General features: G+C 47.1%; 1 protein-coding gene and 1 long non-coding RNA gene across 2 annotated transcripts; one reads left to right on the forward strand and one right to left on the reverse strand.

Moving 5' to 3' along the window:
* The first annotated feature begins 10,603 nt into the window (after window positions 1-10,603).
* On the forward strand, window positions 10,604-25,762 carry LOC134484979 (uncharacterized). Its single transcript, XR_010062844.1, has 2 exons — window positions 10,604-12,504; window positions 25,390-25,762. It is a non-coding gene; the product is annotated as an uncharacterized LOC134484979 (long non-coding RNA).
* Slc6a3 (solute carrier family 6 member 3) lies at window positions 16,852-57,824 on the reverse strand. Its single transcript, NM_012694.2, has 15 exons — window positions 57,780-57,824; window positions 55,870-56,198; window positions 53,669-53,800; window positions 48,524-48,755; window positions 36,982-37,120; window positions 35,899-36,033; window positions 33,255-33,358; window positions 31,794-31,918; window positions 27,431-27,543; window positions 26,112-26,240; window positions 25,462-25,561; window positions 23,589-23,689; window positions 22,144-22,311; window positions 21,110-21,181; window positions 16,852-16,912 (listed from the first exon to the last, which is right to left on the reverse strand). Exons 2-15 carry the CDS (start codon window positions 56,153-56,155, stop codon window positions 16,889-16,891), a joined length of 1,860 nt encoding a protein of 619 aa, NP_036826.1. The 5' UTR covers window positions 56,156-56,198; window positions 57,780-57,824; the 3' UTR covers window positions 16,852-16,888.
* Window positions 57,825-72,089: the final 14,265 nt, after the last annotated feature.

Below are 72,089 nucleotides of genomic sequence, written 5' to 3' on the forward strand. Positions count from 1 at the left end.
TTGGGAGGTAGATAAGACACACACTGTGGTGCCAACATCTATGCTGCGTTTCATCTGCATGTGACAGCTCCCTGAGTGTCTGTGTGCCACTTACGTCCAATTCCACAGCTCAACCTGCTCCTTCTGGATCATTGCAATTTACAGCTGGTCTTTCCAGAGCAATCCTTGCTGTCCATATGACAGCTTCTGGCTACATCTTGTTGTGATGTCGTGTGTGTGTGTGTGTGTGTGTGTGTGTGTGTGTGTGTGTGTGTGTGTGTTGTCCAGGACCATCCTTGCGGTGGACAAGTGCTCTACCCCTGGGTTTCATCTACAGCCCCATTGTTTTGAGCCAGGGTCTAGCTGTGTTATCCAGGCTCACTTCTCAAGCACCGAAGTGACAAGATGTGACCTCCCCCAGCTCCTGAGTTCTCAGTGCATTCTGGGTAAGGGCTCTGAATGCACCTTTTGCATCAGTCCCCACAAATTATGTCACTTGTTCTGATTACCCATAATATGTTTGTTTGCTTCTCAGTTCTGGAACACACACAGTGATTTCGGAATTGCTAGGTCTCATCTCCGTGTAGACCAGCTTCACAAATGAGGGCAGTACGGCTCCTCCTGTCTTTCACCTACTGCTAAAACTCTACCTCAACAAGTGCATTCAAAGAAGTTCACTGACTCCTCAGAGCCACTTTGGGGCTGGTTAATATAAACCGTGTTTCTTTTGAGGGTCTGGTGCGTTTCTGTTTCCCTACAGACAGAATACCACCATGTCCCTTGTAGCAACTAACACCTGGTCCTTTAGGCAGGATCTCGGTTTTGTTCTTTCCCATGATCCTCTCACTTTTGCAAGTGGCGGAGATGCTCTTGAAAGGAAGAAAAAGATGGCAGGGCTTCAAGAAGTAAGGGTTCCTATAGATCCTGGCCTGATGCAGGGTGCCTGGTGACTGGCCATGCACAGGCAAGGTAAGTATTCCCTGGGCATTTATATGGGGGACAGTTCAGCCATGGATGCCCAGGCGAGGCAAAGAGGGGTTCAGGCTGGGCAGAGAGGCCAGGGACTCATGAGGGTTACCAAACTCTATCTGTGCCTGAGGAGGAAGATGTGGTGATGGTGATATCCACTTTAAACCTCACAGGCAGAGGCTTGGCTGAGTTCTGAGGAGACCTGGGTGAAGTAAGACAGGATCAGGCACAAGTGGAAGGCCACCTTTTCCCCAATAGCACCAATGACACTGAAGCCTCAGGAAAGGCTGGCTGAGACCAAGGTGCAAATGCTAGCCCTCCAGAAGCCGGCAGTGCAGAGAGTCCTTCCATGCTTTGCCTGGCACACCTGGTCCTTCTGACTAGGAAATGCCACCTGTTCATTAGCCGGATCCATAAATATCCACTGTCCTAAGTCAGCTGACTCACCTTTTACTCACTATATTCAAGGGCAGATTCATGGTAACCAGACAGAAAGGCTGATTGCTACGGCTGGGTGGTGATGTCCTCTCTGATATACACACATATGCACATACATATATACACACATATACATGTATATATATATATATATACATAAATGTATATACACACACACACATATATATATACACATACGTACATGCATACACACATATTTGGACTTTAATATGATGATATTAAGAGTTACAACGGTGGGCATGGTGGTATACATACATAGTCCCAGATACTTAGGAACCGAAGCAGAAGGATTACATCGGTTCTCAAGTCACAGACCAGCCTGAACAATAGAAGATCATGACCCAGTAAAGGGGACTGTGGGTACAGCTTAATGGTAGAACCGTTGTATGGCACATCCAAGGCCTCTTCAACACTACAGGAAACAAAACTAAGAGGGGGTGAAGGAGCTAGGATCCTTGGCAAGTGAACAAGGAGTAAGTGTGTCATCTTCCAGCCTGTCCTCCCTCTGCACATCTCAAGCCTGAAGGTGGCTGGCCTTCTGCCTTTAGAGTGATGAGCGGTAAAACCTTGTTTAGGTCACCTGCCTCAGGAGCCTGTGACACAGCCTGTCTTCACTGTGACAGGGTAACTTAGACACGTTCCAGCCTCCTCCTCATGGGGGCAAAACAGGTTCCAGGATTCATGGAAAAGATGATGAAGATGACCTTTTGCCACTGTAAAAAGGGGTCATTAAGACAGAGCTGTCTGAGTGGCTGTGCCCAGACTCCTCTCCAGCTTGGACTCCTGAGTCCTGGAAAACATGTCTTAGTGTCTCATCAGGGCTGATCCTCAGCTGGCCACAAGGTCCTAATGCTGTGTGGAAGTCTGGGGGTGAATGCTGAGCAGTTCCGGAGCCCTTTGAGGGCCTGTTTCCTGCTGCGCTTCAACCACAGCTCTCTCTGTTGCTACTTCTGTTCATTCTGTGGGCCTTTGCCATTGCTATTAAACTCTGGCTGAGGGAGTCACATAGACCCCCCTGCCCCCCACCTCCAGAACCTGCTTTTCTCCAGACTTCACAAGAAAAGCAATGCGCTTTCTTCTCATGTTTCTCTCCCTGGCCAACTTGTGATTTTCACCAATGTGTGGCTGACTGAAACAGGACACAGGCAAGTGTTCCAGGCCCCTGTGAGTACTTTATCAGAGCACATACATACTCAGATGTGAACACACATGGACCCACCCATACATGCATGTTGTAAAAATATAAAAAATAAAAAAGTAAGGTTGTTTTTCACCTTGCTAGGTTCACCACCGCAGTGCCCCAAGATAGCTGCTGGGTATCTTGCCAGAAGCACACATTCCAATTCCGTGGCGGCCCAGACCGACTGCCCCACACTCCATTACACTTAAACCTACACATGAAAGAACTCACAACACAATAACCTTAGATCCAATTGATAAGATATAATTGCCCACCTAAACATATAAAGCCCAGTACCATCCATCCCTTAAGAACATTAATAACGACCTGTAAATACACAGAGCAGAATCTTAACATCACCTGCCATGGCTTCTTTCCTTCCTCTCTCTTCTTTCTTCCATTCTCCCCCCTTCCTTCAAACTTCTCTTCCACCCATCCTTCCTTCTCCTCCAATGACAGGCCTCCTTCTATCCTGTACCCGCTCCTCACCTGTATTTTACAAATTCAATGGGGAGAAGGTTCTGGTGAAGTCACCTGAGTCCTGAGTATGTGACTAGGCAGCAGTCCTTGGGGCAGTGAATTAGCATCAAAATACAGATAACTCCAGGGCAAACCACAACACATGCATCCCTACATACAAACACACATAAATTCATGCCACACTCCCACACATATATGCAATTACATGTATGCCTTGTACACACATATTACCAACTTGCTGGATGGTACAGTAGTGTTGCTGATGCTGGGGATCCATAGCTCTCTTCCCTGCACTGTAGGGTGCTATGCAATGGCCATGCCCTCTCCATCCCACAGAGTAAGAGCTTAGCAGCCCAGGTGAGCTTACCTTGACTATGTTCTGTGGGTTGAAGAGGGTTGTAATGCAGGCACAATATAAAGATGTATGAGCTCAAGGTGGGAGTGTCTGACAGCCCTGCCTACCACCCTGCTCTGACTGGGACAGTAGAGTTTTCAAATGCACTAATTTACTTTCTCATTGCTATGACCAAATAGCTGACAAGAAACAACATAGAAAGAAAGGATTTAGATTGGATATGGTTTGAGGGTACCCATAACGATGGAGAAAGCATGGTGGTTGAAGTGGCTCACAGCTATGGTGGCAGGAGTGTGAGGCTGTTTGCTTATCTTAGGAGGCCAAGAAACAGAGATGATGGGGCTGGACGCAGAACCAGGTCAAGGCCTGTGACCCTACAAGGAACTTCCTGTGACCCACTCCCTCATAAAGGCCTCTACCTCCTAAAGGTTCCACAACCTCCCCAACAGTCATCTGGGGAGCAATTGCTCCACTATAGGGGCGTGCTGTGTACAATTTGCATTCAAAGTATAACAGCAGAGGTCTAACCCCACTCAGTTATAGAACCCAAGTACTCCTGAGACTCCTGGCAGCCAATCTGAAAGGGATTGTATGTGAGAACATGCGGTATGGTTAGTGTTATGAGGGTCCTTGTCAGGGAGAGGCTAAGCAGACTCTTAGGGCTCACTGCTACATCTGGTCTACTCTGTGGACATGCCTCTGAGTCCAGGGTTGGCCCCTCAAGGTGACAAATGGCCAGGTTGACTTCTCTGGTGTATTATTTCTGATGATTCTTCTGGAGTCCCCAATGACCTTCCCTTACCCTTTGAGAACCAAGACAGCAGAAGTGGCTTCTGGAGCCTAGGGTGTCTGGGCAGAGCCAAACAAAAGGACAGTGGCTTTCCGGAACCTCTGTTACCTAACCTGCACTGGCGTTTGCACACAAGTATACACTCCAGCTGCTCCTACCACCAGTGCTACGTCAGAGGTCAAGACAGTCTTGGCCTCTCCCCAGCCTCCAATGGTGCTGCAGGGTCACCGGTCAGTCTGTGAGAACCAGCTGTAATCTGGGGTCACCCAGATTCAGTACACTCCATGTTCCTTTATAAGCCCTTGTACCCTTTAATGCCTCCAGTCCTTTCAACAACCAACCGGGCTGCATCCCCATGAACAGATGAGAAACAGAAGGCTCCGCAGTTTGGAACCTTGTTTAGGGAGAAAGGAGCACTTGGTCTGTATGGCCCCCAGTCCTGTTTCCTTCCTTCCTGTGCACCCCAAGAAGAACAACCATGCAGGAAAACCAAGAAGGGGGAACGGTCTAGAGCAAGGTGCTGTTTGCTGCCCTTGGTCATGGATCATAAGTGGTTGATTTCCCCCTCTCCCACTAAGCTTTAAAATGAGTACTTTTAGGATGATAGAACTTTTTAAGATTTTTAGATTTCATCTCTCTGAGTCCACAAAGCTTCCAGAATATCTGCATACCAAGGGGCTGATGACCATAGTCCAAATGTCAACCTCAAGCCCAGATCCAGACATGGGCTTAACCATGGGCCTGCAGGACTTGGTCGATGCAGTGTACATCTGACGGGCCCACTGAGGCCAAAAGCATGATTTAAAAGGGCATTTTCTGCCTCACTGATACTGTGTAAATATGCACACCATCCAAATGTAATCACATAAAATGTCCTGTCTGATGGAAGCCTTCATCTATATGGCAAATAACTCCAAGGAAAAGGGAGCTTATCTCCTGGAAGAAGTAAAATTATTTAAATTCTAGACAAACACCCTTGGCGTTTGATACATTCAACATTGATTCTGTGTATGAAGTTTAGTTATGAGTGGGATCTTTTGCATTTGCTCAGGAGAGCAGCATTTCTAAGCAAGTGCACGTTGGAGATTTTTCTTGCATACCATTTCTCTGCTGGTGTCTGAGAGCCGTATTGGGGACCTCCTGGGCTAGCAGCAATAAGGGATGGCCTCTCCAGGACATGCTGTGCCCACCCATAGGCTTGGGGTGTATTTTCTGAGCATGGTGATTTATCCTCTATTATTTTAGCCCTTTGAGGCCAGACAGGAAAGAGCAGAAGCATGCTTGCTGCTTCAGTCAGACATAGGGTAGGCCTGAACTTGGTCTGAGGTCCTGTGGGATACATATGCTGTCTTTGCTTTTTAGTTATTAGTTATTTGAAGATTTTATACAATGTGTTTTGATCACATTCACCCCCTACCCCAACTCTTTCCATCCACCCAAATTTGTGTCCATTTCAAAACAACCATCAAGACCAACTTGTGCTTCCCAAATATTCTTGTGTAGGTGTCCTTCCTCTGGAGTGTGGTCAACCTATCAGAAGTATAAAATTCTTAGAGAAAACTCTCTCAGAAACTAACAATTTTCAATAGCTCCAGGGTATTAGTAACTCATTGAGGACAACCTATGTTGTCCTCATGCACAGATCCCCTTTCAATGCTAGGATTTGTTCCGGCTTGGGCTTGCTCGGCTCCTCTACACACCACCCTAACCACCATGAGCTCATATGTGCAGGTGTCTTGCTGTGTCTAGAAGACAGCGCTTCTGTGTAGCCACGCACTGTCTGCCTCTTACACTGTTTCTGCTCCTTGTTCTGCAACAATCGCTGAGCCTTGGGAAGAGGGGCTTCTTCTGCTGGCAGAAGGCTTGGTGGAAGGTACGGCTTCTGAAAGTTTTGTTCATGCTCTGCTTACTGGATGCTGGGACACCCAGGAGATCCACAGCCTAACTCTGCCAAGCCATGGGGTTCCATGGCTTTCATAAGGATTTCCCCTTCTGAGACCTTGGTACTTCTGAATTCAGGGCATTGGCGCTGAGGATGGAGGTGACCCCTGAAGCCTGGGAAGACTGGGATAGCTGGTCACCCTATCTGGGTGGGCGCACCCAAGCTTTGAGTCTTATTTTGGCACTGTGAATTTCTTAGGCAATCAACACAAGCTGACATTTGCATTTTTTTGGACCTGAGGACTGAACCCAAACATTTGCATTTTGAGTAATGACCTCTGAACTGTGTGACTTGTGTCACAGTAGGAAGCTACAGGTTGGGCCCTGGCTCTACCCACTCCTGGCCAGTAAGAAACAGCGTACAGAAGGTGAGGGGATGTCCATTTTATTTCTATTTTTCTGGCTCCCTGGTAACTTGGTTAGGCTCTTCTGGGAAAGCCTGAAGCTTTTAAACCCCCAACACTGAGAATCAGTTGGGTATCATGGCTGCAGTGTCAGATTGGCTGTGATTGTGACCTGATACCCTGGAAAGAGGGAAAGCAAATGGGCCCAACTGAGGTCAGGTGTGCTGTGTTCTCCAAAGGACCAGGGACACAAACAAGACTTACTAATTACCCGTTTTTTTCAAAGATGGAACCATTTTTCTGCTGTCAGTAATCAGGGAGTAGGTAGATGCTATGACCTTTGGGCACGGCCAGTCAGACAAATCTACAGAGACTGAAGGAGGATCGCAGGGAAAAAAGCCAAACAGGAATCTGTTTACCCTTTAAGCCAGGTGTTTCACTGTTGCAGAGCCTTTATTAAAATGCTCGTCTCAGAGGAATCACGTGGCTTTTCTGGGCTTGAGTACTCAGACTTTGTGTCTAAAGGTCAGTCAGCAAAGAGCTCAAATCCAATGGTAAAGAGCAGAGGGGGTGGTAAGGCCCTACTGAGCATAAAAAAGCAGTACAGTGCCCCATCCCCGCTGAGAGCTCAGCTTCAGCACGCAGTTACTGCAAGAAGAGAATTCTACTTCATGAATTTCAAAATTAACACAACAGTCAAGGCTCTCTTTAGAGAACAAATATCAACTATAGCATCCACATGTCCAGTCCTACAGGAGAAATGGATTAGAACAGATTTGTGGTATAATACAAGACCACCTACTCACCCATCTACCCATCTACATACTAGTCTATCCAGATACCCATCAATCTCCACACCAATCCACCTACACACCCACCAATCTATCAACCCAACTCATCTATACATGATCCCTCCACTCGCCAATCTTCCCACCCATCCACATATCTACTCACCCACCTATCTATTCTCTACCCATCTACTCACCAGACCACCACACTCCCCCATCATCCATCTACCCACCCGCCCACCTACCCATCCATCCATCCATCCATCCATCCATCCATCCATCCATCCACTCACCTACTTACTTATTTCCTCATACAAATATAGACACATTCAGTGTCACTATCTATTGTGTGACAGGCTTATTCAGACACGACTGTAAATGAATGAACACAAGTCAGCATCTGCTCCCAGCCAAATTTGAAGGAAGAGGAAGGGCAAGCATATACAAAATGACAACTGCTGGAGAGCTTGGGGAGAATGGTGGGTTCAAGGAGTGTGGACCCTGGGTCCTAGAAGCCTGAGTCAGTCTGAGTCCTAGGAATGATACCCAAAGGAACCCGGACTGAAGTAGAGATTGAAGAGTGGTAGGTTGGGTTGGAAAAAAACCATTTATTTTTCAAATGGAGGGACCAAGTGGGTGGCATAGGGCAAGGAGTGTGAGCTGGATAAGTACCATATGGCTTTGCAGCCTCGGGCCCCAGATTCTCACGCTGGTGACTTGATTTCTTCAGCACCTATAAACCCACACCCTGGGGCTTTCTGGGGCTTCTGTGATGGCTATTTTACCAATATATGTCTATCGAACATGGAGATCTGGAAGATTTGAAAAATTTGGAAAAACTCCCAGAATAATTATGTAGGTTAGAAATATTAATAAAATTGGTCCTGTCTAAAAGAGACACAGGGACAAAGATGGAGTGACGATGAAGGGTTGGTGGATCAATGACCAGCCTCTTTTGAGATCCATTCCACGGACAGGCACCAATCACCTACCCTATTAATGGTGCTATGTTGTGCTTGCAGACAGGAGCCTACCTAGCATGGCTGTCCTCTGAGAGGCTCTACCCAGCAGCTGACCCGAGACAGTTGCAGATACCCACAGACAAACATTGGGCAGAGATCGGGAAGCCATATGGAAGAGTTAGGGGAAGGATTGAAGGCCCTCAAGGAGATGGCAACCCCACACAAAGACCAACAGTGTCACTAACCTGGATCCCTGGGAGCTCCCAGAGACTGAGCCACCAATCAAAGAGTATACATGGGTTTATCTGAGCCCCCGAGCACATATGTAGCAGATGGCTGCCTTGTCTAGCCTCAGTAGGACAGGATGTGCTTAATCCTGCAGAAATTTGATGCATATGGATGGGGGGATACCCAGGCGGGCTACCCTATCAGAGACAAAGAAGAGGGGATATGGGGGAAGAACTCTGCAAGGGGAGACCAGGAGGGGCAGCATTTGGGAAATAAATTAATTAATTAACAAAATTAAGAAAAAATTGGATGACACCATGAGTACATTAATTGGGTGTAAAATGATTTACTACTGAAAGATATATATCACAATGCTAGGCTGCTAACAAAAGCCCAGTGCCAGCTGGTGTCTTCCTCCCCTCAACTTGACTAGGAATTTTCTGGAGATCCCCAAAACAGTACAGGCAGTAGCCACTGTCTGGTCTACCCATCAGAACTTACCAGTTTTGACCTTACTGATAAAGACACTATACATCCTGGTCACAGGCCATGGAAAAATCAAATTGATGCTGACCAGGGAACTTTTGTTCTGCTGGTTAACTTTCACAGTACTGGAAGGTGCTACGAAGGTTGCTGGGAAAGAAAAGTCATCAATAGTCTTACACGGCTGTGAGCCTTGCGAGCTACAGAGTGAGAAGAGATGGCCATGAATGCAACAGTCTCACAGTGCTATGGTACAGAGTGACAAGTGATGCATGAATACAACAGTCACACAGTGTAACGGAACTAACTAATCACTCTCTGACTGTATTTAGGGCCCGCTCCACAGGATGAAGTGTATCCTTGGTATTTTAAATCTGCCTACAACCTATGCTTTTGGAGTTGATAGGCCCAGGGGTGAATCTACTAAATATTAGTTTGCCAAATGTTCATAGTATCCAATTTCCTTCTAAATAATTTCTATTTCTGTACCTATGGATTAGTGAAGCCCTTAGACCTTTTTTTTAAATTTCCTTCTCATTTTTTTCTTTTAAATACTTTAATTGAAATAGAATTGCATAATTTCCCCCGCTCTACTCTCTCCAGCCCCTTCATTTACCCTCCCTTGAATCCTTCCCATGACCCGCACTGTGAAGACGATAGACTTTTTTTTCACTGGTCAGATCTGTCATACACATACACACACACACACACACACACACACACACACACACACACACACACCTGAGCCTGACTTTGTTTTCTGTGTGTAAATGGTTTCAAAGCTGACCACTCTGTATTGGACAACCAAAAAAAAAAGAGGTGCCTTCTCCAAGCAGTCAGGAGTTTTATAAAGCATAGGTGGGAGGCCTTAGGAAGAGGAATTGAAGAGTACAGATGATATGACATGGAAAACAGAATCATAGGGAGGGGTCTCAACTGGGAGGAGTAAAGGAGGTCAGTACAGTAGAAGAATGCAGGACCAGGGACAAATAACACTAAGGGTGTTTAATATAGCCTCAAGGAATCATATTGTTATATATTTACCTAAAATCACACACACACACACACACACACACATACACACACACACACACTCACATACACACACACAAGGAAATTAAGCCATGTGGACTGACTGTGCTCCCCAAAAGTACCACAGACTAATAAAACCCCATACCATGCACGAGAAACCTCAATTTGAAGATTTGGTTAGGATAATCCAAACAATATCCCAAACAATATAGAATATTGATGTAGCCCTTGGTGGCCTCTTAGGGACTGAGGGTAGGAGACTCCTATTGCTGAAGACATCACACACTTGGAAATCATGACTCAAAAGACTCAAGTTGGATCTGACCTGAAAAAAAGTTCTTTCCTGCAGTTTGGCTTTCATGGTTCCAGAAAAGACCATACAAGCGGCCTAGGAGGGAAACACTTAAATAGCCCTATTCACCATGAACTATTCACCATGAACCATGACATGGCAAGATATGTATAAAGGTGCAAGAAGGTCACTCCTGAGAGCAAAGAGGAATGCATAGGAAGACTGGGAGTGGGGAGGGAAATGAAGTCATCATATTATAACATCAAAGAATAAATAAAATGATTACAAAAAGAGGTGGCATTCACATGTGGGTGGCAGCTAACAGCTGTCTGGTTGGACTTAAGGTCTATTCAACAGGAAGGGCATCACGTCTGGTACTGGAAACCTAGCCAGCTTCCCTGTGGTGGTGAAGTCATGGACTTTTAGAGAATAATCCACTACCACTGTCATTTTTCTGGACCAGAACAATTTCTTCCCACATTCTAAATTTTATCCTTATAATTACAGATGAGTGTAACTACCACCCTTCATCAAAGAAGCTTCTCTTCAGAGCAAGTGGAGGCCATCACAGAAAACCACAACTGTACACAGTGCAGAGATTAACGGGTTGTGGAGAGCCCCAATGGATAAGTCTACATCATAGTTGGTTGTGCCTCAGGGAACAGGGAAGGTGGGGCAGTAAGACTCTAAAAGCCAGAATTCAAGAAAGCCTGCAAAAAACCTCTTGTACTAACATGCGAGGGGGTAATTTTGTAGAGTCGCACCTCTAAACAAAAGCCTATAGCTTTTAAATATTAGAATGGTTTCTTTATGCCAGTTATAGCTGTTAATGTAGGAGCTCAGAATTTTTCAAAATGCAGAGAATAAATATCTGCAGGATGTTCAGCCACAAACATGACATCTATATCACGCCTCCTACTAAGGCCCAGGAGCCATTGTGGAGGAGCAGCCAGAGGTTGGGAAGCATCAGAGGCAAACAGTATGTTTTTTACTTGCTAGAACTACAGAATTCATAAATTCACAGCAATATAGTTGCCTGCACAAGATCAAACCAGTATTGCAACATGGGTGTGTGAAAGGGTCATAAGTTCCCACTCATAGCTACTGATAATTGCTATCTGTTGAGGTAGGAAGAGTTGGTTTTCTTTAAGGGTGTAGTCCCTGGTAGGTCCACCATACTCCAGTGGATGTCCCCACAAAGATGAGTTTATGGGCAGTACAAAATGGAATTTGTACTGTCAAACAAACACCTACACACAGACACACAGACACACAGACACACACACACACACACACACACACACACACACACACGAGGACAGGAAGTTGAGAGGGATTGGGAAGAGTGTGAGTTGAATATGATCTGTACACATTGTATGCATATATAAGAATCTCAGCTCTTGCTTTCCTGTTCTCTCTTGCTCTTGCTTTCCCTTTCTCCTTCTCTCTCCACGTGCTTATGCCTGGCCTCTCCCCCCTCCTCCTCCTCCTCCTGTTCCTTCTCCTCCCGTTCCTCCTGTTCCTTCTGTTCCTCCTCCTCCTACTCTTCCTCCTTTTCTTTTTTTTTTTGGTGTTTTTTTTTTATTTTATTTTTTTTATTAACTTGAGTATTTCTTATATACATTTCAAGTGTTATTCCCTTTCCCGGTTTCCGGGCAAACATCCCCCTCCCCCCTCCCCTTCCTTATGGGTGTCCCCCTCCCAACCCTCCCCCCATTGCCGCCCTCCCCCCATAGTCTAGTTCACCTCTTCCTCCTTTTCTTCTTCTCCCCCCTTTCTCTTCCTTTCTCTGCCCATACTACCCCATTAACTCTCTTCCCTATGTTTAATTAAAACATCACGGTTTAAAGTTAGGAAACACGGGTCTGGAGACATGGTTCAGCAATTAAGAGAATTGTCTGCTCTTCCAGAGGACTAGAGTTCAAATCTCAGCATCCCCTTCACACAAACACATGTAGACACAATGCCAATGAACATAAAATACCAATGCAAATCTCTGCCTCCATGTCTGGTCCCATGACATTCTTTCCTTATATGTTTTCTTATCATGGAATCTTTCTCCTTCCTCATAAAGGTCTCCAGTCACATTGGCTTTAGGACCATCCATAACAACATCTGTGGAAACTATCTTCTGCTTAAATCACTTCGGGGGCCAGCAAGATGGCTAAGCAGGTGAAGGAACCAATTCTGATGGTCTGAATTCTATCCTTGAGACTCCTATGGTAAGAGGAGAGAATAATTTCCTTCAGGTTGTTCTCTGACACCAACATACATGGTATGATGTGTTGATTTGAATGCATAAGCACATATACAATAAGTTTATGAAATGTTAGTAGGGAGTAAGACTTGCTCAGATATGTGGGAGCCATTCGATCTATAGTTCAATGTATAGCTCTATCCTATAGATCAGTGTCCCTAACTGAAGGTTCTTCCTTACACCATGCAGGAACATGGAATGTATTACTCAACTTGGACTTTTATGAACACTCCTCTCCCTCTCTCCCTCTCCCTCTCCCTCTCCTTTTCCCTCTCCATCTCCCTCCTTCTCTCTCTCCCTCCCTCCCTCTCTCCCTTTCTCCCTTTCTCCCTCCCCCCCACCCCGTGTGACTGTGGACTCTGGTACATTGCAGATGTGCTCAAGTTGAGCCCGTGACTTCTGAGACTGTGGGGCTTGGGTTTGACATGTGACTCTTGGTGGACACACTGAGGTAGACTGCAGGATGGATGGACACATATCTGAGGTTAGAACTCCTGAGAATTCCTAGGCAGGATTCTTTTGCCCTAACTCCATGGTGGAGCTCTTGTGAGAAAATTAGAAGGGCTTCAGCAAATAGGATACAGAAGGGAAGGAGTTAGGAGCAAGCACAGTTTCAGGTGAAGTCCAACTCACTCTGGTCACAAAAGGATGTCAGGTCATGTTGGCTTGGTGATGGCTAGGCCTGGGAGAGGCCCTGAGGACAGTTCACAGTGTAGGCTAGTGTAGCATCGACACAGTAGGTGGGAGTCCCACAGCTGATGGTGAAGGAAATCCTACACATGGGGAAAGGATCCAAAAGCACCTAGAACTAGAATATTACACCCTCCCCAAGCCACTGTACTGATGTCTGCTTCTACCCACAATGCCCCAGTGTTCTTGTTCCACTCAGACTTATTAGAGGTTCCTTGTAGTTCTTTGATAATGAGTGAGTATGGCCCCTTTCCCTAGATTATGACCAGTTAGCCTCCTTTAGGAGTAAATTTGCTAAAGTTCAGATCTGGAATATACCCAAATGAACCTCTGTGCTAAAGGCTTGGTCTCTCATTTGGCATTGTTAGGAGGTAGTTGATATTGTAGGAAGCAGAGCCTAGTGGAGGGGTTAGGTCAGCTCTTGGAGGAGACTGTAGTACTATAACCTCTTATTCTTCCTCTTTCATGTCCCATCCTATAAGGGACTCATCGTCATGATGGTTGAGCTGCTACTGCCCCAAGCCAATAGGACCAACCAGTCATGGAGTAGCAATCTCCAAAGCCATGAATGAAAACAGCCCTTTCTCTTTATGGGTCTCTTAGGTATGTGTTATGATAAGAAAAGAGGAATAATGCAGTACCTGCCCATGATTTTTGTCAAAGAACCATCACTTTATTGACTCATGAGACCTCTTTACATGTTCAGGGAATATTTTCTGAATCACATGTAGTGAACACTAGACCAGTCTCCAGCCACTGATGCTCTGCATAGCTCCTCCTAGGTTTGGATGCCTGTAAAGCTAGGGAGAGCAGATAATGGTTCTGGGGCAAAATGTGGTGGTTGTCTCACCTGAGGCATCATCTACACTGGGTTCCCCATGCTTTCTCAGGGTACTTGTCCATAGTACTCAGCTCTGAGAGCTTTGACTCCCACTTAGCCCTCATGCCTTCTCTCCTCTTGTGCTGTGTAAAGCATAATATGAACATTCAAAGGCTAGAGGCTGGGAAGGGTAGAGTGGCAAGTAGCCCCAATCCTGTGTATGTCCTGAGCCACAGGCATTGGCTAGTGCACCCCTCCCCCAACCCCAAGCAAGCACAGCTGTAGGTATAGCTGCAGAGTGGCTTGCACTAGACAGTAGCTGCGAGCAACTGGGAAGCTGAACTAGGGACATGGTGCACACCATGCGTGGGGACGTCACAGTACAATCCTGCCATGCCTAGCACCCTGGAGCTCACAGGCAGTGGGCCCTGGCAGTGAGGCTTTTGCTCACTGTGTGGATTTGGATTTCCTGAGAGAAAAGACCTGAAGAAAGTGAGGTTGTTGCGACCTGGCAGGGGCCACCATGTGGACTGAAGTCCCAGTTCTATCATGGGTTACAGGGAAACTGTTGCATTGTCATGGTGTTGATGACTGTGTGACTCAAACAGGTCAGTTCTCAGCCCATGGGTCACGACCCTGTTGGGGGTCAAGCATCCCTTTCACAGGGGTTGCATATCAGATATCCTGAATATCAGATATTTACATCATGATTCATAACAATAACAACATTACAGCTATGGAGTAGCAATGAAATAATTTTATGGTTGGGGTCACCACAACAAGAAGAACTATATTAAAAAGTCACAACATTACGGAGTTGAGAACCACTGCACTAAACCGAGCATAAGTAGGCCTATGGAGGTTTCCTTTAAGTATGGCTTGGTCTCCCAAATGTCTACCAATCAGAGTAGAATAGAGAACCTAGAGGCCCACTCAGAAGACCCTGGGGTGGTCTCTGGAAGGGATCTCAGCCAGCTGTGGTGGTGGTTGGGCCTGAGTCTGGATGTAGAGGGAGCAGAAAGGATGCTGTTGGGAAGAGGAGGGCTGGAGGAAGATGAGCAGGTGAGCACTGGGCCCGGCTGAAATGAGAACGTGCAATACAGAGTGAGTGCCGTGCACATCACAGGCGTAAGGACCTGGAGCATGGGCGAGCAGGTTCCAAGGATGAACTTGATCCAGGAGAGGCAGGTGTGGAGATGCATGGGGGATGTAGAGTGAGACAGGAGACTGGCCGAGAGGTACCGGGATGAAAGAAAGAGTTCTCTCTGGGGCAGCTGGACCCGCCCCTTTCCCCATGTATGAGCTGGTGAGTTGGATGTTGTACATGATAACGGAGCTGAGAAACACAAGGCAGCATGGATGAGCCTGTTTCCAACATATATTTCTTTTATTGTTTGTAAGAACCCACACAAGGTACTGGCTATAGACACAAAAAACAGATGCTTACAACACCTGGATGTCTACATGGAGCCACTCCTCTGAGAGATGGTAAACCGGAGCCTTCTCTGCCATACTACAGTCTCAAAGCCAACAGGCCTGCATTTAACACCCTGGTAGCACATTTAACACCCTCGTGCCAATGTATACTTGCAGAGAATACTAAGGTTGACTCTCTCTCAGGGAGACACATGGTGCCACTTATATAGGACACAGGCCAGGCCAAAGTTTGCATTTATTAGCTCAAGGAAAATCATGACATCCACTTTTCACTCCAAGAACTAAAGCCAGTGCTCCGGGAAGAAGGTGATTCTTGGCATACCTTCCTCTTACACTAATTACTCTTCAGCAAATGGATTTGAACAAACTAACCTTGCATTTTGAGAGTAAGTTCGATTCACACATAAATATGGTTTTAAAAAGTCATTTATAACATGGATAATGTCCATTGATGTGACAGGAGCCAGTAGGAAATCAAACCCTACAGTGGGTGTCTTTCCTTGAAGACCAGGTAGGGCTCTAGGCCAAGAATATGGTCTTCAAGTTATCTCGAGACCCTGTGCAGAGCAGGTGTCCAGAAGGTGAGGACACACTGACTATGAAGAGTACACTTTTTATGTGGCCTACAAGTCCATACTAAAGTGGCTGCAAGCTGACCAGGCCTTCCAGGGGCCAGGGGTAGGGTGTGTCTCCCAACCTTATTTCACGAATTTTATTTATCTCATCTATAAAGGAAAAACATAATCTCTGGTCACTTGCACCAAGTCCCTTGTCCTCCGTGGCTCAGAACAGACCGTGTGTGTGTGTGTGTGTGTGTGTGTGTGTGTGTGTGTGTGTGTGTGTGTGTGTAATGTGTGAACAGAATGCTAAGGTGTCTGCTCGGAGCCAAGCACCAGGAAAGGACTTGGCATGTATTAACTGTCTTTTCTACCAACAGCAAAATAGGATACTTGACACTGTAAATGTAAGCAACAGAATTGGTTTAGGCAACTACTGTGAGCACAAGGATTCTGGCACAGTGTATGTACAGGTACCAAGGTCCTTCTAGAATTCAGGGGGCAGTATGACCTGTTCTCCCAGAGTGACCACAGATGGGGGAGTCAGCCTTGCAGGGACAGGATACCAGCTAGGGTTTTCCCACCCAGTAGGGACAGGGACATTGTTGACCTCACTGTGTAGAGGTGTATGTTTTTACAGCCATACACAGACAGAGGCTTCTTTGTGGCAATGATTTGGGTGTGAACAGTCAAAGGTTGAAGCCCATGCTTCGATTATTTTTCCGTACGACAAAGGAGAAGCATGGAAGTGGCCCTCCTTCCTTTCTTGACTCGTGGGTTTCCTTTGCGATCTCCCTGTCCCCGCTGTTGTGAGGTGGCCCAGCTGGCAGCTGTCTCCTTCCACTTTACAGCAACAGCCAGTGACGCAGCTGGAAAGAAAGCATCATTTATTTACAAGGGAGGAGCAGACCTTAGAATCATGGCTTATGGGCCACTGACTCTATGATGATATCAGGATGGACTTACTAGGTGGCACCACTCACCCATTGGGGAGCTTACCGCTTATAGATACCACTCTGGAGGGGCACCAAGGGCTAATAATGACCTGATGGTAACTTTTAAGTACTTGAATTACTTGATGAAGGAGAGACCTGGAAGCTAGGTAGAGCTGCTAATGTCTGTCATCACAGTGCTCAGGAGGCTTAGAGAAGGATTGCTATGGGTTTGAGGCCAGTCCGGACTATGGTAAGAGTCTGTCTCAAAAAAAAAAAAAAGGCAGGATAAAGCAAAACAAAACAGAACCAACATAGCAACAAATAACCAAGCTTTGTGGAGCCCAGTTGCTTAGCAGGCCAGAGTTCTTTCTGGTCAGCATATTGGTTATCAGTAGCTGAGGTGAGATACGCAGAACATCTTTAGATCCTGGACTGGCTCCATATTGTCCTCCTACTGATTTGCGAGTGGTCCAGAAGTGTCCTTCTCTTCTGCATGCTGAAACTCTCTTGGTCCCATCCCCAAGAGCACTGGACTCTAGAGCTTGTTTTGCTGGGTGTGATCCAGGTGCAAGCGGGGAGCAGCCCCTGGATGGCTCAGGGATGGAGAGGTAGCAGCCCGCTGTTCCTCTGCTTGCTTGCTTATTTCCGGTCACGAGGCATTTGTTAACACCGACTGGTGAGATCTGTGCTGCTGAGCGTTTTCAAAACAATACTCATCATACCATTGTCTGGTTCCAATATTGAAACAGCAGTAGAAGAGAGGCCACAGCCGTTGCTGTCACATGACTCTCTTTGGTTTCCTCTCAAGTGGCTCTTTGGGGCTTTTTCATTGCTGGTCAGGACATGCCACAGCATGGCCTAGGGTGGGCACAGTCTAAGGCAGTCTGTAGGTAAGGCCACCACAGGCACTGGTCAAGTATGGCATGGGGCCCAGGGAAGAAGCAGAATTCTGGTTAAAGGTGTACAGAGGAGGGACAGAGCCTAGAAGACTGTCCTAGTGCAGCAGCAATGAGGACAGCCCTACCTGCTCTGTTCTTGTCACCGGTAGAAGCAGATGATTAGGTGATACTTTCAAGAGAAAGGCTGCAGGGTAACTTACATTTCAAAAAATGGGAACGCAGAGCTCTGAGCAAGGATTGTCAAGGGCTGGAACTTAGAACCCAGAGCTTAGAGTTCAGAGTCCAGGGCCAGAGATATTGCAGTTGGCACAATATAACACAGATATGTGTGGGATGCTAGAAAGAGTGACAGTGTGAGTCTAGAGATGCGTGTTTCAGTGGACAAAGCAAGGCTTGAAATGTAGCTACTCAAGGAGTGGATATAAGGGAGACAGGGATAAATTATGGGCTGTTGACATAATATAATATTACTGAGCAGGCAAAATGGAAGGACTAGAGCCACACCCACATTTCTGATCAAAGGGGAATAACAAGGCTGAATTTATTCTACCATCCAAAACAGCTCTAAGTAAACACCACGTGTGTCCTTGAGGGTTTGCAAGACATTGGACATCAGGCGGTCACGGTTAAGTGACACCTTAAGAAGAATGAATGAGGCAGCCACCCCGTCTGATACTTTGAGGGCCTCTGGATTTCAGAGTGGGGTGAGACCCAGAGAACTCCCTGGGGATGTGAGGACTCATGTGACTTTATCTTGCAGGACAGAGCAAAAGAGAACAGCTACAGAGTTGAGTTTTGAACAGCATCTGTGACACCCAGGACCTCTTTGCAATAGACAGGGTATGGGAAGTGGCACTGAGGGACCTGTGGGCTGGAACAGTGCCTGTCCCTGTTGGAAACCCTCCTTACTCAAGCCTGTGCTGCAGCAGAGAGACAGATCTATGGCACTGCCTCTTTGAACCCACCCAACAGATCTTAAAAAGACCCAGGGAACTCCAAGAATATTTAAAGGTGCTGAAAAATATCTAGCCAGGTGTGGTGGCGCATTCCTTAAATACGAACACAGTGAAGGCTGAAGCAGGTGTGCTTTGAGTTAGAGGCTAGCCTGGTCTACATAGTAAGTTCCAGACCAGCCAGAGTTTACAGGGTTTACATAGTGAAACCCTGTGTAAAATAAAAACAATACAAATACAAAATATCCAATATTCAGGGGCGCGGAAAGGGCCTGGTTGGTAAAGTGGTTGCTTTGCTAACATGAAAACCTGAGTTCAACCCCAGGAAATTTGTGTGGAAATCATGGTGGCCTGGGGTTTGCATTAGCAAGCCTAGCCTACTTGGCAAGCTTCAGGTTAATGAGAGACCTGTCTCAAATGAAATAGATGGTATTCTACTTCTGTGAAAACTAAGTGCTGTGGACGACACTCAGAATACATTCAGAATATGACACTAGGACATTCCTCTAGCCTCCACAGGCATGCAGACAGACACACATGCACGCGCACGCACACACACACACATACACACACACATGCATGCACACGGGCATGCACACACATGTGCATGTACACAGGAATACACACAGACACACATGCATGCACACACACATGCACACATGCACACAGGCATGCATGCACACATGCATGCACTGCTTCCCACTCCAACACGCACATGCAGATGTTAAAAAAATATCCAGGATGCAATAAGGGCTTTGGCTGTGATTGGGCTTTATCAGACACAAAAAAGCAAGATTTAAAACAAAGCCCCATTGAGCAACGCTGGTCACCTGACATTGACCCCAACTGACAGAAAGGTTCTCAGATGACTGACTTTACTGTGTTTGTTCAAAGAGTTAATAAGAGACATAGAAGATACAAAAAGACTCAAAATGCACCTCAGAAGAAATGGTGACAGGCAAAAGGGTAAATGCTCTTTGTACAGGCTCACGGGAATACATTGATCGACTTAAAAACGAATGGATGGATCAATAAAGGCAAAGGAAGTTCCCATCGATTCAGTACAGAAGCAGGGCTGGGGGATGCATTAGAAAGCACCCGGAGGATATGTAGCGGGAATGCAGGGAGGGAGCAGAGGATGCACAGACAGGGGCCAGAGCCACCGTGCACGGTGTCCCTGAAGTCCAACTGTAAAAGCATCTAAGTGTAGACAAGAGTGCCAAAGGACCCAGGCATGTACTCCAGAGCCCAGAGGCAATTCACTAGAGCAAAGGACGGGTTGTGTTTGTTTGTTTTGAGAAAAAGTTGCTTTTTGTAGACTTGGCTATCTAGAACTGGTTCTGTAGACAGGGCTGGCTTGGAACTCACAGAGAGCTGCCTGCTTCTGCCTCCCGAGAGCTGGGATTAAAGGTGTGCACCACCACTGCCCACTGCAGAGAAGAAGTTTTAAGTTTTGTGGTTTTAAAACTGTGTTTTAATTTTTAAAAGCCGTGAAGGGCTCTTGGGACTAGGGGTCTGGGAGCTTTCAGAGTCTAAGTCTTAGGGTCACTGAGGTGGTGAAAGGGATGGTTTCACACAAGCTACAGACACCAGAAGTAGCTGCATTCGCCATCAAAGGGGGATCCTCAGAACAAAGAGGACTGCTGGGGCTGGGGGAGAGCAGAAGCCTCTCAATGGGTCACACACTTGTCACCTGCCTGTGTGACGGGGAACTCACCTGGCTCTCAACGGAGAAAGGAAAGGAGTAAGACCAGGGACCCGAGGGACTCCATTCTCAGTGGCACCTCCCCAGCCTGCCTACTTCCTCCATGGACATTTGGGCCTCCCTGCCCTCAGGTACCCTGATGGACATCTGACTAAGTCCAAACTTTCATAAGCCTTTCTGCTATGAACCACAGCCCGCCTGGCTCTGTTTCTGGGGCTTCTCCAGACCCTCTCTCTGTCTCGGGATACTTTTCTTGTCTCCAAGAACGGAGAGCTTCAATCCTAGGAACTGACACATCTGCCCCCACAGGGCTCTTCCTCTCAGGCAGGCATCCCTGCCAATATCACCTTGGCTGCTCCTCTCCATGAATCTTTTCTTCTTGCTGACTGCCCTGCTCACAACCTAGGGCTTCTGGGTGGCTCTGGCCAGCACCAAAGATCGGCTGGTGTGGCAAATGCTTTTATGTACATAGCTTCTTGGTCTTCTGGGGGCTGTTAGAGGAGCTATAGGGTGAGGATACTGTTCAAACCTCTCTGATTCACCTCAAAAGGGTTGAACAGGGTGTCAGACTCACCGTGAATTGGCGCACCTCCCCTCTGTCCACTAGCTGATGGTCTTTCTCAGGTGTGATGGCATAGGCCAGTTTCTAAGAGAGAAGAGTTGTTGGTATAGCATGAGGCTTAGGTTGGCACAGACCAGCCGTCACCCACCATATAAAATTAGGACTACCCCAGAGGGAGTCAGGCTCAGGCTCAGGCTCTTACATGAGAGCAAACCAACAATGCCATGATGTCCCGTGAGCAGTGCTGGCTGAGGTCTCTATTCCTCAGTGGATGCATGCAGGCCTCTTAGGACCTGTCACTTGCCCTCTGTAGAAAATGTTGCTTCCTTCTACTAATCTGTTCTTGGGGCCCAGATGCTACCCTGTCCTCCAGAATAGACTTTAGGTCCCAGGGTTGTCTTTGATTCTCATTTAGACATGGTGGCAGCTCCACTCCTTCTAAGACTTCCAGCCACACACTCTGATGTCTGTTTTAGAGCCAGTCTGGCCTGACCAGTAGAGGAACCTCTGAGTGAGAGCCTGTGAAATGAGGGACCTGCTGCAGTCTCCTACACCAAGGGACACTGTGGCTCCAAGGTGGAGTCCTTGGGCCCCACAGGTACAATGGGATTTGCTGCACAATCCAAGGACACTGCTTCATGGAGTCCCAGGGACTTGGGTATGGGATTGCATGTGGGAATGGGTCCACCCACAATCCCCTTCACACAAGTCCCCGTCTCTTTCAGGAATAGTAGCCAGGGGTTCAAACAGGACGTGTGGGTGTAGACTGGCATCACACAGACACATAGATGTCAACAGAGGCAATTCATACAGGTAATGGTATACCTGAGCACACAGAGACAGATGGGCATTCACAGTCGGAGATGTGACATACATACACACACGCAGACATGTGCGGACACACCAGCACACACGGAATACATATACGTGCCCCCTCTTTCCAGTGAATCTTCCTATCATCCCATCATGATCCTAGCTCCAGCCTCCTGCTGGCTGATATGGTGCAGGGAACCATTAGAATGATGAGGCCTCTGATGAATACCCACCTCCCGGAAGGACCCCGGCAGGCTGCAGAACTTGTAGGTCGCATAAATGGGCACCATGGCCATGGAGGATGTGGCGATGATCCAGCCCAGGGCATTGGCCCAGTCTGGGAAGATGTAGGCCCCATAGTGTGGGGGTCTGAAGGTCACAATGCTGACCACGACCACATACTGAAAGAAATGGGCACAGAGGTCAGGGTCAGGCAGCTTTTGCTGGTAGGTATGAAGACAGAGCAGGAAATCAACAAGCTTTGTACAGAAGTTCTCCTAACCACACAAGTGCCATCCTCACCTGGGCCCGGCCCAAGCAACACAACATTTTCCTGAGGCACCAATAGCATAGCTACACAAGTGCTGTATAACTACACATGTGTTTCATACCTACACATACGCGTGCTTACATGTATGCTTACCAGACTGCTTGTGCCTACACTGCACACCAATACATATATTATGTATGTACACTCTATGCATGTGTACAGTGTACCCAAACATGTGCTTCATACTACGTGTAGTTTGCACATGATTGGCATGAACTGAATATCTACACATGTTCTCTGTATCTGAGCAGGATGGCTCTTCCTAAACACAGGAAAGTCTAGTGGATGTGGGTTAGGATGTATTTTCATCTGTTGTTATATTTCTCAGGGTTGGCAAAGTTTACTGTCCAAACCCATTATCTTGGGAAGCACACTAGGACACAAATACTTGTCTCATACTTATTTTTGGTTTTAACAGATGACACATTTCTTAGAAAGCACTGTGTCTGCCAAAGCCACCCTCTTACATGTAAATTGATTCTGATCTGGTCAGTTTGTTTGGGAGTGTTTTCTGCCAAAGCCATGTAATAACACGCCTGCCGTGTTCACCTGTCTGCTGCGGCTAGATGGTAACACAGCGACCTAGAGAAACACGAATCCACAGCTTTTTTTCTGCTAAGATTTTAGCTACCTGTGGGATGGGTTTGAAAATTCGGATTAAAATTGCATAAATCATGCTTCCATGAAGTCGGTGGGATGAACTGGGTGGCATAATTTCAAGGTTTTATCTAATAGTTTGCAAAACAATATAAAATGAAGCTCAAAAGACTTTGTCACATCTCCTAAGAGCAAGGTCAGCTCTTTTCATGTTGGGGAGGGAGCTTGTCAAAGGGAGAAGTCAGAGATGGGATAGCTTTAAAAAAGGATCAACCGTTTTATTCAGAAACCAGAGGCCAGTGCTATAGGGTTTCCCAGGCAGGTCGCCCTGGCCACCGACACTGGCAAGAGCATCCCCACTGCAGAGGGCTGTAAGCCAGCTTCTGAAGCCACACGTTTCAGTTGGATCAAAGTCACTGCTAACTACGGCAGTGGAGGCAGCTGAGCTCTCTGGCATCTTTCTCAACGGTCTCAGGTATTGGGATGGATTCAACGGCAGGAGCAGAAAGTTTTAGGGTCCATAGTTCTTACCAGGAGGAAGCAGGGGCTGACCAGCTTCCAGCATAGCCGCCAGTACAGGTTGGGTCGCTGCCCTGTCATTTGCTTGATGTCATCACTGAATTGCTGGACGCCTAGGGAGGAAGCGGTGACTGTGTGTCATACAACTGGACATTCAAGTCCTTCTTAACCTGTCCCTCATCCCTCAGAGCCCATGACCCTGATTCTACTTACCCAGGCACTGATTGGCTCTGATGATGCTTCAGAGAGGCTGGTGGTCTGCCGTGTGAGTTGAGGGCCCAACAATAACCCAACCCTACCCTGCTTCAGCTCCTTCTCAGGGTCCCACCCCCTTCTGCAAGCATTACTTTTCAACCTGAGAAACACTGTGTCAAGCACATCTAAGACGAAGCTTACTATCGTGCAGGTCATCCCAGAGGCTGCGTCACAACCTTCCATCTCCAGGGTTTTCTCATCTCCAGCAACTGAGACTCTGTCCATTAAACTTGAGCTCCCATCCCAACCCTTAGCATTCCACTCTCTGTCTCTAGGGACTTGGACCCTGACAGATCCTTTGGGGACTTGCTTGCCTCAGCACACACATCCATGTTGGAGCGTGTTTCAAAATCTCTTCATTTTTAAAGGCTGAATATTCCAGTGTGTGTGTGTGTGTGTGTGTGTGTGTGTGTGTGTGTGTGTGTGTCTGCATGTATGTCCGTGTGTATGTGTGTGTGTGTGTGTGTGTGTGTAATTTAAAGCTATCTCTAGATACGTAATGACTAGAATTTTCTCTTAGCCATTTGCTTTAGAAACATCTTATTTTCAACAAAACTATTCAGCTTTTCTTATTCAGGAATTGGTAAGAATATCTTATTGGTGACTCCCTTCACCCATTTCTTACCTAGTTTCTGGCTCATGGGACTGCAGTGGGGGTGTTCAGCTTTGGAAATCTTGGAAGACTCCCATGGTCTCATCAAAAACGTCTCTGACTAGAGCTCCTATCAAGGTCTCCTAGTTAGAGCTCCACATCTCAACCAAGCTCATGAGGTCCCCAGGATCCTGCAGCTCAGCTCCTACTTCTAGCTGGCTCCTAAGAGGCCTGTGATTAGACACCCAGGGACACTTAGCACATAAATGCTGATGGGCTTTTCTCACAGAAGGACCTGTGGTTCTAACTTATGCACAAGCAACTTGGCTGGTCTTGTCTAGAAGATACATGTGAGGCACACCTGTGGGAAGCAGTCATGTGAGGCACACCTGTGGGAAGTAGTCACACCTGTGGGAAGTAGTCATGTGAGGCACACCTGTGGGAAGCAGTCATGTGAGGCACACCTGTGGGAAGCAGTCATGTGAGGCACACCTGTGGGAAGCAGTCATGTGAGGCACACCTGTGGGAAGTAGTCATGTGAGGCACACCTGTGGGAAGCAGTCATGTGAGACACACCTGTGGGAAGCAGTCCTACTGTGACATCCCTCTCACAGACAAACGGAATTAGCTGATCAAGGTCCTTATAAGTGAGAGGTAGGCAATCCTCTGCCCAGATAGAGCTGAAGCCGTTCTGTGCTTGTTAATAGGTCCTGGCTAGCTGGATGGGGAATTTACCATTTTGTCAGTGGCTGTAAAGGGTCTAGCATCCCAATCAGCCTTGTTCTCCCACCCAACACAGCATCTCTAAACATCTCTGACCACAACCTGGCTTTCCAGGCAGACACTTGACTGTCCTTCTTGACCCAGTAGACAGGCCCTGGTCGTCACACACCCTATGATGCCATGACTTAAACCTCTGGAGTCCAAATGCCTCTTTTCAAAGTGCGTTCTTTTTTTCTTTGCCAGAAAGCAAGCCGGAAGACACTAGCCCAGCTATCACACTGATGACACAGTGCTGGTCTGACCACCAAGACTTACCGTAGAACCAGGCCACCCCAATGGCTTCAATGAGCACGCCAAAGAGGATAGATGTGCCAGCTGCAAAGTGGTCCAGCAGTGTGAAGACGTAGATGCCACCCTGGAAGAGAGGGGATCTTAGTGAGCTTGGGGACAGCTGCAGCAACTCCACCATCGAACTATCTTCCCTAAAAGGCAATCCATTCTGTGGGTTCACTGTGGATATATATCTTATTTACCTCTATAGAGTTTGATTTGACTCATGGATTCACACACAGCTTCTTCGAAACACATCCATTACAATAAAAATAGAAACCACTTCTCCCCTGCTTTCCTTTCCCAGGCTCCAGATAGTAAGGGTCGGAAACACTCAAATGCCAAGCTCCTGTGAGGAAGTGGCCAAGACCCCACAAACAGGCTACTTTCCAGACCCTCTCAGGAAGGCAGCTTTAACTGCAGGCACATCCCAAACGATGCCTGAGTGCTGAATTATCTCTGGGACCAGGCCCTCTGGGACCTGCGGCTGCCCTGCCTGTGACTACAGGGAAGTAAGTTTACATGAGGGAAAGAACGAGTCTTCTTAGAAATGAAGCAGTGTGCCTGTTCCCATGGCACCAACTTTGCTGTAAGGCACCTGGGCTGACATAAGACAGGAGCAGGAAACGACATACGTTGGTGACGCAGAAGAGAGACAGCAGGAAAGTAGCCAGGACAATGCCAAGAGTGAAGAGCTCTCGATGCCGATGTAGCAGCTGGAACTCATCGACGAGCCCAGTGATCACTGACTCCATGCCCCCCATCTGTGGGACACAGAGAATGGTGGTTGGCACCACCCTCCCAGGGCCTGACCCTTCATTTACTGAGTGTACGCTCAGATGTGAAGAAGGGAATGTATATGGGTTAAGATGAGGAAGAAGCCCTTGCCAAAGCTTCCCTGGTGACACAGCCTCAGAAAGAGTTCAGGGATGGCAACCACAGTCATTCAAAGTCACTGAGACTATGAAGTGCCAAGTGGCACTTATGAAAGTCTTATGAGAATGATAGTGCATGTATGACCAAAGCAAAATGTCCATCCCATGAACACAGCCCCAGGGTGGGCATTGGATATGTCCCCAAGTTGCACCACAGTGGGGCTGGCCAGGTAGGGCCTGTGTTCTGCGAGCAGTGCTTGTGAGCTGTGCTCTCTTGGATAGCTGCCAGCTGTGTGGAAGATGGAGGTGGAGCTGTGGTAGGCAACTGTGTACTTGGGAAGAGGGATTCTTGGTTCAGGCTTCCCTCAAAGCTTACAACAGCTGGACTCTGCAAAGTAGTTAAACGGCATGGAGCAGCCCAAAGGTGCCACCAACCAATTCTGATATTTGTCGGGCTCAGTAAATAATCTTGAGCACTTGATGGGGCAGAAGGAGTCTAAGAAAGCTCGTGACTCCAGTCTCTTTAAGGTTGGACAGCAGAGGGCTGCAAACAGAGTTTCCAAGGCCCAGCCCAGGCTACAGCCAGCTTCCTTCTATCCCAAGGGAGTACAGAGGTCAGGAGAGGCCTTTTTGTACACCCCTGGGGCCAATACTCTGTCATTCTGAGCCAAATTTTTGGCTCTGCTCTGTGTGTGTTCAGACCCGTATACTGGATTAGGAACACTCAGGTCCAGAGAGGGTAGCCAGTGCTTATGGGTGGGTTTAAACCTGATTAGGTCCAGAGAGGGTAGCCAGTGCTTATGGGTGGGTTTAAACCTGATTAGGTCCAGAGAGGGTAGCCAGTGCTTATGGGTGGGTTTAAACCTGATTAGGTCCAGAGAGGGTCGCCAGTGCTCATGGGTGAGTTTAAGCCTGATTAGGTCCAGAGAGGGTCACCAGTGCTCATGGGTGCGTTTAAACCTGATTTGCAGGCTCTGTGATAAGCACATTAGGTTTGAGGGACTGTTGGGGGCCACAGCTCACAGGAACAGGCTAACAGAGAGGTATAGTTGTGAAGCCTTGGGACATGCATTACTCACTGCACTGTCGATACCCAGAGTGAGCAGCATGAGGAAGAAGACAGCAGCCCAGGCAGAAGACAGCGGGAGTGTGGCGATCGCCTCAGGATAGATGATGAAGATGAGCCCAGGTCCTACAGGCAAAAACCCTCATCACCACCATAAGATTGCTCCTTGCTTCCCCACTTGGCACACCAGGAGCTCACCACTGCCACAAGCCTGGCTCCCTGTTCCCAACGTGTCACAATTTGCTTTGCCTTGCTGTCCCACTGCCCTCCGCCACTCAGCAGAGCCAATGCTAGCAGTGCTCCGATCACTTGGAAACCACCACACACACACACACACACACACACACACACACACACACACACACACACCGCTTTCCTCCTGTTTTTCCTCAAGGGTTCTATTTCCTGAGAATTTAGCAGCCACTGGTTGAGGTGCTCCAGGAGCATTTAGAAGATGGTCACCTGGGAGAGCCCCGGCTGAGCCAGCTTGCACCCTTCTTTCCTGCCTCACTTATGCCCATGGGAATAGGAAGAATAATATCAAACTGTGACTCAGAGAAATGGATCAGCAGCAGGCACTTCTGCCTCAGACAGTCCTGATGTCTTTCCAGTTAGTATTTCTGTACAGATCACCCCACATATGCACTAACACACACACACACACACACACACACACACACACACACACACACAGGACACACAAGTACATGTATATATACTTATATCCACATGCACAGCCATACTATACTACAGTCAAAAACACATAGCAAGGGCACATATATGCACAAGTATGCACACAAATGCACACTTTCTCAAGCTGATTTTCTTTCACATGAAGCACTACATTGAGAGTGTGCTCCTGACTTCTACCCTCCCGGAATCTGACAAGACCCCTCCCTTTCCTCTGAAGTTGGCAGCCAGTGGCTTCTCTGACTATGCAGTGCAGTATACAGTGTCATCTTCAAATGACTCTCTCCTAGATGAGTGGGACTTCTGTCACCCATTGGCCCTGCAGCAGGAAGCCTGGGTATTTAGTTGAGAATTCATCCACTTGGGTCCTAAGGGTTCAGAAGGGTAGAGCATACCATCAATCCCCAGAGGACCCAGAAAGAAAGCAAGAAATGGCTTCAGCCTTAAACCACCAAGACACTGGTCACTGGAGCGTAACTCACAGTCTTACCTGATATAGGGACTGAGGCTGGAGGGTCCCCAATATGATTCTGTTACCTTGTTTCTTCAGCAACTACAAGGGCACATCAGACCAAGGTGACATCTACAGGGCTGAAGAGGTGTCTACCCCACGGCTTGTTGGGGACACTCCTTCCTCACTACCATCAGTGACAATACAGGGTGGGCAGCGGCAGGCACACAACAGGCACCATACCAATACACAATGCAATCTAATACAGATGATCCTAAGCAAAAAATACTCCCCCATGTAACCCAGAGTTGGCCACTTTTGAGACTCAACTTGGAGACAGGGCCCCTGATTATAGGCTAGACCCTGCATTTCTATAGATAGACTCGGAACTGGTTGCTTCTGATCCTTTCTCTTCCTCTTCAGCAGGGTAAGCTCTGCTGTACTGTGAAGGACCTAACGCTTAACAGTCTTCATAGAGTCAAAGAACCAAGGAAGTTTACAGGGCACACCTTGGTAGTTATCAAGGTGCCCTAAGGGACCGGAAACCATTTTCAATATGGGACAATACTCAATTTTAAATGCTCCAGACCCGGAGCCTGGGAAATGAACCTTCAGTTCTGCTAGGGTGGATGGCACAACACCCTTCTTTTTCCACCTTCATTCTTTCACCTGAGAACTATTTGTAAGTGACATTTGCTTTCCTTGTCAGAAAAGGGACAGAGGCTGTTGTCCACTTTACTCTCAGAAGTCAGGTTTTACCAGCTAGAGCTGCTTGGGACGGTGAATGGGAGAAAGGACTCTGAGTGTGGAGGTGACAAACGCTTGGCTGTGTTTCTCTGCATTCCATTCCCTCTCCTACCTCAACTGTGCCTTCCTGGAGGAAAGAGCATGGGTGAAGAAATTCTTACTCTCTTTCTCCAGGTCCAGAACCTCCCCGTCGATCCCAACCTGCTCCCACTCGTAATCTGAAGGTCATGATACTCTGTTCTCTCCAGGAACTGAGGGAGCAACTGAAGTGGAGCTTGGGGCACAGGTGATATAGCCCATTGATCTCCATGTTCCCCTCCTTGTACCTGATCTCAGAAATGATCGACCAATGGTGATGTCAGCCATGGCAAGGTGTCCCTGATTCTAAGGGTAGCAGCCCAGTAGGAAAGTGCCCCGGATGGCAACACAGGATGGGCAACCCCCAACTTAGATCAGTCTCTAGAGAGAAATGATGTTCTTGTTACCAATGATGGACCACAGGATAAGCCTGAAGGCAAGGGAGAGGTTCCAGATGACAGACCCCCAAACCACCTTTGGAGAACTGTGGTTCTTAGCTGACCCATCTTAGGGGTGCTGCTCTACAATCAGACAGATTTCTTCAATGCCCAGAAGCCCTTCCCTTCTGCCTCACAGTTGTATGTTTTTGTCCTGTATATCACACTGAGGGGTGACTTCCTGTCCATATTGGAGTTTGTGTATGTGGATGTGTGTGTACATAAGTCATCAATTAGTACAGGCCAACAATCCCCAGGGATCTGCTGGTCTCTGCTTCCTCAGCACTGGTATTACAAACATGTGCCAGCGAACAGAGTCTTTTAATGAGGGTTCTGGAGATTGAACTCAGGAACTCTGTGCTTGTATGACAAGTAGTTTACCAACTGAGCCCATGTTGAAATTTAGTTGAAAATGGATTGATAATGAGGTTGTGGGGCCTCTGAAAAGTATTGGGTTATGGGGGTAGCACCCTCATGAAGATTAGAAGTTAAGTCTCTCAGACACAGGTCTCTTGGGACTGCACTGCTATTTCATTTTGGATGTTGAAGCTCTAGTTCATAGCTGGTAGTTTGTTGGGAGGTGGTTAGGTCTTGGGGAAACTGACATCATCAGTGAATGAGTTCATACTGAATGGGCTCCTGTGGGGAGAAGTAGGTCATGCAGGGGTGTCCCAGCCCTTCTCCCCTTGGCTTCTTAGCCACCGGGAGTTCAACAGCTTGTCTCACTGTGCTGAACCCATCATGATGTATATCTTATCACATGCCCAAATCGACGACCAAGACACGCTGGGCACAAAGCTCTGAAACCGAGCTCGAACAAGCCTTTCCTCTTTTAAACTGATTTTCTTATGCATTTTATCACAGTGACCAAAGGCTGACTAATGGAATTACACATAGAGGGGCAGTCTTTAAGCGAGGCCACCCTATGTGCTTAGCCCAAGTGCATTGGGCTGCTTCCTTTCTCCCCCTTCCACCTGGAGGCCCTCACCAAGGACTCACTCATGGTTGCACTCTGCTCTTAGACCTCTGTGAACTAAATTAACCTGTCTTTGTAAAGTCATCTGGCTTCAGGCGTTCTGTCAGAGCAACAGAAAATGTACTAAAATATGACACCATCCGTCTTAGTTTGGGTTTTACTGCTGTGACCAAAGCAACTCTCAGAAGGACAACATTTAATTGGGTCTGGCTTACAGGTTCAGAGGTTCAGCCAATTATCATCAAGGCAGGAGCATGGCAGCATCCAGGGAGACATGGTGCAGGAGGAGCTGAGAGTTCTACTTCTCTGAAAGCTGCTAGTGGAAGATTCACTTCCAGGCAGCTAGGAGTAGGGTCTTAAAGCTCACAACCACAGTGGCACATCTACTCCAACAAGGCCGTGTCTCCAAATAGTGCCACTCCCCAGGGTCAAGCATATACAGGCTATCACATCATCTGACCACACTGAGCCCTCCTTTCCCATTCTTAGTTACAACTTCAAGGTGGGGAGAGACACTCAGTGTCCAAAAATCAGCCAAAGAGAAGGAAAGGAGATCATATTCCAAAGACTCAAGGACTTTTCTGATAGACCTAAATCTCATCCAAGCCTGTCATGATCTCTGGACACTTTCTAGGAAACATTGGCAGCCATTTTGTCAGGCCATGTTGAAACTTAGAATCTTCCCATCCTGATACTGTGTGACTGGAACAGCTCAGTCATCACCTTCCCTGAGCTTTATATATGCCACGTTAACATGGCAACTCCTAGGGGACTCAAATGACATCTGACAATGTCTAACCAGACTTCCACACAGTGTTTGCAGGGAACAGGCTGAGTGACTGAGGCCTTGGCTGAACTACTTGGTTTCTTGTGAGCCCAGCATAGAAGATATGGTGAAAGTAGGGCAGGAAGAACAGGGTTTGGGCTGGGGCTGGCAAACCACGCAGATTTAGGCTGGCCCTGGTTGCTCTCATCTGAGTGTGGGGTAAGAACTCACCATCTGTGGCCACATCTCTGATGGGCACATTGTGCTTCTGTGCCATGTACCCCAGGAAGGAGAAGACGACGAAGCCAGAGGAGAAGCTTGTCAGGGAGTTAATGGAGGTGGTGATGATTGCGTCTCTGTAGAAACAAGACAGACTGTCCTGACACCAGTTCAGCAGTGGCTCTGGAAATGCCAACTGTTATTATGCATTGTCATCATCTAGGGAGGTGGCTGGTAGGCTCAGAGGGAAGCTTCTAAGAGGGGCACCATCAAAGCAACTATAGCTGGGAGAACCTGTCTGGTACTCCTGGGCTCAGGGTGGTGGAAAAGACGACCACTTTATGTTCCACTCCCTGGGTCATGATGGCACTGGGCTACCTCATGTGAATCCTGGAACCTGGGCATGCATGGGTTTGGGGACTGGTGAAATGGTTTTCATGCACTCATGGAGGTGCTAGGGAGGCTGATCTGGTGAATCTACTCCAAGCATTAGTGATAAGGGACAAAGACAAGTCTAGAGAGCCCTGGGAAGGTCAAGATTCTCCACTGTGGCCAGTCTTCTGTGGAGGACCAAACGTTTTGCTGTGGCGTGCCTACCTGGGTACACACATGAGCTTCAGGTAGGGCTTGCCTCAAGACTGTGGTTTACCCCTCACCCTCCACTTCATTTCCCTCCATGCAATTCCCTCAGTGCCTTGGGACCATTTTTCTGTGTTCATTCTGTATCTTTAGTGCTTTTTTTTGTCCTTAGGATGAGAAAGCAAACTTGAGCACACTAAGCTTAAAGAGAACAGACCTCGGCACCAACTGCACCTGCTGTTAGGAGGACTGGGGGCCACCATGTAGTGGCAGGTGAAACAGGCCAAGCTTCTCAGAACTAGGGACATCTTCCCAAGCAAGCCCAGGATCCCTGAGTTTAGGCTACGAGGGTTATAGACAAATTCCCTGAGTAAAAGTCTTAGGTATAACTGGACCCTGAGCAAGAGGGAAAATCCATGGGGGTTGGCGGGGGGAGAGGATAGAGGAGAAAAGGAAGGAGAGGCACAGGTATATATGCAGGGGGAGGGCTAGCCTGCTATCCTTCCCTGGGGAGTGGGGCTCTTCTCAGAAGGTGCCACATATCACCATGTGTCTCAGTATCTTCTTTGAAGTAAGAAGCAAGGCTTGGAAGCTGCTGCTGTGAAGCCAAGCGCGGTAATCCACACCTGTAATCTCAGTATTTACCAGGCTAACACGGGGTGGGGGTGCATAAATTCAAGGCCAGCCTGGGCTACGTAGTCAATTTCAGGACAATTTAGGCTGTAACATGAGGGCCTAACTCTGACACAAGAAAAGGAAATCTGTGTGGCTCAGAGACCTTGTGATTTTCCTCCAGGAATGCTTCAATTCCAAAAAAGGCAGACCCCCAGTATCAGTGACACTGACTAGGTTTGCAGCCTGACTCCCAGCAGTAGTACCTACCACAGGGCTCACCTATAGCAGTTATTGGTGAACTTATTGTAACTGGAGAAGGCAATCAGCACTCCAAACCCAACGCCGAGGGAGAAGCACACCTGGGTGGCAGCATCGATCCACACCTGTCACCGCAAGAGATGGGAGAGCATGAGGCACACGATTAGTGAGGACTGTGGGATGTGAGTTAGTTCCGCCCAAGGGGAGAGACAGGGAGTACCTGTCACCACGCAGTATGGGCATCCTAACTGCACTCAGTGTTCACCTCCAGCCGAGGTGGCAAAGCTTCTCAGCTTGGTGGTGGTAGGTACCTGCTGCCCCAGGAAACAAGCCCTCCTGCATCCCTGGTGTGAAAGGACATTGTGAAAGGGAGGCAGTGTTGTGTGTATCGCTTGTGGTCTCAGGAGACGCATGGATGTCTGGCCACCTAAGGGCAGAAATGGATGTCCAGGAGGTAGCAGGCTCACTTCTCCAAATGTGAAAAGAAGAATGCAAGAACTGATAGTTATACCAAAGTGACAAAGTCAGGTATACCCTCTTGAGTTAGGGCTATATTGAGATCGCCTAGGGAGCCAGGCCTAGTTGTTCCTGGGTAGCTTTATTGGGGAGGCTAAGGAGAAGGAGGAGCTACAGAAGTTCTCTCCCAGGTATCTGGGCCTACCACCTTAAGTATTTGGGGTCTGGACAGTACCGGGAATTGTTTCTGAGTGTCCATATACCAGGGTAGTGCAGAGTAACCCAGGGGGCCTAGAGTCTGAGACAAGAATATCAGAGACTGGAGACCTGGACTCTGGGAGCCCAGACAACAAGGGATCTGGAATCCCTGTCCTGGATAGTAACGTCCAGAGCTTTGGGCTACACCAGTATTGGGGACTGTGTGTTTGAGGATAGCTGGCTATCCAGAAGATAAAGGTTGCTGAGATGAGTAGGACATCAGCATGGTGGAGAGGCCAAGTCCAGAGTGGTTGAGCAAGTGGGCAGTCAGTAGAGTGGTCCTACTGTGCTGTGTGACCCTATACCACAGCATGCTCAGTCATTGAGATGGTTCAGGTTAGAACATTATCACCAAGGACTTCTTGTTTCCCACTTACTCCCAGTGCTCACCCAGTTCATTTCCACCCCAGAGCTCTTCATTGGGCTCACAGCATGCACGTTGCCTGGGCTGCTGTCACAACTCACTCAATGCTTCTCTGGCCCCTGCTCAGAAGTCTGGCTGACCTTACCTGGACTACTTTCTCCTAGGTACCAGAAACAGCTTCCTTCCTTTTCTTCTTTTTTGGTTGGTTCTTTGTGTTTATATATTTGATTATCTAGATATCTCTTTCTATCTCATATCACTCAACCATATTGATAATCAAATTTATCAATATCCAGCGCCATCTAGCATTTATCTACCTATTAGCTACCTATTATCCAACCATCTGGCCTCACTGTTAATTTCTCACAACCTCTTATCTTTGTGATTTGCTTTGTTTGTTTTTAAAAGCACCTTCTCACATGCAGTCTCTCTCTGCCTTCTTTTGTGGACTGCATGTCTGCTTTCTGAGACTCTAATAACCTTCACTTTTTTTACTCTTGAATTCTCAAACATGTCTTCCCTGAACCTGGCTTTTCCAAGTTCCCACAAAGGTGATGTCCATAGTCCTCCTGGTTCTGGTTCCACAGATATATTTTTTTTTTGCTTTCCCCTGCCTTCCCCTTCACTCTGTGGGACATGTGTGCATGCTCTCAGGCCTTGCCTCTGCCATCACACAGACTTTGCTAACACTGTTACTCTCCACTGAGCTTCCTTACCTGATCATCTCATCCTGCCTGCTTCTGCCTCAGATTTATATAAGGCAGCAAACCTCTAAAGGATTTTGTCACTCAGTTCCAGTATGGGTCCATAGCCCTCCTGCCTCCCAACCCTTCTACTCTCTCCATTGGAGACCCATACACCTACCCAGCCCAAGCTCCAGCCCTAGTGAGACCTCAACACCTCCTCCCCTGGCCCCAGTCCTAGTAGAAACCTACACCCCTCCAGCAGGGCTACCACAGTGTCTGAGCTTTGCCTTTGGGGTCTATCACTGCCCTTGGGGTATATCACCTGTCCCAAACTCAGTCCACATGGCTTCCGACAACTCCTTATGGAATTCTATCACAACTACCTCTCTAAAATGCCCTCTGTTCATCTTTTCCAAAGATGGTGCCACCCCTTTCATCTCAGGAACATCTCCCATAGCCTGGAAGAGCCCATCTCTTATGAGGCCTTCGCCATATCTTCTAACCTAGAATAATCCTTTACTTACAAACCCTTCAGCCTATCAGAACTTGGGACTCCCAAACATAGAACTTGGTTCATAGGGCCCTGCGGCAGCTCAGTCCTGCATACAACTAACACAGAGCCATAGATGATGCTCTTGGTGCCAACTTAGACACATACACACAACTCCTGCAACCACATATAAAGATCTCTTCGCTCCATGAAGTGCCTTATGACCCCTCCTCCATTAACCCTGCCTATGAAGGAGACAGAAATACAGTCAGACCCGCATCTGCTGACCTCATAGGCTAGGAAGGAATTGCTGCTGAGCCTCAGACTGGGTCTCTGACCCATATACAGGAGCCCTGTCACAAAGGCCCACTAGCCCAAAGGACTGCCAACCACGATGGGGGTTTCACTCACAGATGCCTCACAGAGTCGGTAGAAGTCCACACTGAGGTATGCTCTGATGCCATCCATGGCTCCAGGAAGGGTAACTCCACGCAGGAGCAGGGCCGTGAGGACCACATAGGGCATGGTAGCTGTGATCCACACCACCTGGAAGAGAAGCGAGCATCTTCAGGGAGCGCCGTCGCCTGCAGTGGGACTTTGCAGGTGATTTGCAGATGAGGGCAGAGAAGGACACATCTGCTATTGTTGGAGGGTTCCGCGTGTTGGCACAAGTGGTATCACAGGATCATTTGGTTAAAATAGCCATATGCGTCCATACCAATGTAACTCCCAAGTACTTTCATCAGCAAGAAAATAATTTAAGTTCATGCTGGGCACACCATTATGAACAATGTTCTTCTCCATGCTCTACCCCAAACACAATTTCTATCCTCATCCACCATGATCATGTATCCCCTGTTCCCATCAAATCATGGGCAAATGTCCACTTTCATTCAACCATAGCCATATATCCCCTCTTTACCTAAACATGGTCATGTATCCATAGCCAAACCAACTAGGGTCTACTCTCAACTCCACCATGACCACCTATCTACTTTCCACTCAACCAAACCCATGTTCCTACCCACCACACATGACCTCATATCCATCTACCCAACATATCCACATGTCTCTATATCCAGTCAAGGCTACAGGAAAACTTACCCAATCATGGTCTCATACCACCCATCCAATAATTGCCACATGTCCATACACCAATCATAGCCGCACACCATCCTCTGACCACTGCCACATGTTCACTCACCCATGGCTACATGTCCATTTACCAGCCTTAGTCACATGTCACGCATCAACCATGGTCACAAGTTCACCCACTCAACATGGCCACATGGCTACTTACCAACCACGACCATGTGTCCAACCACCCAACCATGACCATGTATACACCCATGCAAACATAACCACATGTTACTCTACCAAACTATGTCACCGACTGTGACAACATATCTGCTCACACGCCATGGTCATATGTTTACCTACCCACCCACCTACCCACCACCATGTGTTCTCAGGTCCTCTTGACTAGTGCCTCACCTTCCCTGAGGTCTTTACTCCCTTCCATAGGCTGAAGTAGAGCAGAACAATGACCAGCACCAGGCAGGCTGTGAGCTGCCACCGTGGAGGGCCCAGGTCATCAATGCCACGGCTCTGGTGAAGGTGCAGCACGCCACGCCTGGAGGAGAGAGGCAACAAGGGATTCTGGAGGAAGCAGCTGTCTCCCAGGAGAGGAATGGGACAGCTGGGCCAGTCCCTATCCTCCTCACCTTCGTCATATGGAAAGTACCTGGGATGACCTGGTATATAAATAAGTATGCATGTATATATAAATATAAATAAATATATAAGGAAGTACCTGGTATATAGTCAGATCACCTTCCTGCTGTGAAAGACCCAAGGCCATCCTCTGAGTTACAGAACTGCTTTAAGATGCACAGAGAAGCTGGGTGCCTTGCCAGAAAACCCGAAGAAGGCCAGCACTACCCTGCTCCATCATCATATCTCATTTTGGAGTTGGGAGGGAATGGGTAGCTTGAGTCTACAGAGAAATGGAGGTCTCACACACTAGAAGGTACTGAGTGAAGCCACCATGTACTTCTGTCTTGCAATAGTCCCAGGATCCTTTGCAGGGATGAAACCAGAAAGGCTCTGGGCAGTAAAACTGCATGTGCATGTTCCTGTGCATTCTGTACTGACTTCCCTTCCCCTTACTTACATAGTTCTCAGCACTCTAAGCAGTCTCCCTAAGGAGTGATCTGGTTGGAAGAGAGCGCAGCTACACTCACCATTGAGGGGAGGCATGCTAAGGATGTGTGGAAAGTACACTTGCTTCCTACGAACCTGGCAATGTGGGGTGAGGTGGCTGCATCACCTTCTCAGACAGGGACTTTGAGCCCCTAGCTGCTTCTGCATAGGGAAAATAGCTGCCACAGCCCAGATTTGTTTTACTGTGGGCCAGATGAGGCTTCCCGGAAGTTAACACCCAGCCTCACAATGGAGCACAAGTTAACCGCAACTTTCATCAGAAATTTTCGTCAGAAATAAGCATTGTGGCACCAAGTTGGAGAACTGATCCTCGCAGTCTAGAAACACACCTGAGGTGGTAGCTGTCACCAACAGAGACAGTGCAGCACTGAAAAGCCAGCTCAACCCTCCAAACTTACTCCAACAGCAGTTAGGGCCAAGGACCCCAGACAGGGATCCCAGTATGGTAAGGGTAGGGGGCAGACAGTTGCAACCTGAGACTCTCACCATCATCCTCTTCCTACAGAGCATATGTTGCTTGCTCAGCATCCTGTCTACTATGGGTACTGTGCAAGCTCTTAGCTTGCAGGCATGTAGCAAGAATCACCTGTGCTGAGAGACAGACCAGTGTGTCGTCTGCTAGCGTTATCAGCCCTACCTGTAGTGGGGATTCTTAAGCCCCCTACCCTTCCCCTGGGATGCTCTTCAGTTCTCCTTGCTTTGCTGTTCCAGTGGGACCTCATTTCTTAGAGCTTCCAGCACTACCAGGAGCTGGGGACAAGGGATAGGGAATGAGGGCAGGTGTACAACCTACATGCTACAATGGTTCAGCTCTTTCCAGAGGAAGAGTTGGCACTCAAGAAGATGGTGGTCACATAGGGTCTGGTTCCTGAAGCTACTGTCCCACATGGACCATGCCAAGTCACTATTGACAAGAGTTGGACTGCACTGCTTTGGCTCCAGTCTGTAATAAAAAGCCTTGATGCTTTGGAGTGTTTAAGATCCCATAGTCTGGAAGCCAGGGAGATGGTAAGTAGACAGTGTACTTATGCTGTGAGCATTAGGAACTGAGTTTGAATTTCCAGCAACTGCATTAGAAAGCTGGTCTGCTGGTGCATATTTATAACCCCAGTGCTCGAGTGTGATATGGGGGCAGGAGGATCCCTGTAACTCATTGTCCAGCAAGCTTAGCCAAACCAATGTGCTCCAGGTTCAGTGAGAGACCCTGTCTCAGAGATGATAAGATGAAGAGTGACTAAGGAAGGCACCCGATAACAGTCTCTGAACTCTACATATGTACACACACACACGTACATGGACCCACATGAATATGTACATATATAAGTCCATCCGATAAAATGCAAAGTGATTAGAGAAGACAGCCAGAGTTGACTTCTGTCCTCAACATAGACATGCACATATAGGAATACCTCATGTGTTCACATATGTAGGCATATCTACATGAGCACATGCTCATAGCCATATAAACATACACCTACATGTATATGTGTACACATCCACACAAACAGGCACATATTATACAGACACGAATGCATGGAACACACACACACACACACACACACACACACACACACACACCCCACACACACACCACACAAAAGATCTCATGGACAATTTAGAGGGAAGTCCAGGCCCCCTGCCCCCACCTACTATCCACCTCCCCAGCCAGCCCCACCAATAGCCACAGAAAGCACCACATTGCACAGTAGGGACACTTTTCCTGAGAGTGGGGCCTGCAGTCAACAAGCAAGGTGATTTAGGGATGACGTGTAGCATTTCTGTGTGGTGTGCAGGGCCAGACATGGTAAGCTTGGCATACTCACCAGCACTGAGAAAGATTTCACAGCACCAGTTCCTTTGTTGTCTTCCAAGCTGAGATCCTAAGTATGAATCTTTTGCCCTGACCAGAATCTGTACCAGGGGCATCATTATACCGTCTCTCTTGGCCCCATCTCCCCATTTTACAGATAGAGGAACCGAGGCATAGAGAAAATAACCAACAGATAGCAAAGTTGTGATCTGGACCCAAATTTCTACCTTCAGCCCATGGCTCTGTCCATGGGAGCATGCTACAACAGAGAGAAGCACAAGTTTGAGGACAGCCTAGGCTTCACGGTAAGACCTTGACATAAACCAATGGGACAGAATTATTTGTGCTAGAATTTCCAAGAGCAGTGAAAACCACCAGTTACAGCCAGCAGCCTGATACTAACTCAGTGTTCTGATCTTATTCTTCATTTGTGTTTGTTTCCCACAGATATATGGACCCTAAAAAACTGGAGTTCCCCCAGGAGTCATGCTGGCAGAAGAGAAAGCCTAGAGTCTGGGCCAGACAGAAGGAACATTTTTCTCTGAAGGGAGATTTACACGTTGTTATACCACCTTAGGAAAGAGACAGTGATGGGTCAACATTGTAGGACCAAACCACGTCTCACTACTTACTTATGCATTAAGTCTGGCCCCTACTTAAACCTTATCCTAATGTTGAGATCCCCAACAACAGACTTGAGTGGAGCTGAAATGTTTTTCCCTTTTCTCCGTGTGGCCATATTGAATAAATCTCCTTTTTCTGTTTCTCACTATCAATGTGTTTCTTTTAATTGGCTTATGAAAAAGAAAAAAAATCTTGGATAAAATCAGCTGGTAATTTCACACCACATGAAAATGTACATTAAAATGTGCTGCTACACCAGGCCCAAGGAAGACCTGCGCTAACATCACACAAAAGGCATGGGGAAGGTGAGAGGAACACAGTGGGCTGTGAAGGGTGTGAAGACTGGGATGATGCCACTGGGAAGTGGACGGGTGAGAAGACCCACGGTGTTAATGTTGTCCACTAAAAACGGGCAGCCTAAAGGGTTATTACCCAATAGTGCAAATAAATATAAGAATGAGAGTCAGATAATTCAAAGGAGGAGGAAGAGATAAAACAATAAAAAATAAGGAAGTGAGACAAATAGAGAAAGAACACCAAGAGAGAGGACCTAAACTCGTCCACACTGGCAACTGCTGGGCAAAAAGTCCAGTTAAAAGACAGATTATTAGGGTTGGGGATTTGGCTCAGTGGTAGAGCGCTTGCCTAGCAAGTGCAAGGCCCTGGGTTCGGTCCCCAGCTCTGAAAAAAAGAAAAGAAAAGAAAAAAAAAAAGACAGATTATTACACCAACTCTACGCCACTCCCCAGTCACTCACTTCAAATGTGACACAATGGGGTTAAAATCAAAAGGATGAAACAGGCTTACCAGTGGCAACCACTAATTATAAAAAGGGGCGGTTATAACTAGACACAGTGAATGCACAAGGAGGACCATTTCCTGGTGCTCAAGGGACAAAATGAAGGCTTAATATTTGGGAACATGTGTACTTCAGAACACCCAGTCACCAGGGCCAGGGAGGAAGAGCTCAGTGAGTAATGATGTTTGCCAACAGGGAGAGAACTGACTCCCACAAGTTGTCCTCTGACCTCCACATGCAGGCTATTGTCATAAACGCTCATGTGCTCGTGTGCATAAGGGGTCATGCATGCACGTGCATGTGCAGGCGCATGCACACAAAGTAAAAGAATAAAAATAAATAGATAAATAATAAAATGTAACAGAACAAAAATCGGAGCTTCAGATGAAGCAATAAGCATTAGTGTATAAAGAGTAAGAGATGAAATCACAGTTATAATTGTGATTTCAAAGACCATTCTCAGTAACGTATTAAACAAGTAAACGAAAACATCGCTAACTAAATTAAGATCGGAACAACAACCTCAAAACGCACAGCTGACATTCATATAATGCTATATGTTCCCCAGACTAGCTTCAAACTCCTGGGCTCAAGTGATCGTCCCACCTTAGACCCCCAAGTTCTGGGGCCACAAGGATGCACCATGCACTCTGGCTGGAATGTGTGCAGAACAACCCTACAGTCTTGTGTATAGCCCAGTCTTATGGGGGCATCCCCTCCTCTTGGATGACTTTAGCTTTGTCAAATTGACCTAAAACTATCCAACACAGGATGTAACTTTATGGTAGATTCCTTGCCTAGCATATTCAAGGGTCTAGGTTCAAGACCCTTAGAGACAGGTGGTTTAAGAGTCAGTGAAATAAAAGTAACTTTGTGAGTTGGTCAGTTGACACTCTCTAGACTACATACTCCTACGAGGACACATCATTTCATTTTTCTCCTGAAATAGTTTTATCTAGTAGCTGCTGCTCAGATGGGAAATTGCTGGAAGAGAGGGCTGACTGGGACACAGAGCCTGCTGTGGTCAGTTCTCCATGACATCCCTTTTATTGTGGGCCCTGGCAGACATGGACTAAACTGACGATAGACACAGTAACCAGTTCTGCATGCAGGGCTGGCCATATCTGAGGAGCATACCTCATCCTGGACAGCTGGGCTATAGAGTCAGAGCCTGGAGAGGACATGACCCGTGTTTGGTGTCCCAGCAAAGCCTGGCTGCTGTTCTCCACAGATACAATAAACATGCCGTATTGCTCTTTCCACACCTCTTCCTACCAACGTCTTAGCCGTCAAATCCATGAGGTGACATCATACATGTACAGCAAGGGTGGGACTGCTACCTGTGGGTGCCTGTGTGATGGGACACAGCTTTCTTGTCAAACAGTAGCTGGGTCTTTATATACTTCATAGAGCAATCTATACTGTCTATTTGTCCCCACCTCTGTCACCATTAGTAATAGCTCAGTGTCTGGCCAGGGCTACAAGCCTTCATGGAGTACAGGGTTGGAGACCTCTGCTCCACGTCTTTCCTTTCCAGACTTCCACAGCCTAATTTTTAAAAGATAACATTTTTTCCTTCAGCATTTACCACAAATACATAGTCTAATTACACTGTCCCTCTAATTTTCTTACCTGAAAATTGCACAGAGAAATCAGTGCTCCCATCTTCTAAAGAGAAACCAGGCAGTTCCCCAGAACTCGCATCCATGCTGACATCCTTGCTCTTTCCAAGTGCTTTACACCACATTTCAGTCCGTCTGGCAGTTGTGGAAGACACATGAGCTCACAAACCCACTCACCCCTTTCTCCGTGTGTTAGCTAACTCCGACTCAAGTTGGCTTGAGTCTTGGCTTCCTTTGGTGCTACTGATGGATCCTGAACAAACTCTGCATCTAGGGTCCTCGGACACTGCTTTCCTCACAGTCTTGCAGGTCCCTCTACTTAGGTTAGTTACCGCTCCCACAGATAGGGACACATGACGACATTACATGTTATATGTTATACATGTGTGTAAGGTTGGGACCTTTTTCTCCTTAGAGTATTCAGTAAGGGAACTGAAATAGTTAACAGGCCTTAAGAATACACCGAACCAAACTAACTAAAAAGGCAGAGAGATAGCATCCAAATTAGCAGAATCAGAAATGGAAAGACACAACAGACTCCGAGGAATCCTAAGAATCTTTGGGTTTTATTTTAAAAGACTGTATTCCACAAAATTGGAAAATCTAAATAAAATGGACAATTTTCTTTATTGATACCACTTACCAAAGTTAAGTCAAGATCAGGTAAACGATCTAAACAGACCTATAACCTCTAAGAAAATAGAAGTAGTCATTAAAAAGTCTCCCAATGTGGGGGAAGAGGAGCCCGGGGCCAGATGGTTTTAGCACAGAATTTTACCAGACTTTTAAAGAAAAAGTAATACCTATACATCTCAAACTATTCCACAAAGTAAAAACAGAAGGAACACTGCCAAACTCATTCTATGAAGCCATAGTCACCCTGATACCTGAAGCACACAAAGACTCAAAAAAGAAAGAATTTCAGCCCAATTTCCCTAGGAAAATTGATACAAAAATACTCAATAAAATACTTGGAAGCATCAAAAACATTATCCACCAGGGATGCAAGGATGGTTCAATATATGAAAATCCATCATTGTAATCCACCATATAAACAAACTGAAAGACAAAAATCACATGATTATCTCATCAGACGCTGTAAAAATCTTTAACAAAATCCAACACTCCTTCATGTTAAAAGTCTCTGAGAGATCAGGGATACAAGGCACATACCTAAACGCAATAAGGCAATATACAGCAAGTCAATAGCCAACATCAGATTAAATGAAACTTAAAGCATTTCCACTAAAAATCAGGGACAAGATAAGGCTGTTTACTCTCTCCCTATCTCTTCAATATAGTAGTGAAGTCCTAGTTAGAGGAACAAGACAAGTAAAAGGAGACCAAGGGGAAACAAATTGGAAAGGAGGCAGAGTATCTCTATTCACAGATGATATGATAGTATACATAAGTAACACCGGGAATGTTACCAGAGAACACTTTCAGCAAAGTGGCTGGATACAAATTTAACTCAAATAATAGTCCTCCTTTAAACAAATGGTAAGTGGACAGAGAAAGAAATAGGGAAATATCACCCTTTACAGTAGCCACAAATAATATAAAAGATTTTGGTGCAACTCTAACCAAGGAAGTGAAAGATGTGTATGACAAGAATTTCAAGTTTCTGAAGAAAGGAATTGAAGAAGGTATCATAAGATAGAAAGACTACCCATGCTTATGGATCAATAGGATTAACATTGTAAAAATCTTACCAAAACCAATCTACAGATTCAGTGCAATTCCCATCAAAATTCCAACTCAATTCTTTACAGACCTTAAAAGAGCAATTCCCACCTTTAATGGAAAAACAAAAACCTCAGGGTAGCTAAAACAATCCAGCATAATTAAAGGACTTCTGGAGATATCACCATTCCTGACCTCAAGCTATACTACAATAGTAATAAAAACTGCATAGCATTGGTACGGAAACAGGTTGATCAATGAAATCAAATCAAGACACTGAAATAAACTCACACACCTACAAACACCTGATTTTTGACAAAGAAGCCAAAACCATACAATGGAAAAAAGAAAGCATCTTCTACAAATGGTGCTGGTCTTTTGGATGTCTGCATGTAGAAGAATGAAAATAGATCAATATTTATCACCCTGCACAAAACTCAAGTCTAAGTGGATCAGAGACATCAACATAAATCAAGATACACTAAATCTAATAGAAGAGAAATTGTGTGTGGGGAATAGCCTTGAATACATTGGCACAGGAGAAAACTTCCTGAACAGAACACCAATGGCTCAGGCACTAAGATCAACAATCAATAAATGGGACCTCGTGAAAACGCAAAGCTTCTGCAAAGCAGAGGACACCATCATAGGACAAAACAGCAGCCTACAGAATGGGAAAAGATCTTCATTAAACCTAAATTCAATAGAGGACTAATATCCAGAATGTATAAAGAACTCAAGAAGTTAGACTCCATCAAACCAAATAACTCAATTAAAAAATAGGGTTCAGAACTGAACAGGGAATCCTCAACAGAAGAATCTTGAATGGCCAAGAAGCATTTAAAATTTTTTCATTGTCCTTAGTCATAGGGGAAATGAAAATCAAAATGACTGTGATTTCACCTTATCTCTGTCAGAATAGTTAAGATTAAAAAACTCAAGTACAGTGCATGCTGATGTGGTTGTGGAGAAAAGGGAACACTCCTCCATTATTGTTCGGAGTGCAAACTTGTACAACCACTTTGGAAATCAATTTGGTGATTTCTAAGAAGACTAGGAATAGTTCTTCCTCAAGATCCAGCTCTACCACTCCAAAAGATGCTCTACCATAGCACAAGGACACTCGCTGAACTATGTTCATAGCAGTTTTATTAGTAGTAGCCAGAAACCAAAAACCACCTAGAACAACCTAGATGTCCCTCAACCAAAGGCTGGATAAAGAAAATGTGGTACATTTATGCAATGAAATACTACTCAATTAGTAAAAACAAAGATCATGATAACTTGTACGCAAATGGATGGAACTAGAAAACATCATCCTGAATGAGGTAACTCAGACCCAGAAAGACATGCATGGTATTTACTCACATATAAATGGATATTAGCCTTAAAATACAGGACAACCATGGTATAATCCACAATCTCAAAGACGCTAAGTAACAGAGAGAGCTCAAGGGGTGATGCTTGAACCTCATACAGAATGCAATATAAAATAGATATTAGAGGTGGATGGGGAGAGGGAGCTGGGCGAGAGAGGGATCAGTTGTGTGGCAGGGGGACAGAAAAATCAATGTGGGGACATCTCTGGGATGAGTTAGAAACTTGGGACAAAGGAGGTCCCCAGGAATCTATGGGGGTGAGCCCAGCTAAGACTTCTAGCTGCTTGGGATATGGAGACTGAAGTGGTCACCTCCTGTAGCCAGGCAAACTTCCAGCGGAGGGAGGGGGACACCAATCCACCCACAAAACCTTCAACACCCCAACTGTCTGACCTACAAGATGTGCAGGGATAAAGACGAATCATGATTGAGGGAATGGCCAACCAATGACTGATCCAACTTGAGACCTATCCCACTGGAGAGAGCCAACCCCTGACACTATTAATGGTACTGTTACGCTTACAGTTAGGAGCCTAGTACAACTATCATTTGAGAGGTTTCACTTAGTAATTGATGGAAACAGATGCAGAGACCCACAGCCCAATATTGGGCAGAGAGTTGGGAGACTTGTGGAAGAGTGGGGAAAGGATTGAGGGAGCTGAAAGGATCAAGGACACCACAAGAAGACCTACAGAGTCAGCTAACCTGGGCCATGGAGGCTCACAGAGACTGAACCAACAACCAACAATAATGCAGGGGCTGGACCTAGGCTCCCTACACATTTGTAGCAGATGTGCAGAATGGTCTTCTTCACATGAATCCCCTAATGATTGAAGTGGGGTAGGGGTTATCTTTGACTCTGCCACCTGCCTTTGGGTCCCCTTCTTCTAGCTAGGCTGCCTTGTCTGGCCTCAGAGGGAGAGGATGTGCTTAGTCTTGCTGCACCTTCATGTGCCAGGGTGGATTGGTACCCATGGGGTGCTTCCCTTTTCTGAGGGGAAGGGGAAAGGGTAATGGGGGAGGGGGCTCTGAGGGTGGGACTGGGACGAGAGGAGGGGCCTGTGATTGGGATGTAAAGTGAATAAAAAGTATACTAAAATCTACTTCCACAGATGGTGGAAGTATTCTTTGAGAAAGGCCATCATTAATTTTCTTGCCATAGGAAAACCCCTGTCTAAACATTCAGGGCAGTGCTTCCTTTCACCTCCCCAGAATCTCAGTCCCTCGAATGAGCACCACTTTTAAAACTTGAAAGGTGGGGAATTTTTGTTTTGCAGATGGACCTGCTTGCCTTTAAAAGAGAAATGGTTTCATTTCTATTGGTCAAAGCCCCTTCGGCCAAGCATTTGATTCTTCTCTGTAGTCCAGGCTGGCTTTGAATTTGCAATTCTCCAGCCTCAGCCTGTTGAGTACTAAGATCAGAAGCTACAGTTTATTCTGCTAAGTAAACTCTTACATATTTAAACATAAATGGTAAGACATGTTCAAATAGACCAGTGAGCGTTCAGTCCTACAAAGAACGTCAGTGTCTATGGGAAAATCCTGACCTTGACAATGACTGACTTGATGTTGTTTGCCCATGTCTGTCACAGAAACTACACCTCAGCAGACCCCCCCATTAGGTGGGCCACCAGCACCAGCATTGCCCCAAGAGAGGCAATCAGTTCCAGAGCCCCTTGGTGAAGCCAGGCTCTCTTGCACATCTGTAAATTTACATCTCCATAGCTGCCACCATGAAAATCATTCAGGAGAAAGCATTGCCTTTGACAGTGTGGCTCTTTCTGGTAAGGATTCACATTCATACACAGATTATATATGTGTGTGTATATATGTACATAAGCACAGATGTGCACACACACAGGAGTGAATGTATGCATGTACACATGACTAGACTCCAAGAGAGGTTAATAGTGGGCCTATGGGACAAGTGTCACCGCCCTTCCTGAATAGGCCACCTCGTGATAAAGAAGGGTATAGAAGACCTGATGGGAGACAGGACTCAGGAAAACAAATTTCAGGAGGAGTACTAGCCTACAGGTTAATTGTGGAAGACCAGGCCTAGCAAGGAGACAGAAAACTAGGAAGGCTTGCCAGAGATGAGAGTGTTCTAGTGTTGGGGAAGGTTTCATTATGGATTTTTTGCATACTCTGCTTTTTTAAAGATTTGTTTATTATATACAGTGTAGAAGTTTTCAGACACACCAGAAGAGGGCATCAGATCTCATTACAGATGGTTGTGAACCATCCCAGTGGTTGCTGGGATTTGAACCTAGGACCTCTGGAAGACCAGTCAGAGCTCTTAACCACTGAGCCATTTCTCCAGCCCAAGTGTTGGGGAAGGAATGCTAGCACCGTGCATGGAAAAGGACTACAGTGAAGTAAGTGAAGAAATGTTTATAAAGGAGAAAACCTCATGGCAAGGGGATAGCCCTTACAACCTATCAGCAGCCTGCCTAAGCTTGAGGCACCTAGGCAGCTATGCTCAGCGAGCTCTGTTTCCGGAGCTAACGGAGATCTTGCTTGTTCTGTGCCTTGTGCCCTGAGAGCCTGAAGCCAGAGATCCCCTTCCTTCTAAGCAATGCTGCAGTGTCTTGAGCAGCTTCCTCTCACCCACTATATACAGGATAAAACGAGTGGATAACAGTCCAGGGTCCATCCCTCCTGAGGCCCCTATCACTAGAGTTTGGCTAAGCATGTATGAGACTATCCTTATGCAATTCAGAAATATACTGTATAAGGAACAGGATTCAGCGGCTATGGGCAAGGATACGGATGTGTTCAGCATAGCCTGAGAGCAACAAGGTGGGGTAGTGTCCTGCGTGTGGCTCCTGAGATCCCAGACATGCCAACCCTCCCATTCTCCAGGCAGGACAGGAAGAACTGACCACTCACTTACTCAAAGTACTCAGCAGCGGGTGTGGTCCCAAAGGTGTCATTGAGGCCCAGGCCGTCGCTAGAGTTGCTGGCATGGGCATCGGAGCAGTTGGGGCTATTCCAGGTGTTGTTGCAGTGGATCCATGGGAGGTCCATGGTGAAGGAGGAGAAGAAGTAGTGCAGTGCCCATGCGATGATGACATTGTAGAAGAAGCCCACGTAGAAAGAGATGAGGATAACAGTGAAGCCCACACCTGTGATGAGAGTAGAGCTCTTTCTGGTAAGGATTCACATTCATACACAGATTATATATGTGTGTGTATATATGTACATAAGCACAGATGTGCACACACACAGGAGTGAATGTATGCATGTACACATGACTAGACTCTAAGAGAGGTTAATAGTGGGCCTATGGGACAAGTGTCATGGGCCTATGGGACAAGTGTCCCTATGGGCCTATGGGACATCAGCAGCATGACCCCGTCCGTCATCTACTCACCCTGAGCTGGTGTACTGACAACCCTTGCACTTGACAACACACAGGAAGGATGGGTAACAGACCTTACATTTTGTGATTATGGAGAAGTGGTTGCACTTTTCAAAATTGTATCTACCAGAGACATCAGTATGTCTCAGAGAGACAATGAGAATCAGAGGGATTATTGAAGGCCATCAAAAAGTATCTGAGACCACCTTCTGAGCATTCATGTATCCCCAAGGGTCAGTCATAGATACACTGGACCACCCAGGGTCACCCACAGCCACACAGAATTAGTATAGCCATTTGTTTCCACCACAGTCACTTCAAAAGCTGCCAAGGTAACCGTGCCCATCCAGGGTCATCTATAGCTTCCTTGAATCCCCCAGGAAAGTCAAGCAAAGTTATCTATGGCTTCTAGATCCATAACAAACTTTTAGAATTATCTGAAACCATAAGGGTCTCCAGAAACACCCAAGTTAACAGAGCCATCAAAGGCTACCTAGAGTCACCCCAAAATGCCCAAAGCTCCAGAGCCACCATGAATCATTAAGAGCCAATTAGGACAACTTTTGGCCATCTACAATAACCCAGGGTAAAATGCAAAATGACCAAAGGGTAAACAAGACTGCCCATAATTACTCAGGAAAATTTAGGGCCACCCAGAATCATACAGACCATACACAATCATCTGTGTCCACCCACATCTGTTAAGACCACCCAGAATCTCTCAAGACATAGCCATTGGTATCTACTCATGCCTTTTCTCCAATACCATCTAGGACAAACACAGTCATCCAGCATGTTCACAGCTGCCTAGAACTATCCAGGCCATGCATGATGATCTAGTGTTTCCCAAGACATGAACGATCGCCCAGGGGGTTGAAGAATCAGTCACAGTGAAACAAGACTAGGTGCATCTAGGGTGTGCTGAGACCATCCAGGCCTATCAAAGACCATCACGGTTATGGTTACATTTAATAACTCAGGATTACCCAAGGCTTGGTAGAATGTTCTTTTCAAGATCACTAAACCTGAAATTTGGGATCAGCATTTAGTGGGTGTTCCTGTAAATTGGAATAGAACACAGAGGTAAGCAGTCTTCAGACAAGGCCACCAACTGGGTGGCTCCCAGGGCGAGTAAGCTTGCAAGAGAGACCACTTGCAACAGACCACTCTTCCAAGTGTGTCTGTTCAGCTGCCCCAACTGATGGGAAGGGGAAATGTCTCTTACAGAAGGCAGGTGCAAGAGTTCGATATTCAGTTGGTCGCTATGAGCTCTGCCATTTAAGAAGACAGAGTTCCCAGAAAGCCTCCAGCTTCAGCTGACGAGTCCCATCACCAACTGGACAGCGCTACTGGCATCTCCTTCACGTCTCCTAAGACACTGACCCCGCTACCTTTTTTTGCTTGCTTGTTTCCCGTGAGAATGTTCTTACAGCTGAGTATAATGGAATAGATCTGAAATCCTAACTTGGGAGACTAAGGCAGGAGGATCACTGTGAGTTTGAGGTCAGCATGGGATCTAGAATAAGACCCTGTCTCTAACAAAAAATGAAATAAAAACAACAACAACAATCTTGTGATGGCTGTTGCTAGACCACATATAGTCTAACTATAGCTCTTCTCTCATAAGCACAGGCTGCAAACAGTACCAGGTTAGAATCAAGACAGGAGAGTGCGCTTATCAATCTGGGTGTCTTTAGCGACTGGAGTGTGCTCTGTCTGTCTGTCTGTCTCTCTGCTCTCTTCCTCCCATCTCTCTCTGTCTCTCCTCTGTCTTCCTCCTCCTTTTTCTCCTCTCTCTCTCCCCCCTCTTTTGCGTATGTGAATGTGTGTGTGTGTGTGTGTGTGTGTGTGTGTGTGTGTGTGTGTTTACTTGTACCCTAGAGAGACATGGAGAAAGATCACAGGAGGGCAGAGAAGGAGAAGGTTTAAGGACTCTTCTCTCAGAGATCTGCTGATGTTGCTTTTAGATGCTGAGGCCACTTCAGTTTCTATGTCCACCCTCAGAGCGAAAGCTGTGAGGACTCATGGACTCAAATGAGAGCCTGCCCTGACTTTGAACTTCCATGACCCTCATCCTGGCCTTCACTGTACCTGTACCTCAGCTGAGACTCACTTTCTGGTCTTCAACCTGGTTTCACTGTCCCTTATCTTGGGATTCGCTTTCTGCTCTTACTTTGGACTTTCCTATCTTGCTGTCTGTTTTTCGTAGGGAGGGCTGCTTCTCTGGTTGGGTATAGGTAGATTGGCAGGCGGCAGGACAGCCCAATGTCTCCTGAGGAACTGTTCAATCATTTATCTCACAATTGTGCTGAATATTTTAACTGTCATTCTCATGGTCCATGTAGAGCTTAAATTTATGAGCTATGAAGATACGAATAATTTTCTTAGACTTTTGAAGAGATAAAGAAGGATCTGACTGAGATCCCAGACCTGCCTTTGGAATGGTATGAACACAGCCAAGGAGCAGGGATAGGATCGCCGAGGACTAAGACAGCACAGTTCACTGGGGTTTGCCCACATTCTTGAGGTTCTCTCGGCTACCTAGTCACATAGCCACTCTTCTGTTCTCTACAAAGCTATCATGCATGTTCATCCACTGTGCTCCAAGTTATGAGAATTGTGTAGTAGTGTGAAGCTCTTCAAAATAGTTTACTGATATTTTGCAAGCAGCAAAACAAAAAAAAATTGCTTTAGTGGTTTTGCTGAAGAACATTTTTTCAGACGGCCTTTTATGCTGCTGGGGTTGTCCTAGAATTTGCGATCCTCCTTCCTCAGATTCCTTAGTGCTATGATTGTTGACTACACCATCACTAATACCAACTACTGAGAGAGAACATTGTGCTGTCTATGTTTGAGCTAACTAGCTTTCCTGGGCTGGCTACAGCCCTGGGCACTGAATTTTCCCCCTTTTCCTGGTTTCTTGTTTGCCTTTCAGTCCTTGTGAATCCCAGTGAGGATTGATGCATTGGATGGTTGTATCCTGTGGAGACCTATGGCACACTCCACAGTCATGGGCCATGAGTCTCAAAAATCCAGCAGAGCAAATTCTGGCACCACATGGCCACAGGATGCCACTAACCCTGGACGTGTCCTCTATTCAAGGACAGGCAGGCTGGGTCTCCAATTCAGTTCCAAGTGGTCACCTGAATGCCAGATTTGGTTGAAGCTCATCGTGGCTACCACTATAGCCTCAGAAGTAAAGTCACATTAGCACTGCTAGATAGTCTAGGAGGACATGACAAGAGTCATTCACTTTTACCTGGAGCTCTCAGATTGAGCTCACTGACCTTGACCCAACAAGGCTCGTATAGTAATTCACACAAGAATTGTCTCCTCAAGTCCAGAGTTCCCAAGTGTCACAGTAGGTCCTCCATTGGAAACCAATGATGGTGTCAGACAGTCCCAAGCAGTTCTAAGTGCTGAATCCTACATTTTGGTCACAAGGGGGCCACCCAGTGGCAATACACATATCCAGAGGACGTGTCTGGCTCTCAGGTTTTACATGGAGGTTTTGATAAGGTCCCTCTTTACACAGTTTTATTTTACTGGGAACCAGAAAACCATTTGGCCTAGGGGGGAAATTGCTGCCATCTTAACAGTTACCAGTAGTGAATCCTAAACTGAGAAGCCTACTGTCTGTGCCCAACAGCCTCTGCGTTCCACATTTCTACCTCTACCGAGCAGCATGCTTATGACGGGCACGGGCTGAGCAGTGGGGGGAAGCCCTTTGCTGGTCCTACTCACAGCGGCAGTTCTGGTCTTTGGTGTCAACGCTGCACAGGGGAACTGAAGCTCTGCTTTCACCCATGCAGCCGCTGCTCAAATACTTCTGAGAAAACCCAATGCTAGCCTTTCAAGCATCGTTTTCTCAGCTACTGCAGGGGAACATCACTGGCTCTCTTCCAAGAAGAGGCTTCAAGCCTCCTGGAACTCTGTCTCCTTGGGATGGCACTGGGTCGGGACAAGGGTGATCCAAAGCTGGCTGGTGGTAAACAGAGCTAGGGTGGATCCAGGATAGGCTTTTAACACATGGAGAAGCCTTATTCTCAGTTATCTCCCATGCAGAAGGCACTGTATTCTCTAGCTGGGATCTCCTGGGACAAGGGAGGTGACATCTGGGAAGTATCAACCACTGGGCAGGTCACCTAGGCTTAGTGTACGGTACCTCTGCCTCATTGTTCTGAGGCCTTGTATAAACATTCTGGGGCTCACTGAAGTAGACAGAAGATTAATAAATGTATGATTGGTAGATGGATGGGTGAATGATGATTGATAGGTGAACAGATAGTATGTATATAGATGATAAGTAGATAAATGAGCAATAAATGGAGATAAATGGCAGATGATAGATGATAAATAGATGATAGATTTTAATAATGGTTCTTGCTAGGTAAGTAGATGGCTAATAGACAGATGGCAGATTCATAGGTAATTTTTAATCTTACCATTTTAAATACCATCACGTTTCTTCAGGGAAGCCTGGCCTGGGAGTAAGGAATGCTCTAGAAAACTCCGGGTCATACCAGTCTTTAAAGTATGGCCCAAGGTAGAGAGAAGAGCGTGTACACATGAGCACACAGTTTAGGAAATCAGAACCTACACATATGACATCACCTTGTTCTGAAGACCTAGAGTCACAGCCGTGTCTTGTGTGGATGGCACGTCCCTGCACATTACCTTTCAGGACAGGACAGATCTTCCAGACACCAGCAGCTCCTTCTCTGTTGAACTGTCCGAGAGCCAGCTCCATGTAGAAGAGGGGCATCCCAGCAATAACCATGAAGAGCAGGTAGGGCACCAGGAAGGCACCTGTGTGTAGGATAGCAGCTTCAACTTGGGGGCCACAGAAAGGGGCTGTTTTTGTTATGTGCATGTGGACCTTGACGTTGCCCCCTCAAGTATGACTTTGTCACCCAGCTTCCTGACAAGAGTGGAAGGCTCCTGTATGCTATCACCCAAGGGGATATTCTGGATTGGTGGTGAACCTCACCTCCTTGCCTGTCGCAGCTGCTGTCAGTGTTGGACGCATTCCCCTTAATGTCTCTGGTTGTCCCCCAGTCCCAGGTCCTCAGCTCAGCCAGAAGCAAGGCAGCCAAGACCCTGAGCCATGTCTCAGTGTAATTCCTAGCACTGCTTGCCCTTTCATCCCAGGCTCCACTTTGTCTTGATCCTATTTGCCCCTGAGGGTTATGGTGACCCAACTCTGGCATTGACAGCCTGCCTTTCTGGAGACTAGAGCTGAGTCTCCAGGAGCTGGGCTGCAGGGATTATTCTGCACAAAAGCCACTCCACCCAAGTCCGCTTGCTCCCTGAAATATGACTGCGATTGGGGCAGAGATTGGCCACAGCTTTCTCCTGGGGTTTGGATGAGAAAGCTGGGAGCCCCCTCACCTATGTCGTGGAGTCACTTACTGGGGCTGCTGAGACTGTGGGCATCTCAACTGTGCTCATGGGTTTGCTTCAGCCCTTCCTTCCCAAAGCAATTCTTCACACCCTGCAGCCAGTCGGGGAGACCAAGCCACAAAAGCAGAGGCCTTCCTGGCTCAACTTGAATTTCTCTGGTAACTCTGCTCCTTGCCCTCCTTTTCAGCCCTTCTGCACAGCTACGGCTTTAAAGCTGAGACGAGAAAGCAGGAGAGCCAGGCTGGGTGGCAGAGACCACGAGCCCCTCTAGAGGCTAAAGGCAGGAAGACCATGCGTGATCTTCAGGGTGAGTTCAAGGATTTCCGAGGAAGCAGTGTGATCCTTACTCCAACTGAAAAATTCAAGAGGGCTGTGACCGTGACTCTGTGGCAGAGTGCTTGCCAGCATGTTAAAAGCTATGGGTTCGGGGCTGGGGACTTAGCTCAGTAGTAGAGCGCTTACCTAGGAAGCGCAAGGCCCTGGGTTCGGTCCCCAGCTCCGAAAAAAAGAACCAAAAAAAAAAAAAGCTATGGGTTCAAGTCCCATAACTGTATTTATGAGATGGAAGAAGGAAGGGGAGAAGGAGGGAAGGGCAGAGTGGGGAGGGAGAGGAGAGGTAGCAGAGATGAGTACATTTCAGACAAGATTGGGTGAGTTCAGGGTGGCATGGCCGTAGACAAGATGGGCATATCTCCGTTCAGGGGCATCTTCTTCTCTCCTAAGTTCAACTTGAAATCTTACGGAGTTCAACAGCTTTATAAACACTGATGAAGCGGACTGAAAACACATTTTGACCTTAGAGATCTTTCCTTCCAAAGTAAAAATACTAGTGGGAATAGAAGTCAGGGCCTAATGCCCCCGCTCACTTCCTTCTCCTTTCTGCTTTCTGGGCTCCATGTGCCTTGGCTGTCAGATTTTCTCTGAGCTCTACAGCTTGGAAAGGCTGAGAACTACTGCTGCTGCTGAAGCAGCCCCACCATCCTATAGGAAGACGTGATTGCCTCACTGAAAGCACTTCCTGTTGTGTGCATGTTCCTGTGTATACCCAGGGAGCATGTTTGTATATACCTGGGAGGCCAGGCACCATTCTTGGGTGTCATCCCTCAGATACTTTGATTTTTGAGACAGTGTCTCTCATTGGCCTGGTGCTCCCTAGATAGGCTGTCAGACTGAGAGATACGCAGACTGTGATTGTCTACCAATCCCCAGGGATGCCCATGCCCCCCTAGCACTAACATTACAAGTGTATGCACCACGCCCTACTTTTTGTATGTGTGTTCTGGAGATCAAACTCTGGTCTCCGTGATTGTGCAAGAAGTGCTTTACTGGCTGCATCATCTCCTCAGTCTTCCCCGTGAGCATTTCTTGACATCACAGCCCCCACTGTACTATGGCTTCCATGGCCACTACTGCACCCCCAAATCCCCTGCCATGGTCTCACCCTCAGAAGGCCCAGGAGGCCAGGCCACACTCACCTCCACCATTTTTGTAGCACAGGTAGGGAAACCTCCAGACATTGGCCAGGTCCACAGCAAAGCCGATGACTGATAGCAGGAAATCAATTTTCTTGCTCCAGGTCTCCCGCTCTTGAGCCTCCACTGGTGTCTGTGGCGGGTTGATGAGGGTGGAGTTGGTCAGCTGCACTCCGTTCTGCTCCTTGACCAGGATGAGCTCCACCTCTCTGGGGCCCACAGCATTGGACTCTTTAGCCGGGGCCACCACTGAAGACATTGGTCCCACGGAGCATTTGCTCTTACTCATGGGTAGACCGGAGCCCAAGGAACTCTGCTTCTTTCTTCTTCGACTTCAGCCAACATAAACAAAACAAAACAAAACCATACAGCAAGGCACAGATTCAGTAGCCATGTCTAGAGGGTACCTGTGCTCAACACAGAGATCTGAGGTGGTCCAAGCACCTGAAATTCCATGACCAGAATGAAGGATAGCTAGGGGATGTGCAGGGGGCAGCGGGGAGGGTGTTTCACAGAGATGGGAGAGATTGGCTCTGGAGACCAGAAATAGACACACTCTTCCTTGCCGTTCCCTTTCCCGCCAAAGCCCTCATTCACATTAGCTCCCAGCTTGTGCGACTTCTAATTCGCTTCCTAATGACAATCTCAGATGCTGCCTATTGCTTTACCCACATTCCCAGGGGGCAACTTTGCACCTTGCCGACAGCATACAACTCACTTCCGTCTTTGCAAGGGCATGTAGCTTTTATACTTCGTAGTCCAATCAAGAGCAAGTGAATATAACCAAAATCAGCTCCAGTAATGGAAAGTTTAAAACAAAGGGGCATGGATTTCTCCAAGGGGAGTGTGTACAAACCACCCTGCCCAGGACCAGGGTTTCATAGGCCTCTGAGCTGACAGAGAGTTACCAGAATGTCACCGGGGAAGGATCAGGCCACTGCTACACTAGCAGCACTCCCAGAGAAGCCCTGCCTTAGCTTCTGCAGAGCCAGGGCCATGGGGCATAAAGGAGGCAGCAGCACTCACCAGTGACAGCCTGTTTCCACTGAACTCAGACAAGCACGCTGATGGAAGCCTGACATCTGGGTGGCTGCTCTAATGGGGTGACTTTCCTCTGCATCCCTAAACAAAAACTCCTGACAGAAGTTATTTTATGCACCACTTCTCTGTGGCCTCTTTACCCTGGTGACAAACCCAAATGCAAATTCCTCACATGTGTCCAAAATGGGCTAAAGGGTTGCAGCTGTTAGGAAGCAGGTAGGACTGCTCTCTAGGTTGGGTGGGAGACAGCAAGGAGTTGAGCAAAGGCTGCGCTCCCCACTCTCTTACAGACACAGGTACAGAAGTACCTGTCTGCCCCACCCTTCTCGACTTACTGCTCAGAAGCTCGGTGTAGGCACAGATAGCAAAATGGCCCCCGGGAAAAACATCTTTCTTCACTGGCTAGGTAAGGAAACAGGTGGCTCATAAGCCAAGATTCCCTGTTTTCCCCCATAACCCGAGTCCAGCCCCAGCTTACAGAAAAGACAAAAAAACAAAACAACACAACAAATAAACAAAACGGAGAACGGAGATGGAGCTTCTGGCTTGTTCTGAAAATAACCTCAAGGGTGTCAGTCAGAGGGTCGGAGACGCTCAGCCTCAGTCACAGACAGCCCTGTCTCCTGGGAAGCAACAACCTCCTGTGAACAAGGTCTTGAGTCTGGGCTCTGTGGAACCCTATGCTCAGAGAGCAGGCACTGAGTTCACACCCCTTAGTTCTGTGTGGAACGATCTGCGCTCCAAAACCCTGGCTGTTGGCGACTTGGATCTGGAACTCGGATGGCTCTGGTTTCTGCCCCCTCGCTCCGCGGGACGACCGTCCAGGGTCAGTGGAGCAGTGGAGATGCGTAAGAAGCGATCCTGATCCTTACCTGACTCCTGCGTCAGGCTTCAGCTCTGAGGTCCTGTAAGCCTCCAGTCCCTCTTCACAGCTCTGGCGGGTCTCAGCCTCGAGCTCTTATCCGGCCTCGGGGTCGGTCTGCCTAGCCCCGCCCGCCGTCGGGGGGCGCCCACAGGCACTGGCTCCGCCTCCGTCCCGCCCCGGGTGGGCGGAGGACCGGCTGGGCAGCGCCCCTGCATCACTTGGGGACTAGGATGACTGCGGGGAGCCAGAGGCCACTGAACCTGGGCCGGCGAGGGGCTTGACAGGAGTCTTTGCAAGGTTATAGAGTCTCGGCCACGTGAGATCAGGGTACCTCCAGGTAGGACGCGCTGCGGACCAGACGGACAGTTGGTTTCCAAGAGGGATCAGTCCAGGTCTCCATCCCTGTTCGTGCTCCTCGGGGTTGGCAGGCTAGCGCCTGCACTGGGCTCCCAACGACTGGTTCCAGCGAGGTTGTCAGAAGCAGATCCCGGGAAGAGTGTGAAGTGGCAAGCGCAGGCGGACCTGCGCGGAGCACCCAAGGCTCACCCGGGTCTCCCCACTTCTTCCTTCGGTGTTGTACGACCCCTCCACCCTGCTCTCATGGTCCTGAACAACCAACTTGAGGGCAAGATTCGCCAACTCCAGCTCCGCAGGGACAAAGCAAGTGGGACGCACCGCCCGGTGCTGTGGAAGGTGACCCACCTGCGTTCCTAACCAGGTCACAGCGAGTCTTGCCCTGCTCTGGTCAGTTTGCTCAGGGACTCTTTCCTCCTCACTCCGTGAGCGCCTTGGGGCCTAAACCAATACCATTTCGATGTATACTGATTCTCTGCCACCTTTCTCAGGTCCTATGGTCACAAGTGCGGTTTTAGTGTGTGCCTCTGTTCTCTTCTGAGCATTTTTTTTTTTTTTTTAAATACGGATCCAGGGGTTGGGGATTTAGCTCAGTGGTAGAGCGCTTGCCTAGCATGCGCAAGGCCTGAGTTCGGTCCCCAGCTCCGAAAAAAAAGAAAAAAAGAAAAAGAAAAGAAAAAAGAAGAAAAACACGGATCCAAACTCGGAGGCTCCTTCCAGTCAGCCTGCTTCAGAAAGCGATTTCCCTGGAGAAACCTATAAAGCCTGTGTGGCCAATATTCCTGTTTCAAGGGCTGAAGGATTAGAAACCGGAATCCTCTTGCCCAGATATGTGTCATTCGGCCACTTAGGGAGGTTCAGGACACCCTGGAGTGAGCAGGTCCTAGGGTAAGACCTTTTCAGAACCCATTTCCTCTCTGCACCTCCTCACACCCTTCTCTCCCTTGCACCCTTCCATTCCATTTCCGCTTTCCCTGAGAATAGCTGAGAGGTTTCCCAGAGAGAGAGGAGTTATCTCACCTGCAGGCTCCACTGAACCAAGTTCCTAGCAGTGCCACTTTCTAGTTGAGACCCCAAAATGACCTGGGTCCTCACCTTCCTGGTTACGCCTCTGTGCCCATGTCCTGCAGCCTTACCGCTTCCCTTCAGCCCCCAAACATGAGGCTGGTGCCGGGCAGGAAGCCCCTAGAGCTGTTTTTCCAACTGGGATTAGAATGGGGGAGGGTAGACTGCTACACTGTCAGTGGTCAGCTGCAGCACTGAGGGGAAACATTGCAACCTTGGAGTCAGTCAGCAAACATTTATTCCCATAAAGGCTTAGGTGTCTCAGATCCCCAGGGAGGACTTGGGGAGGCCTGCTCCCAGACGGCAAATGGTTCCTAGTTCTCTAGGCTCTCGCTGGGGCAGAGGTGAGCAGAGCTCCCTAGGGCCATTTTATAAGACACAAATAACATTTCGGAAGTGGAGCCAATGAAACCCAAGACTTGATTCTGAATAGCATCTGGCATGAGAGGGTATGATTTCCACATGTAGACGAGGGTAGGGGAGTAATGTCCTTGGCATTCCAGCTGGCAACAGGGACTTGAGGAGATGGTGGTACCACCTCTAATCGCTAATGAATCTCTTTGCTCTGTTCTGTAGCAAAACAGTGTTATGCAAATGCCTCTTACATTCAAAGAGACTGGTCTTTCCCAGGCCTCGCAACAGAGTTAGCAAGCATTGGGATCTTTGAAGACAGGACCTTCCATCCTACTGTGTAACCAGCCTTTTGAAGTTTAACTTGGCTTTAAGAAAACAATGTTGCAAGCAACCTTACTTGTCTCGGTTTCTCATGTAGCGCCCTCTCTCAACCTACGCTAATACATAACTTTACTCTTAAATTATATACTCTTCCACGGCCTCAATCCAGAGTTCTCTCTCTCTCTCTCTCTCTCTCTGTGTGTGTGTGTGTGTGTGTGTGTGTATTGTGGAAATCATTTGCAGAAATTAGCAAACAAATATCCACCAAGATCATTGGAATCAACCTGTGGCTATAGCTTGATATAGTATCATTGTAGTACTGAGTATAACTAGGTCAATTAGAATCAGTAACTTAATATCCTATAAAACTCAGTTGGAGATTTCTGTTACGAATCTCTCATTTCCTATGCTATGCTTCCTGTTCTGTTCAATAAATACAGAGCAAAGCCTCTTGCTAGGGACAGACAGAAGATACAGGGCAGAATCGGGGAAGTGGAAGATTCAGACTTGGGCTACTAATCAGTCAAGTTAATCCAGGGAGAAGAGCTAGATTTTCATTCCTTAATGTGACACCAAAGCATTATGATGGCTCTAGGGTTATCTTTAGTGCGTTTTACCAACAAGGTATTCAGTAGTGATTGTGATGTCAAGAAAGGGGCAGGAGCTCAATGTAGGCCTCCTGAAGTCATCTGAAAACAACTGATGTCATCAAATAAACCAGAAGACTAAGGAAGGAAGGAACCAGGGAAGTAGTTAAAGGGCCATTTAAGAACAGAGACACAGGCAGATCTTAGGTTCATACAACTCATAAAAACAGAGACAAAAGGCAAGGAGAACACTGAGGATACAAAAGAATGGTTTGCACTTCCCAGGGTATATGGAAAGAAGTACCCAAGGAAGGGAACCTCTAGACTACCCATGGTATGAGGAAGAAAGTACCAAAATACAGTAATGAGAAGCTCAGTGACAGGGAAAGATCACGTGTTGCCTGTGTTGGCCAACGTCCCCTATTCAGGAGCCCTTTACTCCTGCCACACCTGATTCCTAACCATGCAGCTAGGACAATGGGACTTTCTGAGTTCTCAGAGAAAAGTCAAGGGGGCTGGCTAAGCCTTCAGCATCAGCACAAATGGCAGGGAGCTAAGAGTGCATAGATCTCTACCTCACTTTCTGTGCTCGTGCAGGTAGATGCAGCGTGGTTGTCTCTGAGTTCATCAAACCTGGCTGGACAGCCAATGTTTGCATGCTGGAACTTTTGATAAATATAGAACTCAGTTCCTTAAAGTTGTTGCTGAGGCTGTCGGCTCAGAGCGCTAGATGAAAACAGGGTGTGTGTGTGTGTGTGTGTGTGTGTGTGTGTGTGTGTGTTTGCAATTGACAAGCAATGGGAGACTGACCCAACTGGCAATCTCTTGTCATCAACTGAAGCTTCCAGTACTGGGTTTGGGTTACTTCTAACTGAACTGTTGGCTAAAGGGGTTCCACTGGAATTCAAAAGCAACCCAGGCTGTTGCTAAGACTATATAGTTGCTTCCCACACACTGGTAGCACGCCGCTATAGCTGAACACAACACACACACAACTCACTGAACATGATCAAGCTGATGTCCGCACATGTTCTAGGATCTTTGTTACAGGACAGTACTCTACAAGCTCTCCAAAGACAGATGTAAACACCAACCCAGCCACAAGACCTTTGACCTACCCATTGTCTTGCCAGCATGATGTTGTGGGCGTGCCCGACAATGACTGGTCCAGCTTGAGGACCAGAAACCAGAGGCCAGATGGCCCAGTGATCTAGGATAGAACCAAACAAACGCGATACTCTGCTATACTTACAGACAGGAGCCTAGCTTAATCACCATCAGAGAGGCTCCATCCAGCAACTGAGAGGAACAGACGTAGAGACCCACAGCCAAACATTAGATGGAACTAAGTGAGTCCTGCTAAAGAAAAGGAAGAAGGATTGTAGGAACCAGAAGGATCAAAGACACCACAAGAAAACCCACAGAATCAACAAACCTGGATTCATGGGGACTCACTGAGACTGAACTGACCACCAGGTAGCCTGCATGGGTTTTACCTAACCCCTCTGCATACATGTTATACATGTTGATTTTGTGGTACTCCTAACAGGGAGAGTGGGGGCTATTTCTAACTCTTTTACCTGCTTTGGGGGACCCTTATTCTCCTATTGGGTTGCCGTGTCCAGCCAATCAGAGGAGGTGCCTAGTCTTACTGCCATGTTTGGTTAATATTTCCGGGAGATCTAGCCTTTTGTGAAGGGAAACAGGAGGAGTGGATGGGGGTGGGGCTGGGAGAAGGACCGGGAAGAGTGGAGGGAGGGGAACTTTGGTCAGGATATAATATATGAAAGAATAAATTAATACAAAATAAGAGTGGAGTTGGTCGTGGCGTCTCTTCACAGCTATAGAGCAGTGACTAAGACAGTAATGCATGGCCATCTTGAGTGGATTGAGGTGAGCCTAGGAGGTCAGTGAGGCGTACCTTAGGTGTGTATCTGTGTAGGAATTTATACAGGGATTGCTAAAAGGAGGGAAAGCTGCCTCGGTGTGCACAGCAGAATCCCATATGCTAGGATAATGGAGGAGACACAGAGCCCAATCCAGTGGGGGCATTTTCTTCAATACCTGGCCGCCAGGAGGTAGGCAGGTTTCTTCTGCCATTTCTTTCTGTTAGGAAGCCTTGGTGTTGTGTGACTCTTCCCAGAGAAGTAAAAATAAATGCTTGTTTACTCCAGACAGGGCGCTGACACCAGATCAAAGAAACGATCCCACCAAAGTCCAGCTTGGGGAAACAATCAGTACATCGTGTTTACTTACAGATGCTCAGATGAGGGGTTACTTAGAAAAGTGTGGGTCACCCCAAGTAGCTGCGTTCTCAGAAAATTCCACTCCAACAGGGGTGGCAGCTTCCCAAGAGCTGCGTAGAGTCCTCTCTGTGTACTGGCCCAGAATTCCATACAGCTGGGACTGGAAGGCACAGGAAGGAGTGAGTGGCTGTTACTCTGGGTGACCATTTACTGACCCCCTTTTCACCTTTTTCTGATAGATCATTCACAAACCCAATCCTGCTGGAGGTCTCCTATGGGTAATCACAACTGCTCTCTCCGATTAAGACAGTAATGACTATGTTGATTGAGCCTGTTCCAAACATTTGGTAAGACACTTGCAGAAACAAAAGATAAGCAACATTTGCCCCTTGGGAGTTTCTATGTGCTGGTGGGTCTGGGATTGGCTAAGATATTCGTTAAATGTGGCCCTACAGCTCAGAAGGAAGTGGAACTCTGGGAGTGTCTGGATTTTTGAAACACTGTGGAATGTGGATGGAATTGCCTACCACCCATTTACCACCACTTCACTGACTGCTTGATTTTGAACAGACCAGAGCAAGACGGATCTGGAAGTGCAAGTCATTAATTAGTTTCCATGTGAGTCTCTCACTGTCCCAGCTCCACTTGTTGGAAGTGTGATCCTCCCTCTACCTGATCGCCACCTCTGCCCTTTCCTTGGAGCCAGCCCAGTTTACTTCTAGACTCTGCTCACCTACTGGGAAGCAAAGTTTGCAGTGACCTGCAGTTCTCAGGCTGAACCTTGACCTTTCAATTCGACAGTGCTGTGCAGTGCCAGCACACCCTTCCCTGTCTGTTCCTTCTACCTCGTGTCTTCATGTGTGCACGATGCTTCTTGTGAGTGCAATGCCTTGGGTCTGGCTTTCATATTCAATTGGATGACTTTTAATTGCTTTTTAATTGAAGTGTTTGTATCTTGGACATAGCCTGTCATGAAAATATGACGCTTGTTATTTTTTATTAAATTAATTAATTTGTTTGCATCCCAAATGGTGCTCCTCTTCCTGGTCCCTCCCTCACTGAGCCCTTCCCCTCATTCTCTGTCTGTCCCCTTCTTCTCTGAGAGGGGGACACCCCCCTCACCTGGAGTATCCTCCCACTCTGGCACATCAAGTCTTCTGTCAGATTAGGCACATCCTCTCTCACTGAGGCCAGACGGGGCAGCCAGGAAGACTGAGTTGCCTGTCTGCTACATATGTGCTGGAGAGCCTCATCCCAGCCCCTGTATGCTCTTTGGTTGGGAACTCAGATTCTGAGAGCTCCCAGGGTCCAGGTTTGTAAACTTTGTTGGTCTTCCTGTGGAGTTCCCATCTACTTCTGGGCCTCCAGTCCTTCCTTCTTCTCTTCCATAAGTGGCTTTTGAGTTGGGCCAGATATTGGTTGCATTTCTTTTGGTCTCTGCTCCACCCTGCATTTCTTTAAGATGGGACAGATTTGGGGTTAAAAGTTTAGTGGATGGGTTGGTGTCCCTGTCCCTCCACTGGAGGTCCTGCCTGGGTGTGGGAGGTGGCCTCTTCAAGTCCCATGTCCCTACTGTTAGGCATCTCAGCTACTGGCTACCAACAATGACTCCCGGGAGCCTCCCCTATCCCAGGTCTCTGGGACTTCCTAGGGATCCCCTCCCCCAGGCAGCTGGAGATTTCCACTTATTCTCCTGATTCTCTGGGTGTGTCTCACCAGTTCCCTCCCTCCCCCTGTCTCCTATGACTATTTTGCTCATCCTTCTAAGTATTTTATCTTCTTTGGGTCTGTGGGGCGTATGTATCCTGGGTAGCCTGTACTTTATGACTAATATACACCCGTGAGTGAGTACATACATAGCATGCCTGTCCTTTTGGGTCTGGTTTACCTCATTCAGGATGACATTTTCTAGTTCCATCCATTTGCCTACAACATTCACGATGTCCTTGTTTTGAATAGCTGTGTAGTATTCCATGTTGTAAATGAGTCACATTTTCTGTATCTATTCTTTGGCTGAGGGACATCTGGGTTATTTCCAGTTTTTGTTCCACGTCCTCTCCAGCATGTCATGTCACTTGAGTTTTTGGTAGCCATTCTGACTGGCGTGAGGTGGAATCTCAGGATAGTTTGGATTTGCATTTCCCTGATGACTAAGGATGCTGAACATTTCTTTAAGTGCTTCTTGGCCATTCGAGAGTCCACTGTAGAGAATTCTCTGTTTAGTTCTGTGTCCCATCTTTTATTGGGCTATTTGGTTTGTTAGAGTTTAACTTCTTGAGTTCTTTATATATTTTGGATATCAACCCTCTCTCAGACGTAGGGTTAGTGAAGATCCTTTCGCAGTCTATAGGCTGCCATTTTGTCCTGTTGACAGCGTCCTTCTCCTTACAGAAGCTTTTTAGTTTCATGAGGTGTCATTTATTGTTTGTTGATCCTAGTGCCTGAGCTATTGATGTTCCGTTCAGTAAATTGTCTCCTGTGCTAATGTGCTTGAGGCTGTTTCCCACTTTCTCCTCTGTTAGGTGTAGTATATCCAGTTTTACGTTGAGGTCCTTGATCCACTTGGACTTAGGTCTTGTGCAGGATGATAAATATGGATTTACTTGCATTCATCTACCTGCAGACACCCAGTTGGATCAGCACTGTTTGTTGAAGATGCTGTCTTTTTCTCCATTGTGTGGCTTTGGCATCTTTGTCAAAAATCAAGTGTCAATGTGTGTGGGTTTGTTTCTGGATCTTCAATTCTAGTCCACTGGTCAACCTGTCTGTTTCTATACCAATACCATGCAGGTTTTGTTTTTTTTTTTTATCACTATTGCTCTGTAGTACAGCTTGAAGTTTGGGGTGATTTCCCCAGAAATTCTTTTCTTGTTCAGAGCTGTTTTGGCTATCTTGGGCTTTTTGTTTTTCCCTATGAAATGGAAATGCCCTTCCAAGGTCTGTAAAGAACTGTGCTGGGACTTTGATGGGGACTGCATTGAAGTAACAGGTTGCTGTTGGTAAGACGGCCATTTTTACTGTGTTAATCCTCTTGCCCTCGAGCAAGGGATCTTTCCATCTTCATTTTCTTTCTTCAGGGTCTTGAAATTCTTGTCATTCAGATCTTTCACTTGCTTGCTTAGAGTTACACCTAGATATTTTATGTTATTTATGGCTACTGTGAAGGGTGTTGTTTCCCTAATTTCTTTCTTTGCTCGTTTATCATTTGTATTAGTGGGGGGTTGGTTCTACTGATTTCTTTGAGTTAAATTTATGTTTAGCCACTTTGCTGAAGTTGTTTATCAGCTACCAGTTTACCAGGAGTTCTTTGGTAGAACTTTCGGGATCACTTATGTACACTATCATACCATCCATGAATATCTTGACTTCTTTCTTTCCAATTTGTATTCCCTTGATCTCCTTTTTTAGTCTTATTGATCTTCGAGAACTATATTGAATGAATAAAGGGAGTGTGACCAGCCTTGTCTCATCCCTGATTTTAATGGAATCGCTTTACGTTTCTTTCCATTTAGTTTGATATTGGCTATTGGCTTGCTGTATATTGCTTTTATTACATTTAGGTATGTGTTTTGTATCTCTGATCTCTCCAAGACTTTTAACATGAAGGGGTGGATTTTGTCTAAGGCTTCTTCAGCATCTAATGATCATGATTTTGTCTTTCAGTTTGCTAATATAGTGGCTTATGTTGATGGATTTTCATATATTGAACCTCTACATCCCTAGCCTACTTTATTGTGGTGAATGAGATTTTTGATGTGTTATTGGATTTGGTTGGCAAGAACTTGATTGAGTAATTTTGCATCGTTGTTCATAAGTGAAATTGGCCTGAAGTTCTAATCCCATATCCCTAAGGAAATAGAAGCAGTTATTAAAAGACTCCCAACCAAAAAAAACCAGCTCAAGACCAGATGGTTTTAGTGCAGAATTCTACTAGACATTCAAAGAAGAGCTAATGCCAATACTCCTCTAACTATTCCACAAAATAGAAACAGAATAAGAGTACTACCTAATTCATTCTAGGAAGCCATAGTTATCCTGATATCTAAACCATACAAAGGCTCTTAATTTCATTTCTAACTTGACTCTTTTTTCAAAAGATTAATTTGCCCTCATTCCTAAACAGCTCATTTTGAATCCTAGGACTTAGATCTGTGTCTTTTACATCTTCCACGCATCTCCTATGCAAACAATCTCCCGCCAGCTTGCTCTCTGTATGGTAAGATGCAGTCGTGATGACTGTCAAGCAATCTGTTGCTTCTAACAGCTGAGTAATTTCCGGGTCTGTTTCTATTGGTTACAGGTTACGGTTTCCTGCCTGTTTGCATCCCGATTTGGGATTTGACCCCAGACACTGTAGGTTCACCCTGTTACATATGGCTGGTGCCACATCCTCTTCGAAGTCTGGAGCTTACCCTTGGCTTCCAGAACTTGGTCATCCATTCACGTCATACTTTTTAGAGTTTGTTTATTAAGACCTAAATGGCACCCATGTCAAGGCTAAATGTTTCCTTGCTGGGGAGGGAAAACCACCAGCGATCCCCTGAGATCCCTATGACCTGGGCTTCCTTCTGCAGGGGCAGATTCAGCCCCTGGTCTTTCTGACCTGAAGCAGCTTATTTTTGTAGCTTAGGAATGAGGCAGCAACCCAACCAGCTTTCATAAAACCAGACTGGTAGGCTCTGCTCGCTGTTCTGAGGCTCCTGCCGTAATTGTTTTCGTGCACATAGCTTGCATCCCGGGCTGCTGACTGGGTTTCGCAGCTCAGTTCTGTCTGTGGGCAGCTTCACATAGACGAGAGATATACTCACCCTGACCCAACCACTTTGGAACTGATTGAAATTAACTCTAGAGCCAAGCACATGATCTATGCTGCTTCACCAGTTTGATAGTGAGGGTCACTTACATTTTTACATATTTATACCCTCTGCCTGGAAAGGATCGATTTCTGAAGAATTATCTTCAACCATGTTCACCAGTGTGTTTCCTCTAGACTGCTCGGTGCTGCTTACCTGATTGAGTTATCAGGTAGAGTCATGAGGACTTCTGTATCTTGTGGAAGGAACTGTTATTCTCATGAAATGTCTTTCTTTGACCTGAAAGTTCTTGTCTCAGAGTTCACTAGCACAATGCGACTTATTTCTGCCTCATTTCTGGTCACAGCAGCCTGCACTGCTGCATCTCCACCCTCACATCAGCCTGCACTGTTGCATCTCCACCCTCACATCATCAGCCTGCACTGCTGCATCTCCACCCTCACATCATCAGCCTGCACTACTGCATCTGCACCCTCACATCAGCCTGCACTGCTGCATCTCCACCCTCACATCATCAGCCTGCACTGCTGCATCTGCACCCTCACATCAGCCTGCACTGCTGCATCTCCACCCTCACATCATCAGCCTGCACTGCTGCATCTCCACCCTCACATCATCAGCCTGCACTGCTGCATCTCCCCCTTACATCAGCCTGCACTGCTGCATCTGCACCCTCACATCAGCCTGCACTGCTGCATCTGCACCCTCACATCATCAGCCTGCACTGCTGCATCTGCACCCTCACATCAGCCTGCACTGCTGCATCTCCACCCTCACATCATCAGCCTGCACTGCTGCATCTCCACCCTCACATCATCAGCCTGCACTGCTGCATCTCCACCCTCACATCATCAGCCTGCACTGTTGCATCTCCACCCTCACATCATCAGCCTGCACTGCTGCATCTGCACCCTCACATCAGCCTGCACTGCTGCATCTGCACCCTCACATCATCAGCCTGCACTGCTGCATCTCCACCCTCACATCAGCCTGCACTGCTGCATCTCCACCCTCACATCAGCCTGCACTGCTGCATCTGCACCCTCACATCATCAGCCTGCACTGCTGCATCTCCACCCTCACATCATCAGCCTGCACTGCTGCATCTCCACCCTCACATCATCAGCCTGCACTGCTGCATCTGCACCCTCACATCAGCCTGCACTGCTGCATCTCCACCCTCACATCAGCCTGCACTGCTGCATCTCCACCCTCACATCAGCCTGCACTGCTGCATCTGCACCCTCACATCAGCCTGCACTGCTGCATCTCCACCCTCACATCATCAGCCTGCACTGCTGCATCTCCACCCTCACATCATCAGCCTGCACTGCTGCATCTGCACCCTCACATCAGCCTGCACTGCTGCATCTCCACCCTCACATCAGCCTGCACTGCTGCATCTGCACCCTCACATCAGCCTGCACTGCTGCATCTGCACCCTTTTACCTTCAGCTCAGGATTGCCCTGCATATCCTCAGCTATTTTCTTTGTCCTTCAGCCTAACAATCGCCATTGTGAGTTTTAGTTTGAGTTTAATGGAAAAACTGTCATGAAATTTAAATTTATCACCTGGCTATATCACATTTGTTTTACTTTCCTTCTCACTCGGTCCTGCCAAGTTTGCTAAAACTCATGTTTATAGTAACTGGTTTTGCTTCCTTTGGAAGACTCGCTATATATATTTCTTTTTCTTTCCTTCTTTTGCTGCTGTTGCTTTTTGTTTGTTTTGAGACAGAACTTTTGAATGTGGCCCTGGATATCCTGTAATTCACTCTGTAGATCAGGTTAGCCTTGAACTCAGAGACCTTCCTGTCTGTGTCCCAAGTGCTGGGACTGCAAGCATGTGTCAGTGCTCCTGGCTGTGATACACTTTCCAACTGTGTACCCTCAGATAATATCTAGCCTTTGTGCACACTATTTTTGTATCTTTGTGATTACTGTGGGCAACGGTGAATTGGCTGAGCTTTTTCTTACTAAAAATGTCTTTGTTTTGCTTTAGAAAGGTATTTTTAAGCACAGAGTTCCAGGCTGGCATTTTTTATCTTTCATTTTGAGGATCTCACCAGTCTCTGGCTAGCATAGTCAGAGGCCACTGAGAAGTTGGTGCCGACAACTGTCAGTCAGCAGTTCCCGAGAACTTGGCAGTCATTAAGATGGTTCCAGTCCTTGAGAGTTTGGCTGTCGTCACTGAAAACTCGGCTGTTAGTCACCGAGAATTTGGTTCTCATTGAGAAGTGGACTACTGTTGAGAGGTCAGCTGTCATCCTTTGAAGAGTTGGCTGACACTGGGAGTAAAGCTGTCCATCCCTAACCAGTGGGCTCTCGGCAGTCACCGGGGCAGGCTTTGTTCCCTGGAAGCACACACATTTCTTCTGGATGCTTTTATATTTCCCTTTTATAGTTTTTATTACGCGCGCGCGCGCGCGCGCGCGCGCGCGCGCGTGTGTGTGTGTGTGTGTGTGTGTGTGTGTGTACCTGGGCCAGGCATACAAGTGGAATACCATGTGGGTGCTAGGTGGTCAAACTCAGGTCATCAGGCTTGGTGGCAAGCACCTTTTCCCAGGTCTAGCTTGCTTGGTATTTGTTCGATTTGGTGCTCACCGAGCTGCTACTTTTATGTCTGCATTTATAGATTTGGGGAAATTATGGCTATTATTTTGTCAAATATTTTTTCTCTGTTCCTGAAAGGCTATCTGACCATGTTTCTTGGGCTACTCATTTCCTTTCTCTGTATTTCCTGCCGATGCTTGCTGGTTCTGCACATTGCAAACCTCCAGGTTCCTGCTTTTCCCTCAGTGCGTCACCCACTAGGACCTTCTCGTGTGTGACATGGTAATGTGTGAGCTTGTCTCTTCCCACCAGCTGGAAAGGAGAGGTCGGGACTGAATGTGGATCAGCAGCAAAACTGGTCAGCAGCTACCTAGCCCAGTCAGGGTTCCCAGAACTGAGCTGGCAACACTCTTGAGAGGGACCGGCTATCTCTTCAGGGCAGGCTAATCTCTGGACTTTTCCATCACGACTGCAAAGGTCTCTTGATTGCTATCCATCCAGATACAGATTTGGCTTCTCAGATTTCCTGCTAACACTGCCTAGAGTCTAAAGTCTCATTTATTACTGTCTATCTCCCACCCGTGGCTAGAAAATGTACTACACAGCGAAAGCAGCCTGGAAGGACAGAGGGCTGGGCTCTGACATTGGAGGTGGACCTGAAATTTTGGGTTACTTTCCTCCAGAGAGGATGATGCCTTAACTGAGGACTAGTGCATATCGCTAACCTTGACTGGAAAAAGTATCTGTAACAGGAATTAGCAGTGGCTCAGTCTATCTGGTGAGGGCCTGGTGGCTCAGTCAGACCTGGTGAGGGCCTGGTGGCTGTGCCACTGTTCTAAATGCTCCCTTAATGTTTTCAAGGTCCTCCACTCAGCTGTACTCTTGCCTCTGGTCAGGTGACAGTTCTGCTCAGCGAGGCTAAAGGACAACTGATAAATTCCAACACATACAACAAATACAGACCTCTCTTCCCTGCTTTATGACAGGCATCTCTGGATGGGGCTGGCCTCTCAGCCTGGGATGCAGTGACAGTAACGGTGGGCAGGGGTATATGGGAGGATTTTCAGGAAAGAAAGGGAAAGGAGAAACACTGTAACTAAATTTACAATCTCAGAAACAAAGAAACAGGATGGGCTGTTACCAACCTCTACTTTCCTCTGCTAGTATTTGTTACTATGTAACTTGGCCTGGGCGAATTTACAGAGGAAAGAAGAGATTCTGCTTCTCCTTTCTGGCTAATAATATTTTGCTCTAAGAGCCTCAGTACCCAAGACCAGAGGTTTCTACCTGGGACCACAAAACATGTGCTACACCAACTTAACCCTGAGACTAACTCTCTCTGAGTCAAGGTATAAAAGAAACGTGACTGTATCAGATGGGATGGCTGGTCCTAAAGATGGATGTGAAGGGACCTCTGTCACGAGACTGGATAGGATGGGCAGAAAAGGGTGATGTCACTGCCTTTGGAGTCAGTGACTCTCCATGTGCTTCTTGTGTGCATGCCTGTATGTGTGCATGCCTGTGTGTGAGCTTGTGTGCATGCCTATATGTGCACATGCCTGTGTGTGAGCTTGTCTGCATGCCTGTATGTGTGCATGCCTGTCTGTGTGTGTGTGTGTGAGCTTGTGTGCATGCCTGTCTGTAGGTGTGTGCTTGTGTGTGAGCTTGCACACCAGCTAGTTAAATGGTTACTCATTCTTCCCACTTCTAAGGAACCCCTATCATTTTATACGGAGAACATCAAGAGTGGTGAGTAGTGAACTCTGAAACGCAGTTTTTCCGAAAGAAAATGTTTAGATGGGCTCTTGACCAAACTCAGCTCATCTTATGGTGGAGACAGGCTGGTGGGCTCCAACTCTTTGGGAGCAGGTACAACCTTGTGTTTATGACTTCACCATGCAAGAGGACACACAGTGATGTAACCTACACTCTGTGCGTGGGCTCCACGTGTAGGTGCTGACCCTCCCTACCCTGGTTTCACAGCTCTAGGACAGGCAGTTTTCTGAAAGACCTCTGGAGTGGT

This window comes from Rattus norvegicus, chromosome 1 (assembly GCF_036323735.1).
Source record: "Rattus norvegicus strain BN/NHsdMcwi chromosome 1, GRCr8, whole genome shotgun sequence".
Classification (NCBI taxonomy): domain Eukaryota; kingdom Metazoa; phylum Chordata; class Mammalia; order Rodentia; family Muridae; genus Rattus; species Rattus norvegicus.

What these genes read in the sequence shown, in the direction of transcription:
- Slc6a3 (NM_012694.2), bottom strand. Translation starts at nt 56,155, where the DNA reads ATGAGTAAGAGCAAATGCTCCGTGGGACCAATGTCTTCAGTGGTGGCC. An exon ending in ACCGACTCTGTGAGGCATCT is followed by an intron (nt 33,359 to 35,898) that starts GTGAGTGAAACC and finishes TTGCGGTGACAG; the next exon opens with GTGTGGATCGATGCTGCCAC. An exon ending in TGGGGTGGCCTGGTTCTACG is followed by an intron (nt 23,690 to 25,461) that starts GTAAGTCTTGGT and finishes CTTCCTCCCTAG; the next exon opens with GCGTCCAGCAATTCAGTGAT.